The sequence below is a fragment of the Echeneis naucrates genome, chromosome 24 (assembly GCF_900963305.1).
Source record: "Echeneis naucrates chromosome 24, fEcheNa1.1, whole genome shotgun sequence".
Taxonomy (NCBI): Eukaryota; Metazoa; Chordata; class Actinopteri; order Carangiformes; family Echeneidae; genus Echeneis; species Echeneis naucrates.
In genome coordinates, this window is record NC_042534.1 from 9,107,418 (window position 1) to 9,179,506 (window position 72,089).

At 38.9% G+C, this 72,089-nt stretch overlaps 2 protein-coding genes across 4 annotated transcripts; one reads left to right on the forward strand and one right to left on the reverse strand.

Moving 5' to 3' along the window:
- The first annotated feature begins 1,554 nt into the window (after nucleotides 1–1,554).
- ptk2bb (protein tyrosine kinase 2 beta, b) lies at nucleotides 1,555–19,469 on the forward strand. 3 transcript variants are annotated; one of them, XM_029495955.1, is made up of 31 exons: nucleotides 1,555–1,684; nucleotides 6,519–6,754; nucleotides 6,895–7,073; nucleotides 7,158–7,245; nucleotides 7,461–7,540; nucleotides 7,737–7,799; nucleotides 8,012–8,066; nucleotides 8,558–8,698; nucleotides 9,592–9,666; nucleotides 10,493–10,594; nucleotides 10,726–10,843; nucleotides 10,988–11,027; nucleotides 11,255–11,283; nucleotides 11,385–11,429; nucleotides 11,519–11,613; nucleotides 11,710–11,791; nucleotides 11,878–11,978; nucleotides 12,223–12,338; nucleotides 13,094–13,194; nucleotides 13,632–13,721; nucleotides 14,596–14,800; nucleotides 15,162–15,270; nucleotides 15,379–15,438; nucleotides 15,558–15,680; nucleotides 15,848–16,000; nucleotides 16,241–16,276; nucleotides 16,726–16,750; nucleotides 16,871–16,905; nucleotides 17,159–17,293; nucleotides 17,446–17,526; nucleotides 18,000–19,467. In XM_029495955.1, the coding sequence occupies exons 2-31, from the start codon at nucleotides 6,557–6,559 to the stop codon at nucleotides 18,213–18,215; spliced, it is 2,976 nt and encodes a 991-aa protein (XP_029351815.1). In that variant the 5' UTR covers nucleotides 1,555–1,684; nucleotides 6,519–6,556; the 3' UTR covers nucleotides 18,216–19,467. The 3 variants fall into 3 exon arrangements, with proteins under 3 accessions (XP_029351815.1, XP_029351813.1, XP_029351814.1); XM_029495953.1 differs by having other exon boundaries at nucleotides 15,848–16,276; nucleotides 18,000–19,469; XM_029495954.1 differs by lacking the exon at nucleotides 1,555–1,684 and adding an exon at nucleotides 4,571–4,669 and having other exon boundaries at nucleotides 15,848–16,276; nucleotides 18,000–19,469.
- A 1,609-nt stretch (nucleotides 19,470–21,078) lies between these two features.
- chrna2b (cholinergic receptor, nicotinic, alpha 2b (neuronal)) lies at nucleotides 21,079–30,203 on the reverse strand. Its single transcript, XM_029496044.1, has 7 exons — nucleotides 30,159–30,203; nucleotides 24,780–24,917; nucleotides 24,154–24,198; nucleotides 23,841–23,950; nucleotides 22,100–23,007; nucleotides 21,843–21,958; nucleotides 21,079–21,204 (listed from the first exon to the last, which is right to left on the reverse strand). The coding sequence occupies exons 1-7, from the start codon at nucleotides 30,201–30,203 to the stop codon at nucleotides 21,079–21,081; spliced, it is 1,488 nt and encodes a 495-aa protein (XP_029351904.1).
- Between the last annotated feature and the right edge of the window lie 41,886 nt (nucleotides 30,204–72,089).

Sequence of the window (72,089 nt, forward strand, 5' to 3'; positions counted from 1 at the left end):
TTCAAGTCTGGGGCAGAAAGAGTCCAAACCACACCCACCCCCCCCTGTCGACCAGAGCTGTGTCAAGGGCAAGAATCCCCAACAGCTGCTGGTCAAGCTGGGATTTGTATGCATTCAGACAGTAGCAGGCACGGGCGCTGTATTGGTAAGCTCTCACAGATACAAGGCTTTCACTGTTCATTGTTGATCATTAACACTGACTTCTAAGGCCCCTCCTTTAAGGAAAGTCCAAAATCATCACCATCACACCCCGGCCCTTCTTCAATTCGGCCCACAGTGGGTGCCACCACCTCGTGTGGAGCCGTGCCAGTATTCAGAAACATAAACTCAGGGCACACAGGTGGCCTGGCAGCTTTGTGGCTTCGTGGTATGCTCATGCAGCGTGTCTTTTGCACCCTCCTCGAGGGAGGATGAGGTGTTGAGGGAAAAGTATCAGATATGTTATGGCAGCGTGCGGCAACAGAGCTAATAATATGATTCATTGTTATTCTAGTCATTCTGTCATTGTGGGCGTATTTTCTGATGACAGAATGAAAAATATTCAAGCAATAGCAGAGTACAAATTAATTTCTCCTTGACATTCTTTTGTTTTCTCTGATTGTCTAATCATAGACTTTCACATCTTAAGCATCAAATGTAAAATACTTGTCAATAACTTACTTTCAAACCCTCATGGATACCAAGCAAAATGTTTCATGCTGTTACTTTCACAAAAGAACTATGGGACATGTCATTTAATCTGATTTTGGGGCTATATCGGTTTTGGATGGGTAAAATATAATATATTCCCAAAGTTGTCTGTGAAATAGGTTTTTTTGTTTTGTTTTTCAAACTCATGGACCCAATCCATAACTCGAAAACCAAAGACCACACTACATTGGACACTACTTTTACTGTCTGTGTGGCTGCTTTGAGAGGAACTCTCTTTAACATTCATATCAATTCAGTCCACCGTTATCATTTTATTCATTTAGCAGCTTCTTTAAACGTTTTTTGCACTTTACTTTTGCTTTAAATGTTGCTCTCTAATACACTTTGTGAATATCAATATAACACACAAAGTATTGGATCTCTGTTTTTAGCCTGACCTGTCTCATATTTAATGGATGCGTTATATAAAAAGATAAACATGGTTTGAACTTCACATCAACGCTGACGTCCTTGTTATTATTAGTATCGTTATTATTATTTTGCTTGTGGCTCCCCCTGCTGTCCACGTGATGTAATTACACCACGGTGACGTCAATAACATTTCAAAGACGGGCCCTTTCCGTGCATTTCTTTTGAACACTTACGATTGAAATAGTAACCGTGTTTTTGTTTTTGTTTTAGTTTTTTTTTTTGTGTAAATCAAACCTCAATATTTTTTAATTTATACAATAAAGTTTGAAATTTACCAGAACATTTAATTTCAAAATAGTTTGGAGGAGATAAAGAGACAGAGACAAAGAAGGAAAAAGAAAAAAAAAAAAAAGAAAAAGATCTGGTGGAAACTTGTGAGAGGCAATCGGCCATATCCTGAGTGAAATCAGGAAGTGGGCTCTCTGAGCAGAGGTGAGGGAGGTGAGGGAGTGGCCTTCTGACACCTCACTCAGCTCAGACACAGTCAGGACTCACACCCAGGCCTGCTCTCTCCGGGGGCTGGAATAACACTTTTCTGTCAGGAGGAGTTCAACCAGATCAGGTAAGAGCTTTTCTTTCCAGCTCATAAGCAGCTTCATTCCTGAGCTGAGGTGTCCATTAAAGGCACACACAGAGGTTCAGTGATATAAACAGACAGGCCTGCATTCAAGCACATGACCTGAAAAGTGTTTGCGTTTGGTCCACTAACTGCTTTTTGCTTTGTTTTTTTTTTTATTTTTAGTTTTCAAAGTTTGTGGGGCGGTGTCAAGTGTGAAACTTAGCTTTAAAGGGAAACACTCATATTCTCGCTATGGGAAGTACAGACTGCCATTTTCTCCAAGAAAGGGAACTTATCAAAGCATGTCTGTGCAGGTGAGGCAGCAGCCAGGCACATTCCTGCGCCTGGGGTCATGACGTTGCAATATGCAGACCCTCTGCACAACAGCATTTAGAGAACAAGGCCTGCCTGAATGTCTGCCTGTGTTGACAAGCACCTACCAGGGAAAGACACCTCTCTGCTGTTATCATTTATCACCTTTTCTTTTTTGGAATTAAAGAAGCAGCTGTTTTTGCAGCCTGTCATGATATGTGATTTCCGCTGTATCAAGCCGCTGTAAAAATCTTATTTTAAGATAAGATTTTTATCTTAAAAAAATTCCTTCTGTTGAATGATGTTTGAAAACAAAAAGCAGTGTGTGATGTCTGGGAACGGCCTGCTGACAGTTTCTTGAAAACTGTCATGCTGTGTGAGGACGCTGTTGGCCGTGCATGTCGTGACCGTCTCTGCTGCACTGCACCAATAGCAGCTTAGATAAAACGATTGGAGAGTTGAACGTATGTGAAACCAGGACAGGATGTTTGAGGTTCTTTTAGATCTTGATAGATCTGTTAGTAATCTGATAGTAATTTCTCAAGAGGAGGGGGAACTGTGTGGATGGACTGAATCTGTTTCACAGCACAGCATGAGTTACAAGACAGTTTTGCACCTTGTACGTTTTTTCACATTGTCATGGTTGTCAAATCAAGAAAATAGCTTTTACTAAAGAGTTGAGCCCATTTGGTTCAAGCAGCATCTTAATTTAGCTTTTATCGTGATTCTTTCAGGCTTTTAATTCTTGAAGCAGTTCAAGTTTGACTGTTGTTGTTCGTTGTGATAGTTTTTCCTCCAGCTGTGAGCAGTGGGGATTTTTTTTCCTCAAGAACAATACTGGAGGTTTTTCTGTACAGCCTCTCCTCGGCTCTCTCAGGTGCAGCTTTGTCGACATTTGTTGCCTCTCCATCTCTTGTGGAATTTCATTCTCGTTTGTCACAATCCCTCCCCACCATTCATCCTCTGGCAAACCACCAGTCAAAGCAAAACACAGGGCTTTCTGGGCCGAAGAATTACAACAATAAATTGCAGAAGTAACACTTAATCTGGGTAAAGATTGGTATATTTGTGTCTTTCTGCAGCGTTTGTTGTGGTTGAGTCTACCTCTGTCACAGTCTGGGATAAAAATCTCCCCCGGGAACAGTTTTGTTACCATAACAACTCAAGTGCTAGCATGACAGTGTGCGAGAGCAGCAACAACACAGTTGTTTTTATTCCCTTTTTTTTTTTTTTAGAAAAAAAAAAAGACCCAAACAAAAAACTAAAGAGGTTTGTTAAAAACAAGGAGAAGAAAAGACTTCATGCCTGTCAGAGATTTTAATTAGGGATTTTTTTTTTTTTCAGTGCATTATTTTGTACCTCATGCGTGTTTGCTTTTTGGGAAATCTCTACTTGACAATCTGCCCTGTTTATACAGTAACTGGCTCCTGTCCTCCAAAATGACAACATGGCTTGATTTAACTGAGCAGGTTCAGTGTAATCACAAGATGAAATGAAATGAGGTGATCATGTTAAAACCACAACAGCACCTTTACTGGTTATTGTTTGAAAAACTGGCCTCAACGCTGGTTTTTTCCTTCAAAGCTCTTTTGTAATATTTGAAATGTGCCAAATGATTCAGACACACAAACAGCAAGTAGAAAATCCAGCTAACATTTACAATCATATTGTGCGATAATATGATTAACATACTTTAAATTGAGTCATACATCAAAATGAAGAAGTAAACATGCCACAATAAGCTGTCCAGTTATTTGATGTGGTGCCTTTTTACAGTTAATCTAACACTTAAAGTTACTGAGTAAATGAGTTCATAGGAGTTTGCTTACAAGTGATTGTGTAGTCAAAACCTCAAACTGTTGTTTGACTAACAATATATTTTTCATTAAATTCTCTCTCAGTTGCTGTCGCAGTTTTAATTTGATGCCATCGTGTGTTTTTGAAGCTGACACATTTTGCCGTGTCCCGTCTTGGCATTTTTAAACTACCAGATCCAGCCCTTCACTGTTTAAGTCACATTGTTCTGAATTTTAGTGTTTCATATTTAAAAACTAAAACTTGACCATAAAATCTAAATGTCCTTTTTTTTTTTTTCTTTTCCGTATGATTTGTGCCACGTGACAGTTTTAGCCCTTTTCTCTCTGCCCAGTTGTTGACCACTCATTCATCTCTGTCATTCCTCCCCTTAGAAGAGGCAGTCTGTAATGTATGTCACTATGTTTACACATAGCTTCTTCCAAGTTAGCCAAAGAATCTTTTTATATCCAGGCATCCAGATACTTTAATTCATGGATGCTTTCTTTCCCTTTTTTTTTTCCCCCCACTCACTCCTCACTTACCTCTGTCAAGCCTCCCACACCCAGGTGATGGTGCAACATGCCGGCCATGCTGCACACTCAACTCCTCTCCCCTTGCTGTCCTATCTCACAAATGCGCGCGCACGCACGCACGCACGCACGCACGCACTTACATACAAACACACCCACACGCAGCCCTGCTGGGGAATTCGTGGCCTCAGGCTAACAAAACACAACCCTGTCCAACAGTGGAGGAAAACCCTGGGAGAAACTGACACAGCTCAGCCCCTGCACTGCCGTCTAACAGCAAGGGGCTTCACTCAGGAGAGTAGATGTTGTGACAGCTAAAAGGCACTTTACTGACGGATACTGCTGTGAGGTGGGTAACTGTGAGACATCACCAACTCACAAGAAGGTGTGTTGTAAGTAGCTCTCTCTTCCTCTTCCTTTTGATAAAGAAAAAGTTAACACTAGGGGGTCAGAGTTAGACTGCTGTCTGTGTTTACAGGAATCTCTGTTTGTATTCCTTTGACCTATATCGTGATCGTTTGGCTGCTTTTGCCTTTGTCGGAGTCAGATGTAACCCCAGAGTACTATCAAAGTGTGACCAGGCTTTTGGCTTTGTCGCCCGCGATGAGGATGTTTGAAATCACAGTTTCTTTGTTTTCAGCTGTGGCTGTGTGTAGTTTTTGTTTCAGGATGTTCTCTGTGTGCACCATGTTTGTTTAGCCTAAGTGGTTGGAGCAGACTCCCCTGTTGCTGGAATGCTGAAACAGTCAATATGTAGAAGGGAGCTGGTTAGTGGAGATTTGCACGAAACAAAGAAACTGCTGAGCGTGCTCTGCACAAATTGTAACAAAATCCACCTTCTAGCACATTTAAAGTTTTTCTGTGGAAAAACTGACCCGTTTGTTTAATTAATTGAAAAAAGTAAGGGTGAAATGATCGACACTCAGACGAGGAACATTGCTCCACCTCTGTTTTCCCGGTTTTTATTGAAATCTAGGCAATTCAATCAATGTCTCAATGTTTACGAAATTAAACAGAACAAATAACAAATCTATCACAGCCACACACTTGAATGCAGCCTGGAGGAGCCAGGAATCAAACTGTCGAACTTCCTATTTGTTAACGACCTGTTTGACCTAGTAAGACACGGCCACATGTTTCTCCTGCAATAGAAGTCAAATAGTGTTTAGAGGTTTGTCGGTGCTGATATTGCCATGACTGTGTTGTTCTTTTGGTTTGCTTTGCATTCACTTTCTGACCAGTTCAACCCAAACCAGCTCTATGTGGTCTCAGTCTGGGTCGTGTGAAGCAGCTGTCCTGTTCTGCTCCTGAAGGATAACCGCTTTTTATTTCCACTCTTTTCTCGACTTCATGATATAAATAACAGTAACACTTCCTGTCATGTTCTGATAATGCATCAGTTTGGTGACATAAATGATTTGCATTTTTTTTATTTTCATGCATCTGACTTGCTGAAACCTCCTGCCGACATTGGTGTCTTCAGTCTGGCTAGCTGCTTACTATGATTATATCTTTCTTCTTAAAGCAAATGTTTCCCTGCTTTTGAATGGACATACGCAGGTCAGTCTTACCAATATAGGAAATAATTTAGTTTCTTTGGAGTCAATTTCTCCTCAGTCTTCTATTTAGGACAAATCAACACAAGTTGCATAAGGACCCAGAGCTAAGACATGGTTTGTTAGTCATCTCTCTTGCATGCACAGTTTCCGGTGAGGGCTGTCTTGTTTAGCAAAATGTTGCTGTCCCAAAGTAGCCTGCTGTTATTCTCCCACAGGCTGTCACACCCTCATTGTGTTGTCAACACTTATGTAGTGAAATTCTGCCCATATTTGCATGTGTAAAGGTATGCCAAGGAGTTTCCGGTTGATTTTAATGATCTACGCTATCACTGCTGCATGAAACACACAGGCCATTACTTGAACTTGTGGTTAGGAGGAATGGAATCATCAGATATCAAATTCAAATGATGTGAGTCAGACACCACATGGCAAAGAAACGCAGCGTGACTATGAAGTGTAGCATGACTCTAGTATTATTCTGTTGCAAGCTATAGGACAGTGTGTACTCTTGGGTAGCTGGCTTTCACTTAGCTGCTTAACCTGGACGACTTCTCCTCCTCAGAGGTTGCCTACTTAACAACTCCTATCACGATTACTATTACTATTCACTCAAAATCTTTTTCTTTCGTCTTCTCAAAGGATGTTATGTTTATGATGGTGCCAACCCAACCCTGAAAATGTATGAGGTTATGTCCGGTGACACCTTGGCCTGGAAGGTGCCCAGTCCAAGAGAAAGTGACATTGAGCCAAGTAACAAATCACACACAGCTGGGGAAGGAGGGCCTGTCAAGATCCTCAAAGTTTGCTTCTGCACCAACAACAACCTGGGCAAGAACTTCAAGCTAGTCAAATGTGACAGCTCCTGGCAGATTCGGGTGAGAGTAATTTACTAAAGATAGATATACTGTCTATCTCATTAACTTGGTGCCCAATTTGATGATATGAGAGTAATATTTATTCAAAAATCCACCATAGGGAGTCCTATTTAAATGTTGAAAATTGATGTCTCACACAGGCTATCATTCGTTCGATCTTGGTAAGCGGTCGGCTGGGGCCGAACATCACACATACAGGGTCTTACGGTCTCCTGCTAAAACACTTGAAGTCTGACGAACTTCACTGGCTGCATCCAGACTTGACGGTCGGAGAGGTAGAGCAACGTTACGAGAGCCACCATGTGGAAGCTGAGTGGAGGTACACAATCTAAAGTTGAAGTTAGAGCACGTAAAAGCAAAGCTATTCATGTGATGAACTTCCCTGGTTTCGTCTTGACCACAGGTACGACCTGCGGATCAGGTACATTCCTGTCAATTTCCTGGAAAAATTCAAAGACGACAGGTCTACGTTGCTGTATTTTTACCAACAGGTAAGCAACTTTGGTGTGTTTGATTTCAATTCAGTTTCACATCTACATATGAAAGTGTAAGACTTTCAGTGCTTTAATTGCTGATAACGATAAATCCCCACCAAAGTCAACACCAAGACACAAATTCAACAAGTTTCAATTTTGCCATCACAACAGTTTTTTACTCGAGAGTAATAACCAGGTTTTGTGCGATTTGTGGTTTCTCTGTTTAACAGGTGCGTAGCGACTATATGCAGTACCATGCCAGTAAAGTGAGCGATGGGATGGCGTTGCAGCTCGGCTGTTTGGAGATCAGGTGATCACACTGGTTGAATAATGTGATTCCATTGGTTTAAGAGTGATAAACCTGGGCTCATGGGGTTGGTTGTGTTGTATTGCAGCGAACATCCCTGTGTGATGTTCTCTCTGTAATCTCATGTGTTCCTACAGTAGTATGTTCAACATGAATTTAGTGCTCAGACACACAAACTTGCATGCTTTGTTTTTTACAGGAGATTCTATAAAGACATGAATGCAAAAGGCCTAGAAAAGAAGTCTAACTTTGAGCTGCTAGAGTAAGTTTTCATTTTGTCTGAACTTTTCATGGGTTTTCCTTGAAGGTTGCTTTTGGCCTGCTTTTGTTGAGGTTTTGTTGAATCCTTCGCACACATCAACTGGAAGATTTAAGGAATGTCTGCTAACAACTTGACAATTTATTTTTGTCAATAGAAACACAACTTCAGCAAAATTCATGTCTTTGATTACTCTCATGTTTTTCTGCACAAAGGAAAGAAGTTGGCCTGGACCTTTTCTTTCCTGAACAACTGATTAACAGCATGAAGGTGAGCTATCCTAACGCTAAGGAAGAGTGACTGAGTGATGGAAGGTTAGTGATCAAGATCGTGGGATTGGTTGGCCAAAAGCCGTATGATTGAGCCATGAAGTGACACCGTTGGTCGGTCAGCCAAGTGTTTACTCAGCTTGTGTTGGGGGTGGCGGTGTTTATAGTCTGCAATGTTGTCACATCAGCCCATTTGTCACTTGACTTAGAGACAAGTGTGACAAGTGTGGCAACCTTTCCATTTGCTCGTTAGCAAGAGGAACATCATTTTCTCTGTGCAGTAATAGGTGGAAGCAGTCTGTTTTGCCGGCATGAGAAAATAATTGTTTTCACTTGTGACATGAGTCAATTACGAGTAGCAGCAACATTACGCAACATATTAAATTAATACACCGCAAATGACTGCTTATTAGTACTAATTGGTTGTATTTGGCCCTGTTGTGCGTCATCCTGTGCAAGTTACAGCATTTTCATGTCTCTGTTGTGATCTAGTCGAAGCACCTACGTAAGCTGATTCAGCAGACGTTCCAACAGTACGCCATGCTCAAGGAAGACGACTGTATGGTCAAGTTTTTTGAAACCCTCAAGGAATTTGTCAACTATGATGAGGAGGTCTTTCCATGTGAACTTGTGGTGAGTGATGACATTTTGGAGCCCACATTTCACTCACATTCAAAATAGTACACCACAGATTGTGCGCTCTATTTTCAGTGGTAAATGCAGGTTTTTTTTCTGTCCCCTTGAATGTCCTTGTGCTGGTTTAGTATCTTGACTCGCTTTACACTCCGGTGGGAGAAAAGGGGGCAGTGATGCCGATCCTGTGGCAGATTTGCAGTCGTTGCAGTCTGTACTCACCTTCAGAGCAGAGCTCAGCTGCTCTGAAGGTGAGCAACTTTTCTTCACTTTATTTGAAGTCCCGCTAAATATTACGCAGCCCTTTGTTTCCGTGCTTGCTTTCCTTTCCCCATTCATTTTGTCAGTTCATTAGAAATAAACGCTCATCAGTTAAGAAAGCCACAGTTTATACAAAGTTAAAGGCAGCTGATACTGACTGCCTTTCCTGCACTGTTAAGTCTCTTTAAAGCCGTCGCTTCAATAGGAAATAGAACATCATAGATCAATTAAAAATTCCCTCCTAACTAATTAAACTCCTCAGGACTGTCCATTCCTCCCTCATCATCTAGTGTGTTCATCTTCATTTTAATGAGTTTGCCTGAAGCCACTGGACCATTATTTTTAAGATCCTAATTTATCATACCACAATATGTTGCAATACGAAGATGAAGCAGCAACTATTTCTTCACTAAAAACTCTTGAATATATTCTTAAACCGGGAGCATGCTGTGTTTTAAGGGCATGTAAGTAGTGAGTGTGAGGCACCGTGATTATCACAACCTCTAACATGCCCACTTGATATGTGATCATGTACTCTCTTATCCTTTTTCACATCAAAGTGCGTTTGGTGGGCATACTGCACTGATGAGTTCATGAACATGGGGCTCTAAATCGTTGTCATTTGTAAACAGCAAGGTTGGAGTCTGTCAGTGGAGTTGGTCATTGGTGGGAGAGGGATTCGCCAACGCACACAGAAGGATTCAGCGGTAAGCTCAGTTAAGATTAAAACACTAGTGTTACCAAATCGGCTTCACTCGAGGAGTTTTGTTTGTAATAGTTAAGCATTTTAGGGAAAAAATTTGGTTTGTTTTGTTTTAAATGAAATGAAAGTTCGATATGGGGATCGATCTGATTTCACACAGCATAGAGACAAGAAATACAAAATACATCTACCAGCACCTCTAAAGCTCACGTACAAACTGTGAGTTGTTTCTTGAAGTCTCATTGGTTGTCTGACTGGTTGTTTCTGACCCCCCCCCCCCCAAAAAAAAAAAAACAAAACAAAACCCTAACCCCCATAAAATCGTGTTCTGGCTGCCTTTCAGTTTCATATAAATTAAACAAATAAGAATAAGTAATAAAAATAAGAAGTTGCAACACTAGGTTTAGTTTTAACTGGCCAGATCCTGTCGCACCCTGTTTTTAGTGGCTTCTTGGTGAGCTTCATGTTTACACACATAAATGTGGTATGGATTAACTGCCATAACTAAGTGAATGGGTATATGGCCTAAAATGATCAACTCTTCCTAAATTATAAGAAAAAGCATGAAAGACTCACTTTTTATACTGAACCTATGTTGGGATAAAGTATTAGACCTCCCTGTCACACACACACACACACACACACACACACACACACACACACACACACACACCTTATCATGTCTACAAATATTTTGAAAAGAAATATCTCAACGTTGTTTGCAAGCATCAGTGAAAACCATATTGTTATATATCTCTGACAGCATCACAGATATAAACAGCCCCATCATAATTTCACTGACTGCGTTCCTCCTCCTTTTTATGCTTCAGGCCGTTTTCCTTGCTGACTTCAAACAGATCAAGAAAGTGCAATGCTTATCTCAGAGTGACGGCAAAGCTCTCCTGAACCTCGACATAGAGGGGGCCCGACAGGTAAATACCACAACGAAAACACAGTTTATACCATATATCTCCATGTAGTTTAAAACACGCCGCGTTATGAAGAGAATGATTCCACAGGAAGTTTCACGTGGTTCTGTTGCCCTTTTCCTTCTTTCTGATAGCGTCTATCCATCAACGTGGCCACAGTCCCAATGGCAGAGAACATGATGGACCTTATTGATGGGTACTGCCGTTTGGAAAATGAGACAGATGGCACTGTTATCTACCGACCAAATAAAGGTGCTCATGAGTCAGCTCTCTCTGCTATTGTTTTCGTAACACAGCTGTGATTAAAAGAGATTTGGACGTTTTAAAAGCTTGATTAGTCTGAGAAATGTATTATTCAAACTTGACCGTAATAATTATGACTAATTTCTATCCTAGATGCTAATCCACGCAGTCCCCTACCCGAGCTTCCCACAGCGTGAGTGGATTTCATCAGTTTCATAACTTTAAAGGATTTGTGTCTCAGTGCAGCCGCAGAGTGCAAGCTGTGCTCATTCTTTTTGATTGTAATATGAATGAAAAGTTATTTATTGATGAGCGAGGCTGTTTTATTTAATCATGCTGTCAGTGCTCTGATGAGCCAACACTTCCAAATTTATGACCAGAGCTCTGTCTCATTTCTCTCCCTTCTCTCTGGAGAAACAGAGGCACCAGCTCAGTCAGACACAGTATGGGTGAGCTGGCACTTTGACACAGTATTACATAACCTTATCTTACTGGCCATTTTTACCAAGTATATTGAGGAGTATTGAAATGCTTACTTCTGCATTTTCAGGATCAGATATCTACTGCGAGATTCTAGATGAAAGGCCGAAATCAGGTTTGTCTAAAATTTATGTTCATGCCTTTTGCAGAGTAAAACTTTTAGTGTAGACTCACTTTTCAGCTTTGACAAACTTTGTTCTCCAGTGAAGTATGGGATTGACCGAAATGACATCGTTCTGGGTCGGATTCTTGGTGAAGGGTTTTTTGGGGAAGTCTACGATGGATTTTACAAAAAAGCTGTAAGTGCAAGACTTTCTCTTTCATGCTGTTTCCACGATTGTTCTCATCGCTTCCCATTCAAATGTTTTGCATCACTTTGCTTGCTGATCGAACAGGATGGAGAAAGGATCAATGTTGCGGTGAAAACCTGCAAAGACTGTTCACCTGATGTGATGGAGAAGTTCATGAGTGAAGCAGGTAAAATGTGGAAAGCAGTAGAGTGCCATTATTTATGGTAGCTCTGAGCCTGACACCAGCATTTGCAAACTGTATGTATTTGCTAGTGATTATGAAGAACCTCGACCATCCTCACATCGTCAAACTGATTGGGATCATAGAGGAGGATCCTGTGTGGATTGTCATGGAGCTGTACCAGCATGGAGAGGTTGGTTTTTGTTTTGTGTTAATTCAGTCACAGTTGAACTAATTTGCCTCACTTTAAAAGAGCGATGGCAATCTTGACAAAAAAGGGATTACAGTTCACAAAAACTGTCCAATGTGTCCCAAAGGGAGCATGTCATTACCAGTTTTTGCTGCAATGAGTTCTGTTTGCAACATGATGACAGCTGTAAGCCTTTGCTTATGCAGACTCAGTAAAATCCAGTCCTAACTTGTTGACATGGTTGCAGCTTGGGAACTACCTGACTCAGAACCAGAACAAGCTGACAAATACAACTCTGGTGCTGTTCAGCCTCCAGATCTGCAAAGCCCTGGTCTATCTGGAAGGGGTGAACATGGTCCACAGGTGAAAGAATCATTTTTTTGGATTGAAGGAGTGGTGACACTATTATTGTTCCTGTCATCCAATTGTTAATAACCCAAATTATTATACTCTAAAAACAGATCAGTTCGTCACTTCAGCTGAAAACTGTCTGTCGTATATCTCAGCCGTAATGGTCTTCTGTATTTTCTTCAGATTGAAGCACAGTAATATGTTTTCCACAAATTATGCAAATAATGTCTTTAGTTGCTTCTCAAAAAAACTCAACCTGAGACAAACTTGAAAATAAAATCTGAAATCTGGTCACTCATCTTGTGTTAAAGTGCTATTTTAGTTTTTGCTTGTTTAGATGGATATTGGAAAGACTGTAGGCAGCAATGATCACATTTTATTTATTTTTTTTTATCTTAACTTGAAATATTTATTCAAAACAGCATGATACAACTCAAGATGACAGATGTTTCCCTTTTGTTTTCTACAGAATGTTATTAAAAGGTCAATTCCCTGAAGTGGGAACACAAACAGTAAAAATTAGGTTTAGTTGAATTCTTTGCCAGTTAATTTCATATTACTTTCTGCTGCTGTTATTGTGTTGCTGCGATAACCAAGGAGAGGGCTAGGGGCTACTTTGGACCTGCTGGTTTACAATTATGCTGTCAGTTTAGTGATGATGTATAAATCAGAGTTCCTCCACACATTCTGTTTGAGGTACATCCCTCATGTATCTCATTTCTACTTGTACATAAAGTTATCTCTGTGTTGTTTGTGTTTTCTCACAGAGACATCGCAGTCAGGAACGTGTTGGTCGCCAGTCCAGACTGTGTGAAGCTCGGAGACTTTGGTCTGTCAAGGTACATCGAGGATGAGGAGTACTACAAAGGTGACTGGCTTTCATTGTGATGAATAAAAACTGATTTGATCTAGTTTGAAACCACAGACTGTTATACAATTGGCGTTGAAATGCCAGATTAAACTGATGAATACTTGAAGGAGATAGAGCGACAGATTTCAAAGTACTTTATGGAAAAGGTTTTTACCTCTATTCTCAACTACAGGCTTATGGCAGTTTGGTCAGAATATTATCACTCCCGTAGGTGAAGAAATTTATGTTTTTGGGAAATTCTTAATGAAAATATTCTGCACACAAAGGAAAGAATAATCTAACACAAAAATGTGCATAAAATAAATTATGTTTGATTAAAAGTAAAATGAAATAATCAAGTTATCTCATTTGGAAAATGTTCCTCCTCATAATACTTAAATAAGAAAAATGAAGATTTTGTTTTTTTAAATCCTCACTTTTCCATTTCTGCACAGCGTCTGTCACCCGGTTGCCCATCAAATGGATGGCTCCTGAATCCATCAACTTCAGACGTTTCACAACAGCCAGTGATGTCTGGATGTTTGGTGAGCCCCATATGACCCACAGCAGCTTAGTGGAAACACATTTTAGGGATTTGATGCACAACCCATAAAGAAAGACAGGAAGCATGTTGTGTTGACAGACGGCTGGTTGATTATAAACCCAACCAAATGTGATCTTATAATGTGAAAACTGTTTGAGCTGATAACACAGCCTCAACGAACTTTATTACCCATATGCCCCACTTCATCTGCACCGGCTCGTACACAGAGGGGTTGTGACAAGTGGCTATTTGTGCATCTTCTTCTGTGAGAAAGCACTGACGAAACAGAACTTATGTGAGGTTCAGGATTTCAAAGAAAAATAGATGAGAAATGTGAACTACCTCGAACAATGTTGCAATCCGAACATATACTCTATGAAACAGGAAGTTTCAACAAACATGAAACACATTCTGTGTTTTTGGGCTTCTTTTCTGTGAGTGGTTGAATTTCATATATCTAGTTTTGGTCTTCTGTATCAGATGCTGGTGAAAATATGGTGAAAGGTAGAAGTGATGGCCTGACTGGGAAAGATTCAGTTGTACAGCTTTGGAAAACGTACTGTTTAACTGTTTAATATATATGCAGATTGAAAGAAAATGAATCAACATGTTCTACATCCTCCTTTTCAAGTGTCAGGATTTATTTTTTCTTCTTTTTTTTTTTTTTTTGTCCGGTATATCAGTAAACTCGAACAGTAAACAGTAAAGTCTTTGGGTTGTGGACTGTTTTTCAGACCAATGAGACACTTGAAGGCATCACTTATGTCTGACGTTTGTCTTTAAGTATTTTGGTTGGGCCTTCCTGTAATTCATAAAGAATGAATAAGAGAGTGAGCGCACTGTTTATATGTGCCTGTGCTTGTAATTCCCTGTAGCTGTATGTATGTGGGAGATACTGAGCCGTGGGGAGCAGCCGTTCTTCTGGCTGGAGAACAGAGATGTAATCAACCAGCTGGAGCAGGGCATCAGGCTTCCCAAGCCCGACAACTGCCCCCCTGCTCTCTACTCACTCATGACCCGCTGCTGGTCCTACGACCCCAGAGAGAGACCTACTTTCACTGAGCTGGTTGTCAAGATCAGGTATAAAACAGTTCTGCTCTGATAGTGACTTTCTGCAAAGAATGAATCACCTGTTATTCACAAGTTGAATTGTGTGCTGACCTTTTGGCTACCACTATTGCTAAGTGTATGAGGAAAGAACGGGATTTTGTATAATAAATGTTGAGAGTAATTCCGATCACAAAGGGTTTTTGTTACTCTAAATTAGTGGTTTCTTTTCACCCATATACAACAAGGATAGAACCCTCGGAGTGGACTTACACTTTCACAGTGAATTAAAATGTGTTTACTTAGTATATTTGTAAAGATGCAACAGAAAAGTTCTGCCTATTTGAAATGATGCAGTCCAAAATGTCGTCCTAAATTATCTTAAATCTGTCAGTGACGTCCACAAGATGGAGAAGGAGCAAGAGTTGGAGAGAGAGAGGGACAGAGCACGCGCCACGAAATTTTTTGATCCCAAGTTCAGCTTAAATGAGCCGCCTCCCAAGGTATGAACCTCGGCACGTACAGGAAATAGATCAAAATTCAAATTTAATGGACATATACATTTACCAAAAAATTGTTAAAAAAAAGAGCCTTTTTTACCATCACTGTAGCCTTCCAGAATGAAACCAGGGCGGTTTGGGAACACGCTCAGCATTGGCCTACACATTCAGGTGTGTTAATATGCTCAAACTACGGTATCTCCAAAGTTTCTATTTTCTACCAAAATCACAGACCTGACTTTAGTAAATGTTTGCATGTATGTAGTTGACGTGTGTGTTTATCTCTGCAGCTGAATGAAGCGTTATGTGCCAGCTCACCAGATCTCGCCAGCCCATCTGAATATCAGTCACCGGTCGACTCCATGAACGCTCTTGCGCTCCCGGCTCATTCCCCTCGACGTCGCAGCATGGGGGTAAGAAACACTGAGCTCTTAGTTTAAAACTTTAAACTTCCGTTTCTCGCATTGTTGAAATGGAACACTACAATAGTAAACCAAACGCATCAGGAGAATAAAAAAAACTAAACAACAACACAGATATAACTTGAAGTATTAATCACATTTCCCTGGTACTCTTGTAGGAGAACGAATTTTTCCGAGTGGAGCCGAACACCAGAGAGGACGCCCAGCGCCTGTGGCAGAGAGAGAAACAGAATATGCAGGACACTCTCCGGCGGCAGAAAGCACAGATGATGGAAGATAATAAATGGCTGCAGAAGAAAGAGAAACTCCTGGTGGGAAAGAGAGCATCATTAACTTCTGTCAACCCCCTCTCTGTGTCTCTGTGTCCCCTCGGTCCTGAAATCACCGTGGCCCTGGGGGCTAAACTGAACGAGGCGTCATTAAACAATACCAACCCGCTCGTTCACACGCGACGCCCCACTAGCCTGAAATTGAATGTTCCCCTGATAACAGTTCCAAAGAGAGGGTCCTCATCCATTTTCTATAAAATGAACCTGCCTGTTTTTTTTCAGGATCCCATGGGACCAGAGGATCCTGCCAGCCCAGCGGTAGGCATCTGTCTATACACTGTTTTCACCCAAATTCAAATTTTTAATAAAAAATATATTTAATTAAATGTACAGATTAATGCACTTGAAGATTACCAGATGTCTTTGGATGCATGTTTATTATCATGTCACATAGCATTCGTTGCTCGTGCATGTAACATACATGCTTTCCTCTTTGTTGTCACAAATATATTAAGTACTTTTACCAACCATCATTGATTTTATTTTGTTTTTGTCAAACTCTTGTTGTTCCAGGAAATGTAGAAAACCACCACCTGTAGTTCACCAAAAACAATAAAACGATGAAGTCACAATGTTGAAATAGTTAATATTTAAATTAAAACTACTTGGAAGGTGGTAACAATTGCTCAGACTACCTTTACAGTGACTGTCTGGACAGGATTTATTCTCTATTCCTCATGAGATCTTTCTTTGTGTATTCTTTTCAGTCCCCTGAAGCTGATACAGAGAACGGTAAGTGCTCAAAGAAATCCACATTAAATTAATTTTGGAGACCACTATGCCTCTCTTAAACCACCTTACACTGTTTCCAATCTATCTGTCTCTTATAACATTCATCTTTCTCCCTCACAGCACCACCAGAGAAGCCTCCACGGCTCACAGCACAGGTAATTATATCAATTCATTTTTCAAGATTGTAATATATTTTTTATCTCACTGAACAAACCGTTTAATTTGATCAGCTTTGATTTTTAGATAAAAAAAAAAAAAAGAATAAACCCAGACATTTGAGGGAAAAAAATTTGTAATTACGCCTCAGTTGAAAGAGCACTGATGTCACCAAGCATTTAAAATAGAGTTCACTTTAAAGGAATGAGGAAGAGTATTTTAACTACCACAAACACTCTCCCTCTTTCTCAGCCTGCACCAACAGCTGAGCTGGATCGCTCAGATGACAAAGTGTATACATCCGTCATGGACTTGGTCAAAGTGGTTGTTCAACTGAAGAATGACATCACTGAACTTCAGCCAGATGAATATATCAGCATTGTCAAGGTACAATGAGATGATTTCGTTTTCTTTTTACTTTATTTATTCAATGTTAGTCTCTTTGTTATCGCCTAATTTCGTTTTTATGCATTCGAATCAATTACAAACTTCCTGAGTCATGCAGCTGATTCATTCTCTGTATTGATCTCTGCCACCAGACTGTGGGAATGGCTTTACGAGATCTGATTTGCAGTGTGGATGACATACTGCCCACCTTACACGAATCTGCCAGGACTGAGGTATGTTCTATCACCTTCGGACAGTTTTCTCTGTTTTCTCATCTCTCTGCTTCCGTTCTTTATAGTTTTTTCTCTCCCCCTTGTTAGTCGTTTTTTTCCCCCTGCAAACAAAAGTGACATAATACCTCTTTGAACTTCAAGATGCAAGGAAGGGTTTTTGATTTATAATTTTTTGTTTTCCTGACTCCAGATGCCCAATATATATTTGTTGTTGTTGGAAAGCCATACAGCTCAGTTGATAAAAATGTGTAATGCATTTCTTGGTTGTTTGCTCAACTCCAGCTAATATCAAATGAGCCTGTTGGTAAAACCACACGTCACACTATACAAATTTGACTCACCATGTCCTTACAGCAATTTTTAAAATCCATAAACAATGTTCGCCTGTTACTGTTCCATTGTGCTCATTTTGCGCATGCCTACAGTAAATTATTAGTGAGGAAATGCATTTAAACCCGCTCTTTGTCTGCCAGATCGAAGGCACCCAGAAGCTGCTGAACAATGACATGGCGGAGCTCATCAGTAAAATGCGGCTAGCGCAGCAGAATGCCATTACCTCTTTGAAGGAGGTGTGCAAGAAACAGCTGCTGGCTGCTGCACACACTCTGGCAATGGATAGCAAGAACATGTTGGATGCTGTGGACCAAGCAAGAGTCAAGTCCAATTTAGCTAAGCCTGTGGTCCCCTAGTGGACCAGAAACTTTGATTCTGTTTACACATCAACCTCAAGTCAGACTTTTCCTCATCTGTCAGTCATATACCATTTGCACATAATCAAACATCTTTGTTGTGAACAGGTCACTGCTTGCAGCAGTTGTGGATCCCTTTGGGCAGTCATTGTCCAAATTTAAATGGTACAATTTAGGCCAACCTGGAATAAAGGGTGGGTATGCTTACCAAAGTAAATGTGAGATTTATAGTACAGTCTACAACTATCAAGTATCAATATATGTTTGCATTAATTTCATAAAAATTTCAGTGTGATTGATTACTTATTGGTTTAAATCTCTGCTTGGATTTTAATCCATCCTTGTAAATATGAAATGTGTCTTATTGGTTTTAGTATACAGAAATTTCTTTCCTCTTTCAAACCTGTCAAAACGAGTATGTGTGAAATGTGAGGATGACAAAACAAAAACGTCAGTTAGCTGGCAAAAACTTTTATATAGCTATACTTACAAGACACATGGTGTTAAAAATGTAAGCATTTAATATAAATTATGATGAAGACTTACAGTAGTATGGATAATGAATTGTCACATGTTTCAGATAGTTTTTGTTGTCCATTATCATTTTCAAAAAATATGCAATCCTGGAACATAATCCCAATGATATAGAAATAAATATCATACAAATGTACAAGAGCCTGTGTTCATTAAACCATACCATGCTGAATATGTAAATCTTGATGTTTTTCCTTGCTCTGTGAAACGAGATCAAGTATCAATGATGATCTCTCTGTACATCACGTGGACCAGTTTGAAAAATACAAGATGAAATTCCTCACAAATACTGGGAGACTGAAAATAAGCGTGATTCATAAGCAAAACATAGGCAGTTATTGTAAATTACTCAGCAATGATTTCAACAAACGTTACCTAACCGCTAAGGCCTACAACACCTTTGCAATAATATAACGTAATCCCATGCAGCTACACAAATTGCTTCACAGTTGAACTAACTCCCTTCTCATGCAGAGTCATCTAAAGGTAAATTTTATGGGGTTGAATGGTTGACTAATCGTGATATTATAAAAAGCTGTAACTGTTATTGTGCTTGTGTTTAGTATCACCTTTCGTGTTACAATATACTGTAAATGTGTTAACATTTGAGAGTTAGTGTATTATGTTGTTGTATTCAGAGGAAGTTGAGATGCTACCATCTCACAAAACATTCTTGTGTATATATTTCTACTAAGTAAATTACAACAATCAAGGTTAAATAAAATGTGAAGATAAATGAAAGAATAACAATCTTTTGTTTTCAGCACACAATAAGTTTTCAGTTTTCATAGTGGCATTTATTACATATTGAACGATCGTTCAAAAATAACATTAACTGTGACAACACAATCAGAAAAAAGTCCGTAAAAATGCTAATTCTTCACAGCAGGAATTACCTCAGTCAGTGTCTCCAGTAAAGGTCTGTTAGATCAGCATGCCACTGTTGGTCAAATTGTCAGGAGGAGGAAGAGTTGAGAAACCAGTCAGGCAAATATCTCACATCTAATTGCTCATGATTCTAAGACACCACCTTTAACCACACCAACGCATTTGATGCTCGTCCAACAGCAGAGGAAGCACCAACACATCTAAATTCCCACGAGTCATCTCAGTCCGTGGCTGGATGCCTTTGGAAGTGCTGAATCTTGTATTCATAGATCGCTGCTGAAGAAGTGTTGTGGAAGTTGGCTCTGCCAAGGAGCTCATGTTTTCATGCTGTCTGTCAATCAGCAGGATTATGCAAAACGTTTTGAACTGATTTGCACCAAATGTATTTAAGTGATAGAAAATGACTATAGCAAAAATAAGAGATTTTACACAGCTTTTGTCATTTTCTCAGGAAATGGGTCCTGATGTCAATAAGATCTATGACTGCACAATCTGCTACATTACATGTGCAGACCCAGATTATGATCCGGGTCACACAGACACTGGATTGTTTGTCCTTGGTGGAGGCATCTACTGAGTGCCAATCTGCTTTTGAAAACACTTTGTGGCCCATGTCCTAAATAGCGGCAGTAGTTCAACACATTTCTGAGCATCACCGTCCGGCTGGTGCTTTAACTCAAAGCCTGGAGCGGTTTAATCAGCATCACACCTGGATGAGGCCTGTGGCCTGATTTATATTCACACAAACTGCGGGAGAGTCCCCGGTCTGACGAGGGCGAGCTACACGAAGAAGAAAACTACATGTAAACAAGACAAATGTGTGGCGTTACCAGGAGCCGCGTTTCTTCAACGAGCACCGAGGGGACTTCAGGCCGAGGCCGAGCATCTGACCTCCGGTAAGAAACACGCTTTAAGGCCGAGTGTAAAGGCGCTAAATTTGAAATTAAGTTGCTCAAACTACCAAAATAAAGTCATTACATTAGTGCAGTATGGCCGACGGCCAGACTGTTAACAGCATACCGCTGCACAGTTAGCATGTAATGCTAAAGACAGTTTGACGCATTAACATTAGCTTGGTAACATGCTAAATGCTAACATTAGCTTTCAACGTCAAGGCAAGCTAATATGCCAATGTGTTAGCTTTCAGGCCAAACAGCCAATAACACACAAACAAACAAACAAAAACAACAACAACTCAACAGGTGAGGCTGAAGGAGGACACCTATGGTTCACAACTGATAACCTCAAATTACCATCCAGAGGCCATGAACCCATTCATTCTGGACTAATCCTTTTTTTAATACATTTTAATAGCTTTAGTCGTTACCGGTGTCAAAGCAGCGTCATAGTTACGTTCAGGTGGCAAACATAACAACAGTGAACGGGGATGTGGGTTATTCTTATAATGCTCCCCCAGATATTCAGCACTTTCTCTCAAGAGCTAGATCATGCCAGCTAGCCAGGGAGGCAGGAAGAGGCCAATGGTCCCGAGCAGACACACAATGATGAACATCCACAGGAAGATGCGGTCAATCACCATGGCAACATACTTCCAATCCTCTTTCACCTGTACAGAGAGAAGAGCAATGGAGACAGTTAGACATGAGGGATGACTGTAGTAAAGTGATTCTGAGCTACGTTGGACATCAGAGATTAACTTTGGCTACTAGAATAGCATTTTGTTTACTTTACTTTACATGGTCAGGAGTCCCTGTTTTGGACCTGTTTATTTACTTAGCTGAATGAGATATAGCTTTCAGGAATGTTCATGTCATTTATCCAACACAAGTGCACCAAATTTTCTACTGTGGAAAACTGATTAGTTCAGGTTCTGGGTCTGACAAAACCAGCAAAAGTAACCTTTGTATTGGGGTAAGATTGATTTAGAATGGATAATAAATTGTTGCAGCCCTAGATACTTTGTGCACTTGCTTTTTTACTTGTAACACCAAGACCTTTTCTGTACTCAAAGTTAATCTTTCCTAATGTATTTATCTCAGATCTTGTCATAGTTGTCCTTCATGTTGTTTTGACTCAGTTCATTAATAGGTGCAGATGTCTACTACAAAGTATGTCTCCATACACAAAATTCAAATGCTAAGATGTTCTTATATGTAAGCTTTGCAGGGCAAGTGACATAAAGGAGAAGTATTGGGAAGTATGTCGTTTTTATTATTACAGATATGGTATTTTATTGATACTTACGCTGAAGTCAGCATCCTCAGCTCTCAGGTGGTCCGCAATGTAGTGCACACCTTCTAATGCACGTATAACACTTGGTGAAAGTAGAAATGTTGAGTCTACAGTATTTTCTACTTTAGCTGGCCGCTGAGTGGGATTGGCTCTGCCTCCAGTTAACTGTCTATTTGTCCCTATTTTTGTTTCCTGTCGGTTTTGGCTGTTTTGTGGGGTTTTCTGCTGTGGTGGAGGAGTTGACCCTGGAGGTCTGGGAGAAGGGGGACGGAAGGAGAAATAAGATGTCAGTGTACCCAGCTCTAAATCCTCGTAACAGCTTCTCTCAGAGGCCTCTGATTTGCTCCCCTCTCTTAACCAGTTAGCTGAGGTGCTGATACAGTTTCCAGATTTGTACCCAGTTATCCGGCCCTGCCTCCGCTCTGCTGCTGCTTCCTGTTGGAGCAGCAACAGCCTGCGACGCCGGCCATCTGGCGCAGGCCGTCGCATGAACAGCCAGCGTGGGATCAGGTCCAGAAACACAGAGTGGACCCAGCGGGGCATCTTGTGAGTGCTGGGAGAGCGATGGTGCACATTGAGCACAAAGACAGTGATGACAATGGACAGGGTGACAAAAATCATGGTGAAGAGGAGGTACTCGCCGATAAGGGGGATGACGAGGGATGTGGATGGTATGATCTCTGTGATGAGGAGAAGGAAGACAGTGAGGGACAGCAGCACAGAGATGCACAGAGTGATTTTCTCCCCACAGTCTGAGGGCAGATAGAAAACCAAGACAGTGAGACAAGAGATCAGCAGACAGGGGATGATGAGGTTAATGGTGTAAAACAAGGGAAGCCGTCGGATGATGAAGAAGTAGGTGATGTCTGGGTAGATCTCATGGCAGCAGTCATATTTCTTAGTATTGTACGTTCCCACAGCATTGATGATGGCCCATTCACCGCTCTCCCAGTAATTGTTGAGATCCACAGTGTTTTCAATTCGCTCCAGGTCAATCTTGGCCTTGTCATAGGTCCAAGAGCCGAATTTCATTTTACAGTTCTGTTGATCAAAGGGGAAGAAGGTGACGTCAATGCTGCAGGAGCTCTTGTAAATGGCAGGTGGGACCCAGCGGATTTTACCCGTGTAGAATAGGTGAGCTTTTGTCATGTGAGTCACAGCAAACTCACCGTCAGCACTGGAAGAGAGAGATTGTCATATTGAGTGATGGTGGCATACTATGAAGCTCAGTTTTTAATAACATCTTCAGAGGTTAAAGTAGCATATAATCAGTTTAACCCTGCACCGTGAGATTCCTGCAACCCCTGTTTTATTTGGAGACCATGGAATGAAAAGGAGTTCCAATTTCCCAAATAATAATGTTCTGCTGAAATCCTGCCTCCATTCATCACTTCAGTGGCACTAATAGCTCCTGTTGAAAACATAATGATGGGTCTTTATCTAGTCATCAGTTTCATCAGGCTTTTAAAAAATTTCATTTACAGAATGTGATTACACAAGCTCCAATGAGCAACTCCATCATCACCTTTCTTCGTTCCATGAGGTGAATTTAGGAAGAGGGAGCAGACATGTTGAAAGTGAGTAATTTTCACAACACGGTAGATTTCACACCAAGACATTACATGTGTATAGGTTGTCTTCATTTCCATACAAATGATCTGCACCAATAGCAGTAGCAACAGACTGTAAAGGTCTTTAATGTAATTTGTAGTATAAAATGAGGTATCCAAATCCTTAGTATTGTGTTTTTGGGAGTCCACTAGATGGTGCCATTCCCTTAGCAGACACCATCCAGTCAACAGGCATTTACTTGAAAATTATTCATCACTGTGCAATGAGAGTGGTAATTACTGTTTAGCACTACAACTATTCATTGTTTCAAAATGACCTTACATAATTAATGTAACAGCAGAAATTTAGACATTGTCTGATGTTATGAAAACCGTTTAGCATTTTCTTGCGCTTAAACAGTTAAACAAGTAAACTATCTTGCACAAACTAAATATTTACTTATTATAGAGGACGATGTCTGGTACCCATATGAGCTCCGATGGCACTCTTATGGATGTCACATTGTCATAGTCAGATGGTCTCCAGCGAAGTTTGTAGTCATTCCACTCCTAAGAGATACAAATGACAGGTGCTTTTGGGGCCAGTGATCATTCATCTCATTTCCATAGAAGTTCCTCAGTTCAAGATAAACTTTGCCAATTGTTGTAATTTTTATATACATGCCCAATTTGCAAAAAAACAAACAAACAAACAAAAGAAAAAATTTATAAAATGTAATAATAAATGTACTATGAGGCATTTGTTTTCTAACCTGTTTAAGCCACACATTGGTTGTCATCATCTGATTCTTCTCATCCTAGCAGAGAAAAAGAAAGATGAGGAAAAGGGAGAGAGAGAGGCAGCCATAGCGACTCGAGTTAAGGTTGTAAACTTTTTAGTTCAGGTCACAAGAATACATATGAAAGGTTTCTGGAGGATTTTAAAAGCAAACCCATATATATAGCTTGCTGCAACATCTATTACTCAATGGACGTGTTGCATCCTGGGACACGGCAGAGGGTGCATAATGTAGCTTTATAAAGTTTTTGCTACTGAATAAAAAGTTGAAGTGGAAAAACTACATCTAACACAGAGTGTTAAAGATAGCATTGCCATGATATTTCTCATATTGACGTAAGCCATAGAGAGAGGTTATTGCAACTAACCTTGAAATTAAAGTCTTAAACAAATACAGACATTAAAGACAGAGCAATTTGTGATATGGGATTTTAATATAAGCTTTTTTTAAGTGACAAAATATGAAATACCACAGCTATGATTTTTGGGTTAGTCCTAATAAAAACAGCAGCTACTGGGTTAGATGTAACTGTTTTTTATCCTATATAAATTAGACAAACATGAAATGAATTTCTGAACACTACAAGCTCAAAGACTTACCACGTCAATGAGCTGTGCTATGGACAGTCCAAATTTGACAATGACCACATCAGAGATGTTTGGCACTGGTCTTGACCACTTGTTGTAACCAGCGAATAACGTCTTGAAGAGCTCATCCTCAGCATGCGAGTGTGTCTTCTCATGACAAAGAACTGTGGATACACATCTGTTATTTTAAAGCATGTTCTTGCTGCTCTAATAACAGTTAAAACTTAAATAATAAAAATTTTTTTTTTAAATGGATGTAACTTGTTGATTTGCATTATTGCCATTCAACTGTTGATATTTGATGGTATGGTAGGAGTAACCATAATTAAATGGCAGAAGCAATTTATACCACATACGGAGTTCAGATCCACATTCTCTCTTCTATTTCTAAGAGCTTTGGTAACCTAATCCGCACTTAACAAAGAGCAATAAATCAAGCTGGCATGATATTATGGCTTTGGGAATGAGGATGAGTGCTGTGAACCACTTTACATCTCTGAACACAAGCCCACTCAAAATATCTTAGACCTTTCTTGGTAAAGTCTTATTGACTTTTCTGCATCTTAGCAAATCTTTTGATCTCTTGATCTGAGCTCCCTGTGAGGAGGGGCTCCTAAAATCTCAGAAGGTGAGCATGTGGAGACTGGGGAATTATTTCTTCTCCCTCAACACCAGCAGCATTTCAACCGTAACCTCTGACTTTATCTCCCAAGTGTTATTGTCATGCACATGTGGCTTCTCGCTGAGGAAGGTTTAATCAAATTGATTCTGTATATGCAGTCTAAACAGCATTGCACAAAAGCTTAGACGCGCTGCATAATTTTTCTGCAGAATGAATTGCATGGAATAGACAGGAATCACATCCCGTGGGGATTACCGCTTCCGCCTTCATCAGTGTAGTCAGAGTCAATTACACACATCATTACTTGCTAGAGTTAAGTGGAGGTGAGCTAATTTCTCAGTAGTGGAGTGTTATTGTTGAGCTGTCTGTCACAGTGTGTTACAATTGATGCATAAAGTAATCAGCTGATGGTTTTTACCTGGGGCAGAGGGTGATGAAAGTATGTGATTGATAACTGGGTTTTTAGAAGTTACATTTTTCTGAAGACTCAGGATACTGAGTTAGAACAAACAAAACTGCTCTTTAGTTGTTAAACTGTATAAAAGTGAGTTTTCAGATTCCAGACTTCTTCAAATTGATTGTGTAATTGTACAGCAGTTACTTGTTTCATATGACCCAGGCTGGACACCAATGTAACAGTGATTTGTTGTTCTGACTTTACCTGTGTGGTAGTCTCCTGTTTTAAGAACAAAGGTAACGTTCAACAGACAACACTTACGAGGGGAACTAAATGAAAAGATGGATAATGTCATATAAGTATAATAATTATGGGAAGATAGCCATTAGCTGGTTTCTATCCAAATGTTGCAAAATCCCTACATTAGTACCTTACTATGTTTACCACATTACTTTTTGTATTTTAAAACATAATAGCAAAATTTAAAAAATTGCAAAAATTTTATGCACAAAAGAAACCGAAAATTAAGCCTTATTAAAACCTAAAATTTGTCATTTTTACAGCTCAATTGTGTTTTAATTTTTGCTTCTAATTCAAACACTTTTCTAACTTTCAACCCATTCCTTTGTGTTGACTTTTTTTTCCATTTGTATTTTGGGTATTAAATTTATTAAATGTTTGTTGCACAGAAATGAAACGTGGAAAAATCAAACCAAAGCCAAACTTCAAAAATCAATGCAAAAAATGCTTTCTTTGACATTGCAAGCGTATAATGTAGCCCAATGGAGTGTGATACCATCAAGGATCCTAAAATGAGACCTTGGGCAACCTGCTTCTGCCAGCAGTCACGGGTGCTTAGCCAGGGCCACATCATTACCTGTCCATGGGTGAGTTGTATTTCTGATGACAACATTGACAAAATCTTATAGCCCATAACTGCAGGAGCCCAAGTAAGGGACTTCAATACTACAGAGCTAACCAGAGGGATAAATGCAATTCTGAACAAATAACACAACACCCACGGTAAATGCTCTGCTTGGTGGACTTTCACAAAGGCTGGTCCAATATTAGGAATTGTCCAATATTTCAGAGTAGTTGGGGGGGGGGACTCTTAATTTGCCCAAGGTAGAGCTGGACTCATCTTCCATCATGAACCAATTTCAATCTGACAAGCAATCATGAACATTAGAGCTTCTTATCAGCTCTCTTGACAGACTAGGCAAGAGTGGTGCATGTTCATCTGTCTGTACATCTGGGAAGGACAGATGTAGTGCTTGCAAAGAGGTGCCATAGATCAAAGCCTCCTGCCAGCAGAGACTTGAGATGACACCTCCAACATCCAGCACACTGAGATGTGGATGTTGGACTGTTGCCAAGCTTCTTGGCGAGGTGCAGGAAACACTGACCAGTTTGGTTGATCGAGTCAGCAGCTTCTCAGGCCAGAGGTGCTCTTGGGTAAATTGGGCTGTCAAATACCTACAGTAAAAGTTAAGTAAAAAAACGGCGAGCAACATTTTTTTTTTTTTTTTTTTGCGAGTTAACTTAAATCGTAGCGCTCAACAGTGAAAGCCAAACTCTGTCATTGCTGTAGTAGGAAGTACATTGTCATGAGGTACAGCAACAGCACATTTAACTGGTGAAACATGCGGTGATGGAGTGAGCTGATGGAGGCTGTGCTTTTGTCACCAGATGACATATCTTAGTCCTCTGAGTGAATAGGACTTTCACAGACTGCCTCAGCCTAAGTGTGGTGGATGTTAAATCTCTGCAAACACACGGAAAGATCTTGAAAACAGCTTAAAAGTTTAAATGAAAAAAATAAGCAAATCAACTCTGGGATCGGACTGTAAACAAGCACCTGTGTCTTTTTAAAATATAACCATGACACCTGTCATAGCAGATTGTGTGGGATTTTTTTTCCTTGAGTTTGCTCTGACTGATTTTATTTATTTCTTTTTTCTGCTTGTCTTTGGCAGTTTGAGGCACACTGAACGAGGAGAGGGTTGGACAGTGTTTTCAGTCTGCTCAGTTCTCTTTCCGAGTTCAGCTCTGAGGTTTGTGTTTATTGTGTTACTTTGGTAAGATGTGACACAAACACGTGTGGACGAAGCATCATTAGATTGGCACGGGGCTGCCCATGAGAGGAGGCTCATGGGAGTTGTGGTTTGAGGATTTAGGACGCGATGGTTACGCCTAGATACTTTTACGACCGATTTCATGCGGAACTTTAATATTTAGCAAACTGCATAAAATGTGTCAGCCCGGCGCTCCTGTAAAATGTCACCGTAACCGTAACACCTCAACTCATTTTGTCTGGACGTCGCTGGAAATATTTTTTAGAAGTACTAACCTGACCCAGGGAGCAGTGACACCCACACAGCCGCCCACAGACCGAACAGGTGGTTGTTTCCCATTTTTGAGTCCAACTTCCTCCGTGTTTCCGTCCGCTGTCAAAACGCTATCTGGAAAACGTGATGTGTGAGCAAAATGTGTCATCTTCGCGGCTGGGAGGCATTTCAGGACAGCTCCAGCACCACCGCCACACGGCCGGCTTTATACGTGTGGGCGGGCAGAGCGAGTGACGCCGGTGTGCCTGAATAATTCGGCCGCCTGGTGCCTATACATCGGCGGCGATGGATCTCAGTCCTGGCGCGCTCCGAATCCCGCTCCAGGCGGATGACGGCGAGTCCGACTCCGTGCACTGAGCCGGGGAGTCATCCATCACCTGGAGCTGAATCCCAGTTCGTCAAACTGTCTCTACAAGAGTGATCACAACTAATGAAATCACAGAAAACAGTCCGGTCTGTTAAATACGTTAACCGAACAGTTCCTCTCTTTGGCGCATGGTGCCCAACAATTTACGCGCCTGGTCTAAGAATCCATTTAAAAGTTTGACTTGTTTTCTGTCGTCAGAGGCTTTGTTAGTGGTCAGCCAGGCTCATCAAACCTGCACAAGGTCATCATCCACATTAACGAGACAGGTTACATCTGAGAGCTTGCTGTCTGTCCTCTTGTTCTCAAATCAGTCCCTCCTCCAGTCTTTCTCTCTCTCTCTCTCTCTCTTTCTCTCTCTCTCTCTCTCTCTCACTCAAACACGCACACACAATACACAATTTCTTTTACCTTCATTTCTAGTGGACCAGTTAGTTACTAAATTGTAGCCTGTTTGTTCTAAAAGGGTGCAGACTGACTTGACTTGACTGAATTGATATGGAATTGAACACTGAAACAAACAAGACAACAGAAGAGTTTGTTGTTTTCTTAAATGTACTGGATCATACATACTTACATACTTTAAATACTACATGGATATTATTGCACATTTTAAGACTGCAAATACATGGCAATACAAAATCTTCCAATTTTTCAGAAGTAGTGGCAGAATTAGTGTGCAAACCAAAAAATATAATCTTTCCAATTTGAAAGGTAAACTGAATCTCCTATAATCTTCCAACGATTGATTTAAAGAATTTCCATTGTCAGACTTTCTCTCTTTAAGAGCTGTGTTTCTTCCCAATGACAGGACAGGTAATCATTTATACAGTATTTTGTCTCTTATCCACAGGCTGTTGCATTATTTTCTTGAAACAAAAAATATCCATGTATAACAAAGCTATCCTTGTGTTAGACCTGTGCTTCTTCTTTTGTTGAGAAAGCGAAATCTCACCTGAAACACACTAGTCATTGGAACTGTATTATGGCCTTCATTCTCACCCTAGAACCAGATGGCTGTTTCATTGCTTCCTCTGGAGAAGAATAACAGACTCATTATGTTTGGTCTCTCAAGGCCAATCTAGTTTGGGCCATATTTTTTCAACTTGGCTCAAAGCTCCACCACGTACCGTTGCTATGTTTGACCTCACAAATTCCACAAATGATGGCTGAAATGGAAAATTACATTTTATGGGTTATAAGGTTGTCATTTTGGTGAAAGGGATTTTTTTCACTCAACATTTATTTTCAACATCATTTGCATCATGGAAATGATGAACCTTTCTGTAGGAACTTGATCAGTCAGTTTGATGTATCTTAGTGCTGCAAAGCACATGTGGGTAAAGATAACAACTGCAGGAAGGTTTATTTTTCTTTTTCTTGGTCTCTCACAGTATGACTCAGGGCATCCATGAGTAACAGAATCATGTGTGAACAGTTTGTTTTGAAGAGCTTATTAGTGATGGATCTTGACAATGTTTTTTAGCTGCTTGGTGAATGAGGCCTGCAGGGCCTGCGATGACGTCTCTAGCCGGTTGGCGATGTCTGCTGCAGCACGAAGCATCTCTTCAAAAGCCAAGGACTCTTCTCTGATTCTATTCCAGAAGATGAACAATCCAGGTCAGCAGGTGGAGTTTAGAGGAGAAAGAAACAAATAGACTGCGTAAGCAGAGGAACAGCTTAATCCAGACCCTACATAAAGCATATCATGGGCATTAAAGCTGGGTATGTGATGGGAAAGATTGTGTTAAAGGAAAGACAGAAGCGTGTATAGTATTAAAATAAAAAAATCAACACTATTTTATAACTGTAATGTAATAACATTAATGGTCCTTTGGCCATTTGGTACTCAGGAAATAATGTACTGAAGATGCATATGGGCATGCAGTTACATGTGAAGTATCACATTCAAAGTAATTCATTTTAAAGGGTGAACTCATGATTTTTCTTTTTCTTTTTTTTTCAGTAAGAATGAATAATTTTCAATGATCATTACAATTCCCCTGAGTTGGAATTAAATTTGTTTTGAGAGTAAATACAGCTCATGTCTTTTATCTAAACACATGGACCTTAAAGTTTGCTAATATGTATCCAATTCATCACATTGAGGTGAGTCAGACACTGAGGTGTCTGATATCAGTGATAGAAATAACTGTAACAGTTCGATGAAAGACAAATCCTCTTTCTCTGCCATGTTTTCCCTTTTTGGCCAAACAAATAAGAGCTTATCAGTTTTATTTACACTCTTTACATCTCCTGTCAGCACTTGATTTACTGGACTCACTTCTGCATCCCTGTGATGACATCCAACATATTTCCCTCCAGCTGCTTTTCTAGATCATCTTCAGCTTTCTCTACCACCTTGGTGCACGTGTTATGGTCCTCCTGTGTGCCAATGACGTTTTCCATGATCAAATCTTCATAACGCTGATCTCCCAGCTCTGCTCCCAGAAACTGCACTAAATTCTCTATCACTGCTTTGTTTCCATGCTGAATGGCCTGCAGAAAAGCCAGCTCCTCTTTCTGGGCCTTCAGTCGTCGAGCTGAAGCAGTGTTAGTGCTAAAGTGGACGGAGCACTTGTCCGGCTGGGGCTTGTAGTGTGGTGTAGGTGATGGTGATGGTGAAGATGCTGGTATTGTAATCCATTCATGGTTGTTTTTCATTCTCGCAGGCTCATCACCAGCTGCCTCCGATGTGTCATTGATGGCCATTATGGTAGAATAAATGTCAAAGCCTGAACCCCAATCACCATCCCCACTTTGGCAGAGTGTTGGGGTTACCATGGATACCCAGGCCAAAATGAAGGAGATCCAACAGTGCCACATGGTGACCTGGAAAGATGAGTAGGTGAGTGAGTGTAAATAACTTCCACTCCTGATTTCACCCCGAATAATAGCCTTTGTACAAGCACTAACATGGGCAAAAATTGCAGTGAAAGGAAATAAAATTAAAAACATTAAAAATTATCTGGTATAAAAATTGAAATTCAGACCAGAATTGTGATAAATTCTAAAAGTTCAACTAAGGAAATGGAAAAAAAGGAAGAGTTGGTATATGAAAAGTCAGCCACAAAACCAAAAGGAAATCAATCACAAAATAGAACCAAAGCTGCAGCATAGTTCTATAAAATCCTTCGAATATGGGCCCATTGTTAGGGCACATATACATGGGAACATGACCATTACACACAATGTTAATGTGCTTTTTGGGCATGCAGAGATTGGTCCTGTTGAATACGTTTTGTCCAGTCTAGTCACCTCTGCAACTCAAATATCAAAGTTTTCATCTTGAATTTTGCTGCCTGAAATCACCAACCGCAAAAGTATGAATACCTGAATATTTGACATTTAAATGTCACAGTTCTGTTTAGTTTCTCGCAAGATTCAAGTTAATCAAACAAACGTCTTTCCAAATTAAACTCACATGGCAGGATCTTGAATTTCTCTTAGTAGACAATGAAAAGTCCTTAGTGGGGAAATGTGATCATTTATTCATGCTAACATTTGTGATAGAACAGAGTTGTGCGCTGCTTGAGTTGTGGTTATATAGTAGAGAATACCTCACACTCTGTCAATGTGCCATAAGCATGAGGTGTGTCACACGCTTGTAAAAGTGTTTGTATTGTTGTGGTTTTTTTAATATAACTAGGAAGTTATCTGGGGATCTATCATCATATCAATTCAACCGCACAAGCTTTTACAAATTTGTGTGGATGTGTTTTTTGTTGTTGTTGTTTCCTCTTTCTAAGCATTTGCCAGTCTTCTGTACGTGTTACAGTGTTCAGTCATACAGCACCAGTGTCTATTATTATTGCAGACTCTCATTCAGGCGTCTCTGCCCAGCATCTGGAAATAACATTCAAAAACACAAAGCAGGCCTGTGAGGTACAGAGATTGCAGAGCTCTTTCTGCTGTCAGACTACATTTAGTTTCACATCTAGTTTACTCTTACAACTCCCTTGAAATTATTTCAGCTTCTCAAAGCTCAACTGAAAATTTGACGTCAGTTGGATCCCAAGTTGCCAGTTTGAAACCATGTTGCCAGGTTAGTCATTCTTGCTACTAGAGGTAAAACAGAGACTATAAAATTGTCTATTTATTTTAAGATGAGCTGTCTTTGTCCCAGACCAATGACCCAACCAACTGCTGGCTGCTTTCTCTGTCACTCTCTGTTTCTGATTAGCTTAAATGGTGACCTCACATATGTTACAGGAGCTCCAGGAAGACTAATAAACACAAACTAATACAGACTGCAAGCAGAGACACAGTCCAGAGGCCTTGAATCATGATAGCAAGCTAATGAGTTTTGTAATTTCCTCTGCTTCACATGTACAGCAGGATTAATGAATTTTGCCTGAGGTGACACATGCATTATATTTGTCAGTAAATGTCTAATACTGTATGAATGGGTTTTGTCTGGCTATAACAGATATTATTTTCTTGTGAGTATTTGCAACCAGCCAGGCACTAGAATAGTCATCTGCTTAAAATCGCCAAAGTTGTATTGTGTGTTTTTATGCACTTGTGCAAATCAAAAAATGTATCAAAAAGTTAATGTGAATGTTTGAAGAAATATTCAGAAAGTACTTGTATTTGTTTTTTGGTAAATTAAACCCGAAACTCATCAGAAAACACAGAATGGCATCTAAATCTTCAAAATCTTTACTTGACTAGAGCGCTGCAGCTCAGCCTGTCCAAAACGTTTGTTGAAAGCCTGATGACAATGAGCAAAAATGCAGCCAAATATCATTCATCTGGAATCTAACTTTGTCCCTGTGTTCAGTTACTTTTGCAGCAATAAAAGGCAGGTAAAGGACATTCAGTGACAATACAGTCTAACAGGCATGCTAACAAGCAGCACACATGATCCCCTGCACATAGATTGGCAGGAACAGTTGCCTTGTCTTTGGAAATTGTCTGCACAGTTTCCTCACTGGTGTCTTTATAGTTGAGCTGAAACAGAGATTGCGTTGGCCTCACTGTTGCCTGGAGTGGCCCTTTCTGGCTTCATTCTGGTGGTTCTGTCATTCTGAAGTGTTTTTTGTTTTTTTGGAGGGGCTGACGTTTCTTTTGGCTTAAAATAGCAGGTCTGCAGAAAATAAGCCACAAGCTCAGAACACCATTAGGACATTTAAATTATTGTTTATAATGTTGAGAAAAAGCAAGACTAAATCCTTGTTTTGAAATGTATTTATTTATTTTTCAACCGATTGATTTCATGCAGTTTCAACTCAGATTAATTTTCAGTTGGAAGCATTGAATAGCTTCGTGACTAGTGTGTATGCTTGTTGTGTGATCACGCTTACATATGCAACTGATTTAGTTGGTCAAAATTGGTCTGAAAAATAGCGGTAAAAGAAACTTATCTTTTCCTCAAATTTCATATGACAACCTTAACGTGCTGGATATCAAATTTACATGAGTATGAATCCATAGTAAATCCTTTAAAATAGACCCTTTTGAATTTGATGGTCCTCCTTAGCTGTGGGCCTGAGCTAATCTTGGTGTTTCTAGTGTGGCTGCAGCTCAGCCTTGTGGTCCCTCTTGTCAAAGCTTGAACAGGTGTGTTTCAAAGGCATCACAAATCCCAACTACGTCAGTGTTCTAATGACATGTTTTTTTAAATAAGGGCTAAGAGGGCTTATATTATATATATATATATATATATATATATATATATATATATATATATATATATCTACATGTACTCTTCTGCTAGAAATGTCACTTTAATGCTGAAACAACTGTCCTCCACAAAATCCATTTTAGAGTCATACATTAATCTGAAAAGTTTCCCAGTGGAGTACAAGATGAGTTAGCCTCAGTTAAATGTCATACTGCGCCCTATCTAAAAGTTTTACAAATCCAAAAACCAAACTTACCTAATTCCAGTGATATGGCACAGCTATTTTCTGCCACTTCCACTTTCTCAGTCAAATGAAACAACTCAAGGCTGAGGACCACTATTCACAAGCAGAGAGAGCAAATACTCACTCGGTTTCCTTCTTCATGTCGGGGGGGGGGGGGGGGGGAATGCAGTCGTGCGCACACACAACTAGGGTTTGGCTGGAGAGCGTGGCTGTCTGTGAGCCCCTGTCTGCTGCTGGGAGGGGGATGTTTGTAGAAAAGGCTGGAACTGAATGATTTCTTTCTTTGCAGTGGAAAGAGGGGCTGGCGGAAGGAGGGGTAAAGACTGAGTATAATCTGCTTCACATCTGTGGACTGTGGTGGGGGATAGAATAAGCATGAGGGTTCCTTAGCATGGGGGGAAATGCCTTTTTTTAAGAACATGCTGAATATACATTTCCCATTTACTTTAGGGATGGTCTTGTTCAATGACTGAGGTATTGAATTTAGAATGAAAGTTAGGGGTGCAGTGGAAATACCGATGATACTTGAGACACATTGTTAATTTAACTAATGTTATAAATTTCAACTGCAATATCAGAGACTATATACTCATCCAAAAGCAGATGTAAATTTATTTTCTATTCCTATTGAAACATCAGCCAACTGTCCTTATGACTGATGCGCTTGCCATTCCCACCACAAAAATGAATGGTCTTTCTAAGCCACGTTGATCTCTGCCTCTTCACGTTTGGATATAAAATCGGGGCTGGAGCTGCCAAAGAGAATGACCCATTGTTAATGGCTTAACTGTACCTTGCAGTGTGCTTTGTCATACAGTAGAATCTGCATGTATCATGTTTCTTCACTCTTCTCGTGAGGTTTTTCCTTTCACTAGACTGCATTAAATGCCACTGGATGGTGGGTGTCCACCATGGTGTAGAGAAAACACAGAAGAGATCAGGACCTGAGTTGCAAAATGGTAACTTCAGACACTTTTTCAATGGAAATTGACAGGAGAATGATACTATTTGCCAGCAGTGTGAAGTGCTTAAAACTAGGAATGTAAGGATCAGTTAAAATTGATCTTTTCTGCTCTGCCAGACCTTTGGTAGCACTGTGCTGTGCTGCACACCAAAAGTCTAAAAAATGTTTTCCTGCTGGGAAAACCGGATGTTTGATCAACCAATCAACACATAGTTTGCTCTGTGTTGGTTCAGAAAATTTTTATGTACAGCATCCTTTTACAGCAAAACACTCCACTTGGTGAATCTTTCAGTATAGTAAAAATAGGAAACCCGAACCCAAAGATCAGGTAAAATGTATGAAAATAATTATTTTAAAATGGAGGCTATTTGATTTTTCCTGTAAAGATCGAGTTTGACTTCACTTATGCTCAGTGTACTTTTATATTGTTTTATAAAAGTCACTCACTGAGAAGCCTCATTTCACTCCCATAGTTGGCCACAAATGGAGGAAGACATTTCATTAATCCATCATTTTGTGCACAAAAGTCAGGAATGGCACCGAAAAGAGTGATGAAGAAGTGCAGCATTACCAACTGTAGATTGTTACTTTACTCTTTAACATCATTTGTTGGGACTAAAGTTGTCTTCATTAGGCTACAGTGTAAATATTAAAATAACTTCTAAACATTTCGCAAAATGCTCAAGAAATAACATGGACATATTAAACAACACAAAACAAGTAGTTTTTATGCCCAACTAACAGAGAAAACAGTTCAAACTCTTAATCTTAAAGGAACAAGCATGTGATGGCTGTTGGCAAACTGTAATCCATATTAGCTATGGTTTTAATGATTAACGATACCTACTGAAGAATTATGTTACAGTGCAGGCTGAATTTTAAAAGGCCATGGAAAGATCTTTGATTTTTGTCAACTTCTTATCAGCAACCACAACATAACAACACCGACAGGTCTGCGTTATTGGATCTAAGATGGGGATTGTAGACATTTTAAGCCATGGATCAAATCAGATATCTGATCCAGACACGTCATGACAGTTTTAGTAATTTTGTTTTGAAATAACTGGCAGTATTTACTTTTTGGGCTGCTTAGACTTTTGCAGTTTAATAACCTAATAAATCACTACTAGTTCTGGTGCAGTTTGTTTTCACATTGAAACAGGAAGCTGTACAGACTGACAGGTAGCCACCGTCATTAGCCAGTTTTGGACATTAAAATCACACTGCAGGTCATGCAGTATTTAACTGGACCTTATAATAATGCAATAACTAACAATGTGCATTATTGAGTGAGATTGCAAGTCAGTCTTGTTTCATAAATAATAACAAACCTGAAAGTAGAAACAAGAGGAACAAGAGACCTCTTCTACACTCAAATCTGAAGCAATTACTGTGTGGTTGTCACCTTTTATACACTTTTTAATGAGGTTGTACTAATATGGACAATTCACCTTTCCTGCTTTAACTACTATAGATTAATGATTCTTTAAAGTTCATTAATCCATAAGCTTTTTATGTACTTTCCTGTTTTACTAAGTTATTGCCGTATTTATTGCTGTTATATTTTAGAGAACCTCAACAACACTTACCCACACATGTTATCCTTATGATGCAGTTGGCCAGATGGTCTCTGTCAACATAACAGTTCTGATCCAACAGCCATGTTTGGATGTCCATGTAGCATGTCCAGGATGGCCCAGTTTGCCTGAAAAAGACAGGAAGACACCATATGGAGCTGCTTTTCATTCAGTGTAAACCCAGTCACGTAACTGAGGGCTAAAACCTTGACATACGTGACAAATGTCACATGATTTAAGTGATGAAATGCTGCTGATTCCATTGCAGGGAAACAAAAACCTGTTTTGGAGAGATAGCTGTTTGAATTGTATGGCAGGTTGAAAATTCACCAATTGGTAATTAAGTAATAATTTTTAGGTGTGAGAAGTAGAATTTTTGATGTATGATTTGCTGTTAAACAGATACATACCATAATATAGATTATGATATTTTCAGTTATTTCACAAATTATCTGTACTTCTACTGAATATTAAACTAATACCAAAAAATGTTTGTGTTTAAAAAAAGAATTATGACAGTAAAATCATATATTGGCAGAACAATGCACTCCATTGTTTAAAAAATGTATAGTATTGTATACTATACTGTAAATCTAATGACAAAAAAAGGAACTGAGGGTTTTCTAATTGACTGGTGCCTTGTGTATCCTGAGGACTTTTATTGACCCAGGCTGAGGACTCTGATCTCTCTTTAGCCACTTAACCACAGCAGAGTGCAAGCAACAAGCGCCTCAATGTGCCCTGGCTGATGGCTGGGTCCACTCTGGGACCCAAACACAGTTCAGGCTTCTCTTAATACACAGAACCAGTATGCTCTGCCACTTTACCCATGTGCTTTTTCGCAGCCTTAAGAGCCCTGGGTTTAATAAATAGGTATTTTTGATAATGCTTATTTTTTTTAAATGCATAACTTGTCCAATTGTATGCAACTCTTAATAAACATGCAAGTGGAAATGGAAAGTTTAGGGCCGTTGCCAGTGAATAAGCTCTAACTCTGTAAAACTTTCTTCCTTAGAGTTGTGATGGGGTGAACCCATTCAGATGAAAAGTGTGTGCAAACCTTTCACTTGTCCTGTATTTATATATACATTTTACATTTACTTTGGGTCACTTCACATATAGAGTAGTTCTAGACCAAATTCTTTTATAGATTTATTTAAAAAGAACCAAAAAGTGCCACCATGAGCAAGCACTTGGTGACAGGGTGACAGAGACAGAAACCTCTGGTTCGCTGTGACTGTCTTGATTTAAGGCCCTGATATTTTAAGATGCTGGTTACTTCACTTCCCCTTTTCCAAGGGGTCAAAAAGAACTCGAGTGTCACTAGGCCCTCCATGTCTCAAAAAAATAAGACCCAAAACTTTTAATGGGATTAAAATGCAAAATGAAATATTTCCACACATCCCATGGTGCAGTGAAATAGCACAAGCTTTCTACACCATGTTATGTTTAACAGCAGATGCCACCTGGGAAAAAAAAACGCAGACTTCATTATAAGTGAACCAGCAGGATATGAGAGAGCCTAAGGATATTCTGAACACTGATCAATCAGACTGACGTTGATTTGGACCAATGGAAGTAAACATTTGCACATGTCAAAGGCAATGTTTTTATAGCTTCCCAGCTCTGCTTGCTGATGCTTAATGCAATTAGATATCTTCGGACCAATGTAAGATAAATGGTTAGAGGGCAAGCCAAAATTTAATCAGGCAAACATAATTAGCCAGTTGCTATGCTTCCTGGAGACCATAAGGACAGAATACACCACTGCATAATGGAAGTCATTGCTTGTTGCCATCCTGTCAAAAAAATGTCTTCATTAATAAATGTGTCGTCTTCTTGAATTATGTTTGCTGGCACATACAAGTATCTAAAGTTTTACCTTCACACACATACATTTGGAGGTAATGCAAACTGTGATAGTGGACTCAATGCATATAACTTGGCACATTTTTAAAGTGCTGTTGACTATTTAACTGCAATATCATTAAAAGCTTGGCTGTGTTCCACACTGTCGCTCACCAATCAATTAAATTCAAGGGAGATAACACACTGTTGATTTATGTGGCTTAGGAGAGATTCATGCTCACAGGAAGGAAATATGCTGGTGCTGAGAAACCAGAAGGAGCATTGACCGCCTCTGCAACACTGAGCGGTGTAAAGTAAATGGGGTGTTGCATGTTACAAATAAGTAATTTTAAATAGACTTTTTTTTTTTTTTTCTTCCAACCTTCTATGGGTCTCTTACTAAGTGGTTTAGAGGTTAGTGTGAAGTCACAGAACCAATTTTAATGAAAATCACAAAGCAGTTTAAATGGAAATAGACTTGAGTCCCTTACAAAAATGTTTCACCTCAGGCTCCTTTAAAAAAATCACTATCATGTTTAAAAAAATTATGCCACTTTCTTTTTTCAAACACATAAATATTGTATTTAAATAAATAAAAAATAAATATTTTAATCTGTACATACATGTACAATGCAGTGATGGATTGCCACCACTTCATAGAGTCAATGACAAAAAATACATCACTTAGGAGAAAGTGGAAAGAGCTAGAGGGATTTTCTGTTTTGACTTTTGACTGTTTTCTTGAGATGCAGTCAGTGGGATTAATGTTTTGATGTTCAGTGATATCAACGCCGCCACTGTTGCCTTTAGCAAGATGCAGTAACTTAAAACAAATAAAACAATTTGACGAAATGTGCCCATGGAAAATTAACACAGTCACAATATAATGTGGTCCTAAACAAAGTATGGCCTAAAAATGACCATGAAGTTGTATGGACAAAATATTGCCTTAAAACAAATGAAAATGAAATTTAAAAGTAACACAGAGTTAATCATAATTTTCATTAAGGAAGCAGTGAATCGTGTATCGCCTCTGATCATGCAGAAACTCGTCCTCTTCCTCTTCCTCTCAGAGTACTAAAATGTTGATGCAAAAACACAATGACCAGATCCACTGTTCAGTACATCCAGCCTTGTAAAGGTGGCAGAATAATGAGCAGTTCTAACCACATTTTTCACAAAGTAGGAATGCACAACAATAAGACATGTAATGTAAAATGTGTAGAAGAAGCATGCATGTTGTGTAAATGAGGTATCTACAGTTGTTCTGCTCAGCCGCTGTTACAGGTGGAGTTTTTTCTGGTTTAACTAAAGGTCACCTCAGCAACTCAACAGTGGAATATGAGTTTAAAGCCTTGTTTGCCCTCTCGTGCACACTTCCATCCCATTCCCAAAGGAGGTTCAGTGCACTCTCCCACTCACTGACCTTTCTGTGAGGTCATACATTTGTTTCATGTGATAGTGTCAGTTGTGTAGGCCTCTGGCCAATTAGCATTCTGTAGTTCTTGAAGTGTAAAGGAGAAATCAAAGCAGGATAGAGAATAACTGTAAAGAAAATAATATTTGAAACCCCTTCATTTTCATTCCCTATGGTCAAGCCAAACAAACCAAAGTAAACCTCAGACCAAAGTCAAACTCAAAGGAAGGCAAAAAGAATTTTTTCCTTTCTCAAGTATACTTTATTCTTCTTTGCTTATCCAAGTCTCTTTCCATCTCCTACACGCTAATTCCTTTTTATCATCCTTTTTCTTCCCATTTCTTTGCAAATGTCCATGAAGTAAGAATATTGTTAGAAAACTGATAAGGGACCTTTAGGCAACAATTCACTCAATATAGAAAGCAAAGAACTAAGTCTGTTACACCATGTAAATCACAGTGTGAGAATCTTTTGCTGTGGTTGTTTGATTAAGTTGGACACAATCTTTTCTATGATTATGTTACGTTTGATCTTTTCCATACATATACTGTACAGTAATGGAATTTAAGGAGCGGTACTGTTTCAGAGAGTAAAGCATGAAGGTGTTTGACTCCATCCAGGAAAAAAAGTTAACTCAAAGAATATTTCTTCACTGTACCTGAAACACTCTTTTTCATGACAAATGTGCAGTGGAGTGCACCATGAAATATTCTGCAGGAATCAATGGAAAAACTTTTTTTTTTTGTTTTGTTTTGTTTAGTTTTTTTCTGTTAAACGCCTCTATTTTATCAAGTAACCCTGTGACTATGTCACACAAACAAGAAAGACGAAAATATACCAGCAGTCAGATTCAGGTGACAGTGATATGAATCATTTTACGCTACATTTTTGTAAACTCCAAGAGGTTGGGGTTTCTGAAATTTCAAAAAGAGTGGGACATTTCTCACCTTTATTCACTGTATCACCTCTCCTCCTGTGCATCTCAGGTTGGTAAAGGACGGAGGTCAGCTGGATGAAAAGTAGTATCAAAACCCCAGCCGTGTTCTCATCCAAGCAGGAACTCTTAATCAACACCAGGTAGCCAAAAGAGGCCTGCTGTGAATAGTCATGGTTAGGGCCACAGATTTCAAGCAAGCCAAATGAAAGTTGGGAAATCCAGGGCCACAGTTGGTCTTTGGGTGCGAACCTATCTGAATTAAGAAAAATACAAATAATAAATTTTTCTCCTCATAGTTCAATTGAATTGTTTTTCAAGTTTCTATAAAAACATTTATTTGCCTAGAGCAAAAGTCAGAAGCAAATTTGATTGCAAAGAGCAGACCTGTGCAGGCCTAGGGTAAATAATCCTTTCTTTTTTTTTTTTTTTGATGTTGGTTTTCAAACAGGCACATGGTTCCACCACCTGCTATTGGCATTCAGATCACACCAATGCCAAATGCACTCAAGACAGCTCTGAAGGATTCTGGCTGTCTTTCCAGCTCTAGCAAAGTCTGCCTTAATAATGGGATTTCCACACATTATATGCAAACCTAGTGGGCACTAATGTGGGAGAATAATATTTCCTGGGAAAGGTGCACTCGAGTCCCAAATTGAATTTACAACGTTACAATGACTTTAAAAAAGGAGCTGTGGCACGTGTAATGCCCAGGAAATAATACTTTGGTCCACTGAGCAGCCAAGCACAGTGCAGAGGATTAAATGTTGGTGCTGCTCTGGATTTGCCACACACTGAGACTGTTTTCATGCAGTTCAGACATTAGCATGGATTTTTAACAGATCTGCTTACTGTAAATACGTTGGAGTTGGACACTTTTAGTGCTGATATCTAGAAGCATGCTGGGTCTGGAATTCATGGTGTTTTGGCCTCTTGGTTCTCATTTCCTTTGCATGTCCTGATGTCTCATACTTTCACAAACACACAAAAATACACACTCACACAATTTGTCAACTGAAATGTGTCAAACAAACCTAAAAGAGAGAGCAAGAGACTTTATTTTGATAATGTGAGTATTTTTCCAAGTGTGTGTGTGTATGTGTGTGTGTGTCCTGAACTGCTGAGTTGTAAATCTGCAGCCTATTACAGGATGATGAGATGGTTTCACTGCCAGTAATAGTTTTGATTCTGCTGAAAGAAACTGTACTTGCATTTCTGAATCAATGCATTTCATTTAGCCATATTGTAAATTGGCACTTTAATTTTTCAAAAAAATGAAATGCCATTTTATCACCATCAACTGAGCTAAGATCAAATATATCATTATAAACAGGAGAGTCAGGAACAATATTTATACCCGTGTCAGTAAGACTTTCATCGTGATTTCCATCGAGGCACAGTTTAAGCCCTAATATAAACTAATGGCCATAAAATGTGGAGTGAATATTCACTATCCCCAAAGGATGCAATTTCCTCTTACTTTGGTAATATCTCTTACCACTGTCACATGAAGGCTGTTCAAAATGTATTGTAATGTAAAACGCAGGTTGGAAGAAGAGCAGGCAATTTTAGTGACTGTACATCCCTAAAGTGCTGATGGTCGCACCCTCTGTGCAACTGTTGCTTTGTATATTGTAAAGTGTGTTACTAACACAAAGAAAATTATCTTTTTTTTTTTCTCTCTCTGCAATGCTTCCATTGATGCATCGAATGCAAATAACTTTTGAGTATTACTCATGTTTTGTCTTTAGCTGCAACCAAATTCAGGACAAATATTGTATGCTATGATCATAGTGAGTCTTTCTCTCAAGGTTAATAGCCCGCCTTTGGCTTGCAGTAAAGCCATCCTCAAAGGTTGGACATGTTTTATGGCATCTGTGATTGCTAAGTTGAGGCATTGCAGCCATACACTTAATTGAACACATGATATATTACATCATTGTGAAGCCCCTGCTGTGAGAATGGAACAAAATAGCAGAAACCTTAAGTCAGTCGTTTCATGGTTGATCAGCTCATCATGAGAGTCTTTAACATCACATTGGTTGAGAGGGTAACTTCTTGTCGTTTGAAGATTTCTGCTTTTGAGTGGCTCCCGCCTAAATTTGAGAAACTCGATTTTAAAATTTTGGGAAACTAATTCTCTCACGTTTAGGGACCACCTTCCTCCTTTCCTACCTGCATTGCCCTTACACATATGAGCTAAACTTCTCTCACAACGTTTTTAGACACCTCCATTTGTCATATGATTTGTTGTGTAATAGATTTAAGTTTTTGGGCAATCCAATATACATGTGTAAATGATTCAACATGGAGTTTACCAAAAGCCATTTATAGAACTGTGAACATGTGGGGAAAAGGATCTGGATGACTGAGCAGAACTGTGGAAATGACAGATGCACTTAGGCGACATTCCACAACACTGGCCTCAGTGTGGAGCCAAAAAAGTGACATAAATGCTTGAGGACATCTGTGTAGAAACGTAAAGATGCCGGCTTTTCCTATTCTATCTGGCTTAGCTTTAATGTGCATGGAAGAGTTAGTGTAGCTACACAAATTGTTGAGCTTGTGGAGATGTCTCCAAGATTACTTCTATCTATAAACATATTTTCACTTTTTTATTATGGGATATTTGGAGCAGATTGATCGTCTAAAATAATAATTTAATCAATTCATAATTAAACTTAAAAGACAAGTGTGCAAAAAGAAAAAAGAACAAAACAAAACAGCAAGGGTCTCAACACTTGCTGATACCACTGTATGTTTCTCCCTGATACCCTTGTCCACATATGGCAGTGATATAACACGTTTCCTAAACAGTATGGTCAACAGCCTATCCGCCTGTGTATACTGTTCTGGGTCAAGGGCTCAGTTCAGGACAATGCTGTCTTGTTCTTCTCACATTACTGTGCTAAGTTACAAAACAAGCTGATGGCATGGCTTTAGTCAGGGTCAAGCACCGTTGTGCATCACAATATATCAAATTCCTTGTTGACTGCAGAGATCTATGATTTGGGTCTCTTTGTAGCTCAGTGCCGGTGGACTGTGCATGTCCAGCACAAGGCACACATCCAAAAGTGCAAAACAGTGACCGTCATGTGATAGTTTTGGATTTCTGCCATTTTGCCTGTGTGGATACTTGAATTCAGCCAGTCAGGAATTACCAAAAAAAAAGGGTTTTACTTATTCCCCCATTAAAAACCTTAAAACCTATTTGTTTTCCCCTTGTTAATCTTTTTCTTCTTCTTCTGCAGTTATTCAAAGCAAATTTTCTTAGTGTCAAAGGCATAGGCAGACCCTCATCCACAATACTATCTCTATTTTGATGCTTGTACTGAAGTAATAACTCCAAGCAGGGCAACCTCTTGAAAGTGAGAGAAAAGATTCATCCACCAAAAAAAACCTGCTTCCTTTAAAAAAAAAAAAAAAAAAAAAAAAAATTGTCAGTAAATCAGAAAGAGCTGTAAGTTTTTATAGATCTACACTTCCTTGACCATACTGTGATTCTCACAGATTTCTTAGCTAGATAGAATTTAACTATCCAAATTGGTTTAGTACTTTTTGTGTAATCGTACTGAATGGAAGACTTTTTGGGAACACACACTAGCTCTGCAATTCCCTAATTTGTTCACAAAATTGGTAAATGAGAGAGAGACGGAATTTCTTAAGGAGGTCAAATTAAGGAATCCTGGTTGATTTATTTGTTGCGGCACAATATTTTTAATTTCCATTTGACACCAATTTTACAACTTGGATTTAATTAGGTCTTGGGTTTTTTTATAAGTGCTCCTGGAGTACTGTGGTGTTGTCAGCCTCACTTAAAAGAGCTTAAGGTTCCATAGCAGATTTATGATGCCTCTTGAGTATTTCAGTGCAATTCAAAGTATCAATCTCATTTACCTCTGGAAATGAAAATATCTTGGTCATATTAATATATTACTGAATCAATTTGACAAATTAGAGTGGCACTCAGTTGAGTTGCAGAATTCCACAATAGCTAAAGAAACCTTTGCATATCTAAAGGGTGTGGATTATAATCTGAATCTGCTCCAAACTGTACAAAGTCATACATCTGAACACTAGTTATAATTAATATATTGTTATTTTGTGTTTCATAATTACTTGAGATATTGATAAAAATGTTATTAGCAAAAAATCCCTCAATAAGTATAAAAATGTAACTATCCAAATTGGTTTAGTACTTCTTGTGTAATCGTACTGACAGAGTAAGAAAAAAAAACTTAATGCAGTGATTATACAAAAACAGTAATTGTATTATTTCAGATCCCTTCATATGTATGCTGACAACTAAAAATCAAAAAAACTAAGAAAAACATGGTTACCTTTTAAACTAAATGTACAGAGCACAAGCCTTAAGGTTGGCTGAAGCTTATTTAACTACTGTACCAGATTTTCTCGTACTTAAACACACCTTTAGTCAGGACACTGTTACCTTCACAACAGCAGTAATGTACTGTAATTCAAGTAAAGGAAACACTCGAATGACCCAAAAGGAGACAAAGATACATGGATGATATTTTAAGAGATGCCCTATATTCTGATTAAATGATTCTGTTTATCAAATCACAGAATAAATGTAGATCTTAAAGAAACAACAGCTACTGTTTTGAAACAGATTGATCACAGTCTATCAAAGGTCTCCATGCTTCTATTGTGTGACAAATGGACCTATTAGGTTCTAATTAAGCTTAGATTAGGGTGATGGAAAGTGGGGACAGAGTGAAGGATGTACTTCCACCGTGAGGAGAAACAGGGGGCATGACTAATAATGTTTTTGGCCTTAAGTCTTGCTTGTAACTGACAGTTTTGATCGCCTCCAGTTTTCATCATCAATAGAGACATTCTCCAACACCCCCGAGAGTTCATTGCTTTCAAGACTGGGAGATTAGTCAATCTCATAAAGGCCACCAACAGAGTAAAATACCACATTTCTTGGTTGTGTTTTTGTTTGACATGTCAAATGACTAAACAGGTTTCTGGAGACTCCGTGTTGTCTGTTTTTTAGAGGCCACACTGCCTCTAACAAACTGAAGCACATTTTTTTTGCAATTCTGCCAACACTCAGCGTGTAATCAAATTTCTCCTAAATTCTTCAGTGTTGTTGTGGATATTGCATGCATTTGACCTGCGCCAAATCTCAGCACTCCCTGTTGGTCAGAATTCATAAACAGCATGTGAAAAGGGAGCTTTCAGCCATGCTGGCACACGGTTCAACAATTGTCAGTATCAGTTGGTCACTCGCCCACTGACTAGATGGATTGCTGTGAAATGTAAAGACATTCAAGGTTCCCAGAGGAGGACTTTCCTGATTTTCCCTCCAATGGCAAAAGGATGTTGTTTCTGGCTTTTAGTAAAAAGTCATTAAGCGTATTCACAACTACTGTATTCTAAGGGCTGCTCTGTAGATATCCTTGGTGTACATAGGCTGAATTGTAATTTGAATGAACTTCAAACTGAGATTAACATGCGAAATCATGGAAAACATTATTCCTGCTAGAATCATAATGTTAGCATACTGACATCAGGATTTGGCACAAACATGACTATACACTTTAAGGCTAGAGCTTCACAGAGCTAATAGCATGGCTAAAACCCCACAGGTCGGATGATGTACATGGCCTCTTTTATGCACTACTATTTTGCTCAATTGAAAATAGATGAGAAAAAAAAAGGATTTTAAACAATTACTAGATAACAGAAACATTTTCCTTGAAAACGTGCTTAACCTTTCTACTTGTAATTTAATTATGCTCCAACAAGATGACTGCAGTGTAGCAACGTGATTTATTTTTTTTTTTTTCCTCTTGCAGTCCTCTGCCAAATGAGCCTATTTAGAAATATTTCTGCTGCTGAAGTGCTGCAGCTGTGCAGTGTAGGAAAGTGGTGCTCCCCTTCAACGAGTCTGCCTGCAGAAATTCATTATATTGAAAGCAAGCGCGGCAAAGACCATGGGCAGGTGGTGTGGGTAATTTCATATTTCTCCTGTGCCCTGTGAGTAAAGATGCCACGTTGTATTACCTCTCTGAAGTGGCAGAACAAACAGGCGTGGTCTGTCTAAATGTCAGTTAATCTGAATGGAGTCGGTGTCAATAGCCATCAGATTGGATGAGGAGCTTTAAAGACCACTGCAGTGATCTGTCTTCACTCTCTAATTGCACATCACAGGAGTTATGTCAGCAAATACTTGACTTTTCTCATTAAGTTTAAAAACTGCGTCTTGTAATGCCAAACGTTAACATGGTTACAACTACACGTCACAAACCCAGTAAGAATTTTTCTTGAGCATGTGAAGTCAAATGTCATCAAATGTTTAAGTTTCTAGTTTGAACACTGAAATCTCGCCAGCAAAACATTGTCACCTGGACAAACAGGGCGATGTGAGCCATATTGATCATAGCACATGGGGAATCATCTCAGAGATACATTCGTCAGTGAAGGAGAATTTTCCAACACTTTGTTGGTGTAGTTATTCACAACAAAAAGAAAATCCAGCCAGCACCAGCAGTGCAGAGTGACATACTGTAGATGCAGTGGCTTTAAAATGTCAAAATCCCCAACAATTTCGGTGCACTTCCACTGGATATATATTTGTGTCTGTATTCCCTCTCTCAGACTGCTTGGAGAACATTTCTAACACAACAATCCTACTCACACCTCTGACAAACTGCCTTCACTAGCATTACTGTACATATGCCCTCACCTTGATCTTGCTATATTTGGCAGTGCACACAGTGGATCTCTCAACAACAATGTTTTTATAGTTTCTCTTGCAGTTATCTTGAGAGCTGTTTCCTGAGCAGCATGACATGTTGTGTGTGCCCCAAGTGAACACAGGAGTTATCATGCACATCAGTCAGTCAGTCCCAGATTCCCCTCAGAAATAACAGCGATATCTGTACCCACTCTGTAATGCTGATGCAGAGTTGGCACCATTAAAATCCACTTTGCTGTCTTGGAGTCTTCTCCTTTCCATTGTTTATACTGGAGCAGCAGAGTGGTTGTACAAATCATGTGTGGTATACACACGCAACACCAACCACCTCTACTGCCAAAGAGTCAACAAAGAGGCCATAGGACAATAAGTCCCAGCTCCCATTGCTTGCAATAAATGTGAATCCAATATCATTTCAGATAAAATACATTATTTATATTGTCATTTTCACACAAACATTGACACGACATCTGTCTGCATTGTACTGTACAGGGCTTATTATTGATGGTAGGATAAACTTAAATGTTTTGCGGGTTGCATTTTCATTTGTTTGCATGGTGTATCATGTAGAAATCTAATGGGGGAGGATAAAATTAATGCTTGTGAGCAAATGAAATTACCAATTTTCAACCAGTTTCCAATATGCATGAGGCAGCAAATCCAGCCTGGAGCAGCCAATATAATGGTAAATTCATTTATGGGCAAGTGTCATATGCAGTCAAAGTGTAAAAGAGTTATTTTTATACATTTCGTTTTTTTTATTTAATTAATTTATTTATTTATTCATTTATTTATTTTGGATTTTCTATATAGTGGTGAATTAAAACTACTGATAGCACAAGTTGGAAATAATGAAGTAATGATTGGGTTCATAAAAGTATGAAAAGAAGAGATCCACGGTATGTCCCCAGTCATAGTCATCCAATTTAAACCTGGCAGCTATCATTACAGATGGAGAATGGCTAGCATAGTTTCTTATTAGCGAGGTGTATTTTCAATGGTCTGGCAATATGTAAATAAGGAACACTGCAGAGGAAAAATAAATAAAAATTGGAAAAAAAAAAAGTCTCAAACTGAAATTAAACTGGACTTTCTCAGTGCCCTATCTCTGTTTGCTAGCCTACCACAATGTAATTTTGGAGACTATAACTTATACACTTTTGAGGCTGGCAAAGGGTCACAATCTCATCATCTGTGCCCCAGTACACAATTTCAGTATTCCCTGTCAAAGCAGGTTTTAGCCAAGAAAAGAAGCCAGAATAAATGACAGGGTGATGAAAATGACACTTTGTCCAAGGACAAAAATGTAAATGTTTATTGATCTTCTAAGTAGGGTCACCTTAAAACACATTTTTAATAGGGTCTTCTCAAAGTGGTTTTCATAATGAGATTCATTATGGCATGTAGATAATTTATGTTTGGACTCATTGTTTACCTTTTGATTAGCGAACCTCATTGCCCACGTCCACGTCCTTTCATGACACCAGGGTCTTGGATGATCAATGAGGATCATCATTGAAAGGGAATAGTAGCAGTTACTGTATAACGAACCCGATCAGACAATAAGTGGTGTGCTAAGTCTGTAGAAACTGGTTGTTGAGTTTCTGCAGTTTTGTGTGTGATTGTGCTACACACTTCTAAAAAGACCAGTCATCCATTCTGCTAAGAATCAGTAACACATTGTGTGTGTTCAAGTGTTAGAGATATCAACACACTGCTCACTTCCAGTTAATTATTGAACCTTTTCTACACAGTCAATGCTTCAGTTATTGTTTCCTAGATTCCTAGATTCAGGAAATCAGCAGGTAGTTCACAACAGTGCCTCAGGGTTACAGGTATCGTAATCGTAACAGAAAAAAGGATGCACAAAGTATAAGTCTTTCCCTCTCTCTTTTTGTTTATCTTACATGAAGGATTATCAACCTTTATTGGACGGATATAAATGACCTACGGGTAATTTAACTTTATCCTGAAAGAAGTCTGTATGCAAAGGGGCTGTTAATTATCATTTATTGGCTAAAAATAGATACAGTTCAGTAAAATGTACCTGTGATATCCGTTCCCTGTAATATTCAAAACTATTGAAAGCCCATATTTTCCAGTCACATGGCTAAATGACATTTCCCAATTGATTTTTATAGCTGCAGTCAACATTGGAAAAGTATAGCCATTATTCTGACTGCCATATTTTTCAGGCATGAAGGTTATAATGGCTTTCATCAAATGGACTTGTTTCAAACAGAGCACAAAACACCAGCTTGCATGCATACATCTTGTACCGTTAATCAATAACTGATTTATTTTGCCTCTCAAACAAGGACAGAATGTCAGCAGATGTTTACTTGCCAAAAACTACTCATCAAATCAAAATCACCATGCTGTTGTGATCTGAAAGGACGTGTTTAAGCTCACATAATGCAACACATCTTTGAGCGTTGGGAGTTACAGAGTGTAAAGATGATAAAAGATCAAAGGACAGTTTGGGGTATTTTGTCTTCTCAGTGCTTATTAACCCAAAGTTCTCTGTCAACTTTAAATTTGTCAAATTAGTGCAATGACACAAAATACCACTGTTTAAAAAAAAAACAAAAAACATTCAGCTTGAAATGCTCAGAGCACTTTTCCTGCTGTCACACTCTCTTCAGAGTGTGAAGCCATGAGAGAGGCTAGTTCAGGCTGCAGAATAAGTGCATGATGGCAGACCTGTAAATGTCTGTGAATCACTGCATCATAAATCTATGAACTGCGGAGGAGGAGGCGGATGGAGGATGAGGTTCTATCTCATGAGTGACATGTCAATTTTTCCTCCCTCATTTCATATGTGGTACTTGCCATAAACGGCACCAACCACCAGATGTCTGGTGCATCTTGCATTTTGGCTCAAGCACATTTTTCCGATGAATGATTAATGCAGTGTCCAACCTTCCTCATCACCTGGGGTCAGGATAACTCTCGAACTGAATAATTCATTGAACGTCTTTGTAGTCATCATAATTTCATCTTTGAGGTTCAGGCTGCTGTTAAATTGGAATACCTTGAGTCAGTGGTCCCTGATTGTATTCCTTAAGCTTCCCTCTGTGAAACAGACACCTTCTATTACAACTGTACTTAATTGGCTCTTTTCAAAATGGACGTGGGAGACTGTCAATAATGACCAGCTGACGTTGCATCAGGGCGACATCACAGCCATAGCCACAGACCACATCAAAAATGCCCCCGTTTCAACTCCTTTAAAAGAAATTGCTGCTGTTTGCAGTTTGCTGTAGGTATGTGAGATGCTTAGCTGTCATTTTGTTTGCAATGCTGGCAAGGGGAATGAAATCCTCCAAGGGGAAATTTAGTGACTTAATACTTCACCCGCCCAACCTTGGCAAACAAAACTCATGACGTTTATCCGTCCGTGATGCAATAACCACATAAATTTAAGCAATGCTTTCACAGCCACTCTGAGGAATCTTGGATGATTTTTATAATGTGTCACTTCCAATAATAAGTTGTTGGGAGGAATATAAATGTTGTTTTAGTATGGAGTGTTAATATACCTAAATTCTCCTTTTGTTTATAATGCACTTTTTGGCAGAAAGATTTTCTTCACAAATAAAAAGTTCCTCTTGATCAGACACACTAAAAATCAGTATTAATGAGGCCAGACGCTGGTGTTGGCTGTTATTGATCACCATTGTGACAATGTGTAATGTCCTGTGAGTGTGTTACAGCTCGGATAGAGTGAGAGTCATTTGGGATGAAGTATAATTAATATGGTGATGATTGCATAATTTATCCCCAGACCCACATTTCTGCTGAGATGATGATCAATGGTTTAACCAGAGGAGTCATACATTACAGGACAATCAATGAGTATGCAGCCGGAGCGGTATCTCCACCGTAGATGGATATTGTGAGAGACTGTCTGACAAGCATGCAACCACTTTAAACTTTATAACATCCTGTTTCCTGGTAATCTAATTGATCTAATTAGTTTTTGTTCCCCTTTTTTTTTTTTTTTTTTTTTTTTTTTAAGATGTTTGACTCAGGCAGGTGGTCTCAAAGCCTGTGAGCAGCAACAGCTAACACTACGCTTCTAATCTGCCATTCACCTAAAAGATGAAACAGCCCAATAATACCCAGACATGGCTATGGTCAGGATTAATCACAGACCCAGGCGGAGAGAGGCAGAAATCATCTGTATTCCCAGCTGCCTTTTCAGGAGCATCGCCCCCTATGTAATTTAATACACAGACACTGGAGGCACCTATAACCTTGCCAAAGGGATAGAAATATGTCATTAACTTTGACAGCAAGCTTCCTGAGGTCTGTCAAATACAATCACAAGATATGAAGGAACTTTTTGCTCAGTATAAACAGATAAACAATCCTATTAACTTGAACACCACTAGGGATGGAGATCCAGTTTTTACGTCTTTACTGACAACAATCCTGTCCAGAGTGTTATGTTTTCAGATTGTCTGTCCATTCCAACTTTATGAACATGTTATCTCACTTACACCTTGGCATAATTTCTAAAGATTTGGCACAAAAATTCACTTGACTGAAGAATCAGAATCAGAAAATCTTTATTAATCCCCAAGCACAATACATGAGGAATGTCTGGGGGCAATTTCATTACATCTGGCACATACTGCCGCTTGCACTGATGGATGAACTGGTTAGGATTTAGCAAAGGTTAAGATCAATGTGACCTCACAAAACACCTTCAGGAACAGAAGTGGAGATTGTGCGCATATTTCCCATTTTGTCAGACACTAAATTTGTGACACTAATCTTAGCTGTCCATGTTAAGACCAGGGTGATTGTATAGGTCATCTGTGCTGACGGACTAAAAATCTTCACTACATATCGTAAATCTTATGAGGCTGGATTGACAAGGATGTAAACCGTTACTTGGCTTGCAAGGTGGTAAATCTAGTTTGGGCTTGCTGTGATTTCATGTACGAGTAAAATGTCTTTGAAAGGCATTGACACCTTCTTTCATTTTACATGGGGTCAAGACGAGAAAAACCTGCCATCTGAAAATACTTTCTGTTTAGACATTGTGTATAGTTGAAAGGGGTAAAAGCATTCCGCTTTGAAAAATAGCTGTCAAAATCTGTCTTTGTACGCAACACACCAACAACCCATCACATCAGAAATGTCAGGGTGGCACAGAAGAGCACGGCTTAGCCCCAAGGTTAGGCCTCAGCCTTGAGTCACCTTGGCAGACCTCACAACGCACACTTATAATGCTTCTGCCGAGGGCCATGATTTAGGACCAACCTGTCAACACATTTCATACCAGCACACAATTCAGAGAAGTGTCAGGAATGGTTATGGCTGGAATAGATACTGAACCACTGTTGCCCAAAAAAAAAAAAAGTCTCAAAAATGCGCATACTCGCAAAAAATATGTTTGCCTGAGTGTGCATAGGTACAGTACCCAAGCTTTTAGAGCGCATTGCTGACAGTGGCAGTGTCTCGTTACGTGTGCCTGTGCGTCTTTTGTTGTCTACAATGATAAATTAACAACCTTCTACCACAGACAGCAGCCAGTCATCATCTGCTTGTGTGGGGCTCATCCCTCCATATAACCTTTGATCACATAAAATACAGCTTTCTAATGAAAGTCACTTATTCAAAGAGGTTGTGGTCAGGAAGAAACAGAGTACCAAAATATGAAGCTCATTCTTTTCTCATTACAATCAAAACTTTGAAGTCTTTCCTCTCTGTATTGAGCTGATTGACAGGCTGTAATTTTTAATTTATAATTACTGACCACAGAGTGTGATCAATAATTGCCTCCAGTTGCAGTAGCTTCTTAAGAGACTCAGTTGCATCTGATTATGATTCGAGGGCTTTTCTCAAGACTCATCATCACTAGTATCTATGAGTTAATCATTTCCCCTTTCTCTTTATGTTTGCAAAGTCTCACTCCAACACGCCTCAGCTCTAATAAGCCCCAACATACCTCCCAAAGAAGCCACGATGCTGACTCATTTGACAAGTGGCGAGGAAATCTTTCCTGAGGTCTATTAGTGCGCCTAGAAATTCTTGTTGAAGTTATATGATCATATTTAACATTTCTCATAAATATGTATCAAACAAAAGCATTAAATAGCATTATTTCCACTATTTAAGTCTATATTTATTCTACTCTAAATTTGTGTGCTTAATTGTACTTACATGAAATAAGAAACAACAATCTGTCTGCGCCGATAGCTGATCAATACCAGCATGCACTGAAATGACAAGATGATGAAGCCTCAGTGTTATTATTGAGCACAGCCAATATGTTAGAGGTCATGAGAGGCCTGGATTTTACCTGCCAGTGTACAAGGGACTGCTATATTGCACTGGGAAGCTGATTTTATAAAAATGAAATGCCCTTGAGGAGATCTTTTTAACATTGCAATGTCAGCCTCCACAGTTGTGTTTGAGATTTCTGGAAACGGTGTTTTTCAGGACAGTGAAGTCACTGAAGTGAGCAGTGTGATTATTTGTATAATCACAAAGTATGCGGCCATCCATTGTGAAATTCTTGATAATCAACATATAGACACATTATCCACTGAGAAAAAAGATAAGTTAAAACAAAATCACACACCTTGGCGTCAGACGTGACAAAATGTTGATTTTGTGTGATTAATGTTAACGCCTAAGGTTATTTCAGGCAACTTAAACGAAAGCAAATTTAGGATGTTAAATATTGCACAAATAGAAGCATATAATGGTTTAACAGTCTCTATGTGATGTATTAATAGAAGAAAAAAAATAGGAGTGTGTGACATTTACCGAACATGTATTCAACATATATACATAGTGTTTGTACTATTTGCGAAGCATATCAAACAGCATCCACTCACCTTATAACGTGTTTGTTGAAAAAGTAGTTAACATGAAATGATTCAATTATGTCTCCATCACATTTTGAAATTGTATTAATATAATTTAAATTTAACTCTTGCATATTGTTTTCCATACGCATTATGTTTTGTTTTTGTTTTGTGTTCATGGTTTTTTGTTTCCCAAAGGTTGCACTACTTGGCATACAGAATTGCATTTTGCAAGGATCATCAGAGAGGGGACTGTGCATGCAGCCACCATACTTATTCTTGACGGTTCGTTCCCATTCTGTTTCCCAATTTATTTGTACGTGAGAATCAATTTGACCCAGCTGTCTCAATGTTCCAGCAGATGTGAAAACACCGAGAATAAATAAATACATTCGAAGTGACAACCTGGTCACCCAACACCGAATGAAGCAGCTATGCTTGGATTGAATTGTTGACTAGTAAATGGGACTGGCGCTCAAACAGTGAAGGCCCCTGATTGGATGACAGATGGAACTAAACCCTGTTTTTCTTGAAACTGTTTCTTCACTTCCCACTCTGTTGCCACACAGAATCGACCCTCTTCTTCCCCTTTGGTCTTTTTTTCAGTTTATATTCAAAGAGAGTGAAAGAATGCAACAAAAACGGTGACTAGACTCATCATCAGATAGTTGGATGTTGGATCACACATGCAACTCCCTACATACTGTACACACATTTGAAACTAAATATTTAATTTCAATTTGTTTTGCTTTATCCTTTGTGTCTTCTCTGACATACTAGTAAAAATAGTCTGACCTTGGATTGTGTCACTCAGTTTAGTGTGTCTGAAGCAAATCTATCTATTGATCTCTGTGTTACTTGATAAATGTTGTAAGCCTATACATGGGTGTTGAAGGTCAATAATGACATTCGATTGGATGGCTCTTTAATGGCGCAGACTTTACAATGTTTCATTTTTCTACTGATTAATTTGTTAAAACTGGAAGATTGACCTTGCTGCCTTCTATATGATAACTGAGCTACACAATGAGGTTCCCTGTCCTTTAGTTATCTTGGGGTGGAAACTAAATGTAGCAATGCGTTGCAGACTAACATTAGATGATCTCTGAGAGAGTGACACTTTATGATCATTCATTCATTCATTCATTCATCCATCTAATGCTTATCTGTTTCCGGGCTCTTTTAGCCAAAGCTCTGAGTGAGGGCAGGGTACTCCCTGGACAGGTTGTCAGTCCATCACAGGGCCAACACACAGAGACAAACACCCACTCACACTCACATTCAGACTTATGGACAATTTAGAGTCACCAATTAACCTTAACATGCATGTATTTGGATGGTGGGAGGAAACTGGAATACACGGAAGAAACTGCTAACCACTATGCCTTATGATTATAGCTACCCTTAATTTAATTTCCATAATATTTCTGAAACTTGTGTTACACTCAATATCTGTGAAAGGGGAAACATTAAATGTGGAAAAGTGCATTTTGCCAGAACGACTCCTGACATTTTCTGTGAACATAAAAATGAAATTGAACTTGTGAGAGGCCAACAAAGAAATTGTTTCGTAACTGTTAGTTGGTTTTATCTTAATCATGTGTTGACAGCCTGAGAAGAAAATATTACTATTAACACTTCAAACCCACCGAGTCGTTAAGTGAATAGAGTCCCAGTTTCTCGAACGTATTATGTGAGCTCATGCTTCCCCGGAATTATATAATAACACCATTTGAATTAAATTACCTGGATTGAATTAGATTGCTACCCAGAGGATGATATAGCTTTTCCTGTTGTCAAATGAAAATTCTTCTGCAAAGAAAAAGCAAAGCCTACTGAACTGTATGCAATCATGGAGTACACACTCATAAATACATTAGGACTGCAGGACCGCCTTAAATAATTCAAAACATTACGGAATGAAATTGTTATATTTTAATTTGTGTTTCTCCCTGTTTAATTTATTTCAGAAACTTCAAGTCAGGGAAACTGAGCAAAGCAATTTTTGGGGGATCCTTTCATGACAAGGTGTCTACAGCAGTTCACCTTTTTTGGGACTGAAATTTTATTCCAGGCGCAGTCACCATGTTATCAGCTACAAAAGCAACAGATGACTTAAAAAAAAAAAAAAAAAAAGACTGTACACATTTCAAACGGTTGCCTACAGTTGGAATTATTTTCTTTTTAACAGCATTTAATTATATTTATGACAGAAACTAACAGTGTGCCCATCAATTCCTTTCTTGCACTGTTGCTGGCAGGGACTGACTGCTTCATCTGTCAGCTTCACACATCGTAGCCAGAGCTAAATATCTTCTCAATATACATACAGCAAGAGATCAGATCAGCATCCACAATCTTTTTTCAGTCTGCCCTTCTCATGGATGTAATCTCTAGATCTTCACAAGATAGCCAGTCAGTCAGCTAACCACGCAGCTCTATACCACTAACAAAAAGTACCCTCTGCCCACACACAGCATTCAGAGCTGATGTGAGAAATGGTGCAGTGATGCAAAGGCTGAGTTTTCAAATTGAAATCATGATCAATGTGGAAGAAAAAAAATTTTTTATGCTTAACCTTGATAATATAGAATCACTGGAAGTGCTTTGGTTGTGACAAAGGTTTCTCTCCTGGATGCTGAGGGTTAGAAGGTGGACAAAGCAAAAATAATTACTGTGATGGTAATTATGGTCCTCGCATCCTCATTTGATGACCAAACCCTCACAAAGCATGCACGACAATAGAGGTTGATTGGAGGACTCGTTTCCTCTGGGATCTAATTATTAATTATTGTCTGTCCTGGAAACTTGGATGGCATCGGATGTCATGGGCTCCAGTGACCTGGCACAGTGATTGGTGCCTGCCTGAAAGCAGGCGTCGTGCTGCATTAAGTGTGGCTAGTGCGTTTCATGCCAGTTGATGTGCTCAGAGTAGGGACTTGTCCCAGGTGCTGACAAACTTCCTCATCGGTGCCAACACACTGAAGAACCATCACTCAAAGCTGCCTCTCTTTTTCAGAGCTACTTTCTCACATGCACTGTTCTGTGATCACAGTTAAAGCATGCTCTAACAGGTAACACATATACAACCACATTAATAACTGTTGTTTAAGCATGATGTGTATACAGTAATAATTATAACTCTGAGTCTGGCCACATCCAGAAATGCTTGGATAATACTGCTGTTGTAGTGCCAATTAGGAATAGACAGGAATATGAATACAGAGATCTGATAACAGCCTTCAGAGCCTTGAGTCACAAAAACTACTGCACACCTCATAGACACAGGAGATAATAGTGGATTGTTGAAAGCTCAAACTCCTTGTTCAGCCGGTGAACAGCAACTCCTGGAAAGTTGGACCGGCACCCTAACATAGATGCACTCCACTGAAAGGGGCAGAGTTGTCTCTTTTTCTTAAGAAAGCTCAGCTCTGTAGACATTTGCAGAAAAATGCTGAAGATGTTTTACCAGTCTGTGGTGGCAAGTAGCTGGCTCTGTGATTGGAAGCAGGTTGGACTCACCAGGGGCTGTGGGGAAGTGGTGCACAGAGAGGAAGGCAGAAACCATTTTTAAATACTAGGATCCTCCACTTCACAAGACCCTGGTGGATCAGAGAAACCACAGCCGTGGCCCGTTAATCCATCTATGGCACAGGACAGAAAGATGGAGAATAATCATTCATTCCCACTGCCATCAGATTTTACAGCTCCTTAACTATTAGAACATAAGTTACCAAACAACTGAATTTCCCTCCAGGGATTAATGAAGCATCTCCCATTCAGACTCATCTTGTGCAGCACTTCAAAAACTATGTTGTACTAGTGTGCTGGGTACAGATTCTATTCTGTCCATTATGGCATTGGCAGTTGGTCATATGCCAATTAATTTGCAGTTTAATTGAAAGTCATCTCTCAGGCTCACTAGTCAACGAATGTGATTTTAATCATACCCCACGGTAATGCAGTGAGATATCTAAACTTTTAGAAGAGTGGCTGGTCTGAAATTCACAGCTGCCATCGGAAAAGTGTACGTGATAATGGAATTGTTCTCTCCTTTATTAATCTGTACTGACTGGAAAAGACAGGATCCATAGAAAAAGATTTCCATAATATGTCAATTAGAGGTAGCATGTTTTCATCTCTTAATGTTCTGTTAGCACAAAGAGCTCACATGGGCAATAACAAGAGTGGCGGAGACGAGGCTGAAAAATGATTGTCATGTATGTTTGGTCATATTCAATCAATTAAAATGAAATATTTATGTTTGCCTGTCACACTAGCTACTGTGTTATTATGATTAATGACTGCTGTCGCTCAGAGGCAAACAAGGTGTGTTATGATGCTCTGTTGTAGTGAAGTGAGTGAGTTTGACCAGAGACCTTTCATATCCTTTCATACAGCACAAATGGGAAACGCTGACTCACAAGGATCTTTGCTGTTATCATCGAATGCATTTAGATACCACGTTTCAAATGGAAAAGGTAAAGTAAGGTAAGAGCATGTCTGGTTTTTTATTCTTATTTAAGATAGGAGAGTTGCATGAAAATGGACTACAAAGAGCAACAGTCGTCAGTTAGAAGCAGTAATTGGCTATGAAGGAATCAGTGTACCAGTACATGAACAGAAACATCAAATCAGTACAAATGCACAAATTTTGAAGCGATTCATTAAATATGATTGATTAAACAAGTGTATGCATGCCACATTCTTGCAAGGGTAAAAACTTGATGAGGTGCAATTGGGCCAAATACAGATGTGAAGTGTTTTGACCTGATTAGCTGATCTGGCAGGAGACAGAATTCTTAAAAAGTGAGTCGTCATAACATAGTTGTGCTGGTCAAGTAGTTAATCAGGTGGATGCTTGACCTCTGACACGGTTATTGCACATTTTTCAAGAAGAACATCAATTGGCATAAACATTTTTGCTGTTGTTATTCATGTCCTCTCCCTTGTGTATACAACGTAATGATAAAGACAGATGTTAATTTGAAATTTCCACTGAATTGTATAACAGAGCAGCAGATATTGTGGTAATTACCATCTGTTGTAGATCATGCCAGTGTGTCTTTTTTTACCCCCATATGTTGTTGCCACTGCAAACCAGATTGAACATCCACTTTAACCAAATGAATTTGGTGAGAAACACTCACTGAATTAAAAGTGGCTTTGAGCAATTTTAGCACCAGTTATTTAGCCTGGTAGAATCCGTTTATTTTACCATCTCAATTTTATATTGTTAACATAACAGCCATTACATGTTCTTAGTAAGCCTAATGGGCAGAAGAAATTCACAGAAAGACTCACTTTTTTGATGGTATTTTGTGTTGCAGTGGCACATAACAGCCTGTAATCCACTCCTGCTCATCTCAACTCCACCTTTTATGACAATGATAATACAAAGTTTCAAACAGAGAAGATAGATAGATAGATAAAAACTATTTATCATGAAGGAAATTAAGACAACCGGCAGCAGCAACGTCTTCCTGTGTAGAAGAGTCTGCCTTACTAACCATGAACCACATCACTACCTGCCTTAGTGATCTGAAAGGTTGGCTAATAAAGTACCTCAAAAAACAGACACCAGCAACATCTTTGCAATAAAATTGGCTGTTTTATCCAAAGCCCCATTGGTGACTGTGTTCCCACTAATAATGGGATGCAGTTACTTTCCATCTCTGTTGCTGTTGCGTAGTATAGCGCTGTCTTTGATCTCCGCTCACTGTTTGCTCTGGACACTAATTGGTCTTTGGTTTGGGTTCAGCTTTGATCCTGTCCTGCAGAAAAGACAGTTAAGTTACTAAAAGAAATAAACTAGCAAATGCCACCTATTTCATCATGTGTGTGCACGCATTTTGGGTCAAAGAACCGCAATGATTGTGGTAATTTGTAATATTCTATTGTAGAAAGTGCTTCAATATCTGATGCAGCTCCAACAGTAACTCACTTTCTACAGTAAGAAACTTTATTCATATTTACGTTATTCGAATTTGTGGGCTATGATTCAGCCATTCTATATCCTTACCATGCTGCAGAAAATGATATGTAGTGAGCACTAAGCTTATTAACTATGAGCTGCTAAATTCCCTCTTGGTCCCACTGCTGGTAAGTGTAGTAGAGAGACAGGAAGGATATAAATGTCAGGTCTGTCTCTTACAATACATCCAGTATGGACAAAATGCCAGACTACCAGGCATTATTTGATTAAGCATAGCACAATGGTTAAGATCTGTTTTACAAGACAGGGTAAAAACAACAAAAATAAAAACTCACAATAATTCACATTTAATTGTTTAGAGTGAAGAGAAAATACTTTTTTTTTTTTTTTACTTAAAAAATGTAATGAGAGACTACACTTAAACTGAAAGTGTCTTGCCCCATGCTGTTTTTAAAATGTGCTAGATACATGTGCATCATCACTCTCTTCACTATAACTGTAAGGACTTGTGCAATTTATTTTCCTTGTTACTGTTAAAAAAACAGCAAGTTTTTATTTAAATCAGTGCAGTGAATATGAAATCTTTTTGCCTTTTGTAATACACTCAAGCAGCTTTGCAAGAAACATTTTAATTCTACTTGATGATACATCGCATCCAGTCAAACAGAGAAATGACTACAAGAGGCTGCTGCAAAGCTGTGACTCAAATATTCCCTGTTCATTAGCAATTTTTCCCTAATAATCTAATTTTTAAGGAAGTCTGTTAGGGAGGTGTTGCCATAGCAGTTCTGCATCTTTCACCTGAACTGCTGCTAATGCACTGGTGCTGATGAGATTTGTTGTGATTCATTGGGCTGTTAGAGACACCCTGTGAAGTCTGCAGAATAACTACGAATATCAGAAAAGAAACCATGCAAAAACTGTACACATATACAGTATTTCTGCCCAAGTGTGAACTTCTGCAGTTTTATTTCAGAGAAGTCAAGGAGAAAATGGCAGATTTTCTCCAACACAGCATGCTGTTAAAACCCAGAGGACAGAGCGCTTGGTCAGTCAACAATGTACAAATCCTTCATAGAGACCCACTGTGGCCAATAGATAGATCAAAAGCAGAAAATATGCTGGAGCATGTTTATCAGACAGGCTCTTTCCATCAGTGGCCTTTCAAAGCAGCTTTAGTTTGGCCCCAATGGGCAAATGAAGGGAATTAGATGTCATTCTTTTTCTCAGAAATAAAACCTGCCTGTTTCTCAGAGTTAAATCTTTTTAAAATAAGCAGCGACACTGAATGGAGTCCTCCTCCCCACTATGGGGATTATGGCGTGATGAAGCTGCAAATAACACTTGTTGTTGATGTTGTGGGGGTGGATGCAATATATACCAGACTATGCAATGCATCAGTGTGATGCTCAGTGATGCAGAGTATCTTCCTCTAAGGCTTAGCTTCGAAACTTGGAATGACTACTGAATTAATTGGCTGAATTTGACTGCAGCATATTTGTTGGAGTGATCCGATTAAGCATATCTGAACTGAATATGAAGGATTTTATATACAGAGTAAATGGTTTAAGTTTGGGTGGGGGGGGGGGGAGTAACATAATTTAATCTGAGTAAGAGCATTTAGTCATTATTTAGTTAATTTCCAAAATGTAGAAAACCCTTAGCTACGGTTCGTACAATTTTATGCTTTGTGGTTCGACAGTGGTAACAGTGGCAGATACACCAAACTAAATATTATATAATGAAAAATGTTGTCGGTGTCAGAAAGCACATCTCCATATATATATGCAGTATATTGCTGTTATCATTTTTATAATAAGAAATGTACAAGATATGTATTTCTTGCATCAATTAGGTACAGTTTGCTACATAAAACTTGTACTGTCGATTTCATTTGTATTACTTTCTACCCAATTGATTTGCACATAATGTTCCGGCAAAATATGTCATAAAATCCCCCCCCCCCACCGAAACATGGTTGATATGTCACATGGCATGCCACTCAAGCAATTATGCTGAGAAGGAGACCTTGCTAGAAGATGTGCCCTTGAAGTGTACACATTCATTTCCAGAGTAAAAAAGCATTGTCTGCCACCGTATTACAGTCATTCCAATTTTCTGACAGTAAATACAAGGGGCAGATTCAATTTATGGCCATTCAGTGACAGAAGCCAATTTCCTCAACATTTAACTTGTCGCTGTGACCCTGCTTGACTTTGGTTATTCCATTCCTCTATTTACTTTCTATCTTTTTCTGAAACTTTATATTGTAGTGAATCTGTCAGGTGTTTTCAGGGCAAGATTTTTAAAGCAAGGGGGGCTTTTTAGACTTTACTGGGCTTATGGAAAATCCATGATATCAGTTGATTTTGAGCATCATGTATCGTGTGCATGTGGGGCATCTCCAGTTGACAGTTTGAGACCCAAAACCCCTGACGGACATGATTGATGTCATCGTTCAGTATAATGGTCAAACAGTGAAGCTGCTGTTTCAGATAATGAAAGCTAATTATCCAGCCTTCCTGGGAAATTCGTGCTGTAAAAGATAAGACTGGACTGCAAGAGTTAATGGAGACAAGAGACTGCTCTTCTCCGACAGGGACTCTGACCCTGTCAAGCCCTTTTTATAGAATAATATTCATGAGACATTATCAAGTGCCTCCGTAACTCAAACAACATCCTAAATCTCATCTCACATTAATTAGCTAACATTAGCTAAGACACACTTATATTGGTCATATTCATATGGAATAATGAGAAACCCATTTACCAACAGTCTGTAATTAAAAAATGCTCCAAATCATATTTTAACTTGTGTGACAGTGACTTAAACACAACACAAAATAAGGTGCCTCTGACCTGAAATACAAGTTTTCCTGAAAGATTCCTTTGATGAGGTCAAATTTCAGATTAAAATAGATATATTAACATCTACCTCTTTACATCCATATGAGTGAGCTCGTATTCATTGTTAAAATAGTAAAAATCCGCTGAAGCCTCATCTGCTGGGACAGATGAGGAGATACTGTGGGTAATGTCCATGTCACCTGTCGTAATCCTATCATCATGTTCGAACTCATTTTGTCATACAGTAATATCAGATGTGAAGCAGAGGAGATGTTTTCTTAATCCAACCTGTTGATTTGAATGAAACTCTGTGTGTGTGATTTTAAAGCTTTTCTTGACTAACCCACCCTTACAGTCTCTGTTATAAAATATGTTGAATTGCTTCAAACATTACACTTGCACAATTGACATGACTTAAATTGAGTTTCCCACGAGCCACAGGGGATTATGCCAAAGTGTTTCTGTCACTCTGTACATGAACAAATATATAGCTGTTGTGGTCTGTGCTCAATGATTAATGCGCCCGAGAATGAATGAATGAAAATGGGTCCAATTGCTTAAATTTGAAACACTAAATCCCAAATCCAAACCTCAGTTGCACAACAAGTTATCCTTTTGAAAATGCAGATAGCTCGGTGCTCGTGTAATGGATTATGTGGATACCAAGGCAACTGCAGTTCTCTGAAGCGGCCATGTCTGGTTAATCGAAGCCCATCTTGTTGTGCCCTTTGCACAGCTCGCTTGGCCCATTCCCCACTTCGCATAGGTTAATTGAACCACACGGACCGATTGCTCTCCTCAGATCACTAAACGGGTCATAATTCACAGCCACATGGCAACTTTATAAGAGTGTTCATGTCACAGGGAGATGATCCCGTTTTTTTTATGGAGCCTTGTAATTGGCGAACAGTTAACCACTGAGGCGACAATCTTTGTCCTCTAGCTCATTCAGTCATTCACATTTATTAAACACCCACAGGGTTTTAGTGAGCAGGTGCAGGTAATATGCTGACATATTCTCCGTGTGACACTTCAGTGATGCAGAAATTAGATGATGCAATCACCTGTAGCGTTTTCAGGCCATTGAAGTGGAAACAGATAACAATTCAATAAAAATTAACCATTAGTGCCTGCTGTTGCATTTCAAATGCCTAAATCTGAGGTCTCGCATCCAGAAGATGTTACATTTCAAGTGAATCTTTGGTAACATTCGGTGTTCAGTGAAGATTTGACCAAATAGTTTTTTGGTCCAGATGTAACGATGTCAGCTATTTCATCTGACAATTTCTGTTGTAAGGCAATTAAACCACTTAACAGCATACACTGGTAAGAAGATGAGGGCATTGCTTACATTTCACAAGAGGCTATTTAAGCATGTTGTCTTAACAGTAGATAAACGTGCCCTGCAAAATGAGCATCACCTCACAAATTACATAAAGAAGTTCAAGGAAAGGAAAAACTGCCCCTGCAGTGAGGAATTCACAGGCTGTTCGACACGGTGCATTTTAAGCTAAAGGAAATCACTTTCATTATATTGATTGTACAACTGTGTAATGTTTGTAACTGAGAAGGTGACTTTGAAAATGGATTTGTGTGTATAAAATGTCAGGCCATCAATGGCAAAGGGGGTACTGGATGATAATCTGCTTTAGTCATTTGTCTGATGGTCAACAACACTGGTTACCAGCTAGTGTTGTTGACCATCAGACAAAAACAATATTTTCATTTCCATGTATTCAGTCTTGTTTTAGTTTGGTTCTGTATGTAGCCTCCCTGCTTCTTTCATGCCAGTCATTTAATTTCCGGTTTATTGATGTTTCTATGCTGTCTCTTGGTGTATTACATTTTGATTTCTGTCTTTTACAGAAGCATTGGCCGCCTTTAAGTAATGAGAAAGTCTATCAACAAAACTGGCACATCATATCTATCCGACATGATGTATTTGACCCAAATCCACAAGGGTCAGCTTTTTTTGTTTTAAGTTGTGTTTTCAGATTTATGACTGATGAAACATTTTCTCTAGCAGTAGCCTCTATGAGCTAATATTAGAGTCAACCGTTTGAAATGACTCTGCATTTATTTTAAGGAGTGCCATTAGAGCGGCAACAAATGTGCCGACACATCTTGGCACAGTGAGGAGGGGCTCAGTTCAGCCGCACCTTTGTTCATTACTGAAAACAGCCACTCTTGGCTTTTGGACCACACCAATCCGCCAGCCAGACAAGCTAAATGTATTTATGCACACTCAAGTCCTTTCAGTCCAGGTTTAAAGACAAAGTGTGTCCTTTTCCTCCTGGCCAGCATTTTAGGAATCTTATTACAACAGATCTACAGTCAGATGGTGAAAATGTTTCGTACAGTACAGATAAAGGTGTGGTCAGCTGTAATAACTAGAGCTTAAGTACAGAAAGTCATCTCTCTCTACTGTATGTTGTCAAGGTCAAGTCACATTAAATAATGTGCTCACCACTGATAATTACATAACTACTGCAGAGACGACAAGGTCCCCAGAAAAGAACTTTAGCAGCAGTGGCAGCCAACGGGGAATTAATGTTACTGGGTGGGTCAACAAGATGTGGACACAGGTAGATGCAGCAATTTTAGTTTCCTATGCAGGAATTAGTTCAGCATTTTGCAAAATATCTGAGTTTTTAGTAGATATAGTTGATGAATTAGAACATTACTACCATGCTCACGTGTCCATTAAATATAATACTACAGACATCAGAAACTGGATTGACTGTCTAAAATACCTCTGATCCCACGTGCCACTGGTTAGCATATTATGACTGTGATGCCAAAATTATGACAAATTTAACTGCACACCATGTTACTGCTGCTGCTTGACCACTGTTAACACTCAAATTTGACTTCTCCTTTTTTCGGCTCACTGGAGATGGAATGACCTCCCAACTTCAGTCACAGATAATTCCCTGTTGTAAGCACAAAAATCTATTTCATCAGGGAGCTCTTCAACTCGTCCTCAACCTCTTCCTTTTCTAGTCATGCATGAACCTGCACCTGCCTGACAAATGAAAGAAGAAACTTCTCTATGACCTCTTTTTTTGAACTCAGGACTTATCCATTGTTAATCTAACACCCAATAATATTACATGTAATGTTAAAAAGTCACTTGAAAAAAAGAAAGTTTGATTACTCAACAGTGTTATAAAAATAATTCTTACTGTAAGGGTGTTAAGACAAATTCAAGCAGCAAAATTCCCCAGTTCTAATTTCTCTAGTTTCTCATGTTTCATTTCTCTAAGGTTGAGTCTAGGTCACTTTCTTTGCAAAGTGTTTGAGAGGACTAGACAGCTCTTCTCCACAGAGGTTTGTGTGTTTGGCCGAGCAAACATCCAGGTCTACAGCAGAGACTCCTCGGGAGAGCTGCTGCAGCACAGACAATATACATTCTCTGGCCTGTTGTATTTAGGGAAAGATAACCATAAAATGTTTGAAACAAAGCGAAAGATTTTGTTTGTTTTTGGGTGTGTATGTGTATGTGTGTGTAACAGGGAACTGGTTCTGTTTAGTAAAGTTGCTGCTTTGGACTAAAGGTTTTCATTTATCATCCATATTAAATGATAATTATTCCCCACTGTGTCCAAAAGTTAAATTTCCCAGTGACCTTTCTCCAATCTGGATTTTTCTACCAAATCTGAAGTTGGACTGCAGTAAAGCCTGTAATCTTTAGAAAAGGTCATTTATGCATCTGTGAGAGAAGTAGTGTACATTTTCCTCAAAATTTGCTTTATCTCTTTTAAGGACTGCGATAAGTTGGCTTCACTATTTTTTGCAAGCTTACTAAAATAAAGAGAAGCAGCAACGAGAACACAATTTGGAGAAAATATTGCATAGTTTTAATATTGCGATTTCTGATTACTCAGTCAGAATTAGTTCAACTATCTAATGCATAATCAGTTTGACAACTAAAGAGCGTTTTTTCTCACACATTTGAAACATTTTCAATGATAATGGGTTGTCTGCATCATAGTGGTGATCTGAAAAACAATTTAATGGTTAAGATAATGCTAATTATGTAGTCGAATATAATATTTGCAGCAGTGAATGTTTTTCTGCATCCCCTTCTTGTAAGGTCTGAATGTGGTAAATCCATGTGTTTTGTTTTGAACAGAGTTCTTTTCACATGTTGGATTTTATCATTCATTCACTCATGGTGAGCTCACAGTAGTTTAATCCAGCCTGAGGAAAGACGATCAGTAACTGTTGGTTACAGACTGCCCCGTTGGTCCACACGTTGTCATTGAACACACTTCCTACTTTGGTCACTGTGGTGTCCAAATGAAGCAAAGAGAGTGCAATATTCTTGACACTTAATGTCATCCTTGAGTGTAAACAAACACATTTATCATATGAACCTTTTGCATCTGAAATGACAGCCCGAATAAAATATTGGATATTTGACAGTCAAGATCATGTGATTTAATGATCATATGATTCACAGCTGAAGACAGCTGGGCAGGCGCTTGACCATAGATATGTAAGATTATATATTACAACAATGACCCAGAAAAATGGGTCATTTCTCAAACAACATGAAATGGTCTGGAGAAATAATCAATGGGCAGATATAGCTGGATAAAAGGTTCATGGCGTCATCTTCAGTTTATATCCTAATAGTGAAGTAGATATTATTTGGTCTTTTTCTCTGCAGTAAGCAGTGGAAAAATGGAACACAGTTCATCATAATAGCATTAGTTTTTTCCATTGTCAAAAGCTTTGTTTATTATAATGCAAGTTAAAAGCAACAATTTTTGAATATGCACAGTAATAATGTTACAGTGTTGCATAAAAATAAAATAAAAATTTTAGAACTTGAAGTAGATTATTCACTTCACTCACATGGGGACGAGAAATAACGTGTTTTAAATACCACATTAAGATATTAGCATATCCAGCAGACACAGAGTGATATTAGTGTTCATATGAGAGTTCATGTGTAACTCCTGAGAGAAATATCTGACTCCTTAGCTGCTGAATGATCTACTATGTTAAACCTCTAATTATTAACTATGTCTGTCTGCTGGTTGTAAATAAAAAAAAAAAAAAAAAAAAAAAAAGAAGGCAGTAGAATTGGGCTGATATTATTATTTCCTTTGAGTCAAAATTTTTTTCTAAACAATGTGCACTTACCTGCCTCGAAGTCAAAGCATTTGTACTATGAACTCTTTAATACAGTTAAGATGAGAATCCTCTGCCATCTGTATGACTAATTCTTTTTTCATGGCTAGTTACAGATAATACATTCAGGAGGCCGAGCTGTTCGCTGCCAGTTTGAAAAGGGCCCAGAACAGTCCTATTGATCGAGGAATTTTTGTGCTTTGATTCACTTCTTTTCCCTGAAAGAACTTTGAGGCAATATTATTGATGAATGTTTCCCTGAAAAAAAAAAAGCTTTCTCCTCAGGAAGGACAGACAGATACTGCTTTGTTAGAGATTAACTGTCTCAGGTAGAGCTGTAAGGATTAGAAAATAAATGAAAATGTGTTAAAACCCACCAATTTGATATGTTTTAGTGTAGTATACGATAGAATCACTGTTTACATTCAAATATTCACCAGTAGCTTCCCCTGATAATGTTTTTTTTTTTATTTTTCTCTTTTAGTTCAAAGATCTTTATCTTGTTTATAGCCCATACATTTCTACAAATCAGCTTCGGGGGTTTATAATGTGCAGGATAAGAAATGCTTTAGATCAGCGTGTGCAGTGGGATTCAAAGTGACACTTTCTTCACTAATTGGCCTCGGAAATTAGCAATAAGGTTTTTTTATTTTTAAGGCAGAACATTTTAGACATGACATGAGGAGGTATATGCTGCTGTTCATTCCAGAAAAACACTGTATGACGAGTCTGGGACACAGTTCATCCCTATAACAATCAATAGTAGTCAACTAAAGCAGCCTCATTATGGTTTATCAGAGGAACATGTATCTGACATCAGACAGATCTTAAAGGAGAAATAAAACATTTACCAGTCTCTGGAGAAATCAGCAAGCTTTAAAGTTCCCTCCACAATGTCCCAAATCTGGCAGCTCTTTCATTTAGGAATATTTCAGCCCTGCTGTATAATGCAGTAATCATCTGTAAGTTATTCCTGCCAGTATGATGAGATGATGTTTGTCGATTGCAGCTTCTCACTCAAGTCGATGAAAATTAGATAACGGAGGATATGAAAAATTCCAATCTGTTTAATGCGACTGTCTCACAGAAATTCAAGGGTGCACTTTATAATTGGTTGTCAGTCTATATAGACATAGACAAATCATATATTTTGAAACATCTATTTCTTTTTTGGGAACAGCTGGAATTAACTGTACATAAAATGATTAAGAGGAGTTGAACCTCAATCAGCCGCCACAATAAAATGTGGCTATTAACACGATCCATTTCTCTTCAGTGTGAATATTTTTACTCTTATCAGTTTGAATTCAAGTAAAAGATCTGAATTTGTCTTCCATCACCAAACGCTTCTGTGTCCTAACTCTCCACTGGCGTCACACCTTTGCCACCCCACTTAAAATGATTGGGACATTCCCACTGCCTGATGTAAGTTTTAATCAATCGAGCTTATTGAATGAGAGAATCCCCTGCAACAAGGTTTGAATAAACGAGAGGCATTTCCCATCGTTCATGAGTGCCAGTTCTGGAAGTTTTAATCTCTATTGAGACGAGCGAACTTCAGCATGCATCAGGCTAATTTGTAATCAGCTGCTCTTGTTTTCAAGTCTCATCTACCTCACACTTCACACACGCTGTGCTGATATGCAAGAACTGCTGAGAACAGGGTTCAAAAAAACCACAGCAGAAACTGAGCCTCTGCCCTATCAAAGGTTTCTACAAAGTACTTGAGTGTGCAGTGATATTCCTGAATTTGCGTTGATAAATGCCAAGAAACTATCCTCAGTGGATGGTTTATAGATATGAGGTGGCTGAGGTAGATGATTGCAATAGATCTGGATGTTGTTTTTTAATAAGTTTGCTGAATTGCTTTGTGTCGTCCTCTCTTTTATCATACCCATTCTCCCACATCCTCTCCGTCTCCTCACTCTTAATATTCTCTTGTGGTGAAATCAAAACACAATTGAAAAATAACTCTGTTCTAATTATGAGCTGGCCACATGGGAGAGTATGGAGTGAATAATGCAATACGGTTTCATTAGCTGCACTAATGTTGTCAAATGGAACAGTTTCTATTTTTGAAAGATTTGTCTCAAGCAAAGGGAAAGCTTGATTTATTTCCCTTGAACTAAAAAATAGTTGGACAGAAATATTAAATTTAGGACCGAAAGTAGCCCGGAGTAAACAACAACAACAAAAATAAATTTGTTGTATGACTGCGATGACTGAGTAATTCTTGTCATTCCTTAAGCAGATTTTACTTCCACCTTAAAGTAACACGGAAATGAACTGATTTAATAAATAAGAAGGTAAATATGACTCCCGTTTCTGTTCATTAAATACAAAGTTATTGTAGCCTAGCATAAACACTAAACGGCTGACCTGGTTCTATCCAAGGGAAACTTAATACACCCGCCTGCACCTGTAAAGCTCAGTAATTAACAGGAGGTGTTTGTTCAATCTGCAAGGTGGCTGCTCATATCTCAGCCACAAGAAGATTCCAGTTAAGTGGTTTTTACATTTTGTGTTGTCTACAGCTCAAAGAAATAAGATGTTCAAATGATCTAAATCTTGGCAAGAAAGCAAAAAAGCACATATCCCAAAATACTCCTGAGATTTAACACCCCAAGGTTATTAAATTCACATTAAGGACCCCTTAAATCTTTGCTGCTGGTGTATCTTGTACAGTATGTTCCTTAAATGCCTTCAGCTTCTGGGAAATGTAAGTAAAATATAGACAAGAATGCAAGTGCTGTTGGTCTCTTACAAGAATTATATATACTGACAAAAGCATTGCCACTAATGTGATAAGGATCACACCACATAATACCACAGTTTCACACAAGCCAAACTGTTTTTACAATACGAAATCCAAGTAGGATCATATGGAACACGGAAATGAACAGATAAATGTGGAAGGAGGGGACAAAAGTGAAGTGACAGATGGATAGTGATGTTCCTTGAAAATGAGTCATAGAGGTCGAAGCAGGCTAAAGTGGAAATCACTGAGATGGCAAATAACTGACTTATTTTTGTACACAGGGAGTTTATTACATATTTCCTCCAAGCATGCTGCTCTGTACTCACTATTATTAGCCTGATGCTATTCTCAGTATGAGAAAATGATTTAGGAAAAGATCATGAAATTAGCTCATATCCATTTTTGGGAGCTGTTCAAAGTAAAGTTGTTTTTTCGTCAGCCTTTTGCCCCAGTTTTAAAAAGTTTAGTCTTTGACCTCGTTTACTATATACCTCTTATTTCTTGCATCCACATCGGCCAGTGTCAGTATAAAGAAAGAACAGAACACTGAATCACAGTATTTCAACATAATTCTCAAAAGACAAAGCCAACAAACTTTACAAAAATATTCAAAGAAAGCTACTTTTTCCTTGTTCCCTTTTTCTAGTATTGGAAGTGAACAGCAAAGAAACCAAACAATGCAATCATTGTGTATTTATTTGTGAAAGCTTCCCTGTTTCTAAACCACTCTAAAAACTGAAAA

What these genes read in the sequence shown, in the direction of transcription:
- chrna2b (XM_029496044.1), bottom strand. Translation starts at nt 30,203, where the DNA reads ATGCTTTATGTAGGGTCTGGATTAAGCTGTTCCTCTGCTTACGCA. An exon ending in GACATCTTATTTCTCCTTCC is followed by an intron (nt 21,959 to 22,099) that starts GTCCCCCTTCTC and finishes CTCAGCGGCCAG; the next exon opens with CTAAAGTAGAAAATACTGTA. An exon ending in CTGAGGATGCTGACTTCAGC is followed by an intron (nt 21,205 to 21,842) that starts GTAAGTATCAAT and finishes CTCTCTGTACAG; the next exon opens with GTGAAAGAGGATTGGAAGTA.
- ptk2bb (XM_029495953.1), top strand. Translation starts at nt 6,557, where the DNA reads ATGTATGAGGTTATGTCCGGTGACACCTTGGCCTGGAAGGTGCCCAGT. An exon ending in GCACACAGAAGGATTCAGCG is followed by an intron (nt 9,667 to 10,492) that starts GTAAGCTCAGTT and finishes TTTATGCTTCAG; the next exon opens with GCCGTTTTCCTTGCTGACTT. An exon ending in GGGGTGAACATGGTCCACAG is followed by an intron (nt 12,339 to 13,093) that starts GTGAAAGAATCA and finishes GTTTTCTCACAG; the next exon opens with AGACATCGCAGTCAGGAACG.